The sequence below is a fragment of the Lathyrus oleraceus genome, chromosome 2, assembly GCF_024323335.1.
Source record: "Lathyrus oleraceus cultivar Zhongwan6 chromosome 2, CAAS_Psat_ZW6_1.0, whole genome shotgun sequence".
NCBI classification, from domain to species: domain Eukaryota; kingdom Viridiplantae; phylum Streptophyta; class Magnoliopsida; order Fabales; family Fabaceae; genus Lathyrus; species Lathyrus oleraceus.
In genome coordinates, this window is record NC_066580.1 from 456,597,642 (window position 1) to 456,669,730 (window position 72,089).

A 72,089-nucleotide genomic window follows, 5' to 3' on the forward strand; every position below is an offset into this window, starting at 1 on the left:
CTAGATCCGGGTGTAGGATCTTTCACTCAAGCATAGGATACCCAAGCAATCCCTTAAAAGTAAATCAAACAATTCAAATAAGTGATCTTGTTTTTTAAGGTAACCTCTCTTTTTAAGTGTCCCCAGCAGAGTCGCCAGTTCTGTCATACGGTGAACTGACTTGGGGTGTTTTGCTTTTTATCGCAATGTCGCGGATAGCAAGAGTCGCCACCGACTTTTCTTTTATCCAATAAGGAAAGGTGGAAAAGAACATGAAAGACCTCAATAGATTTTGGGTTCGGGAGGTACATTATACAAACGGAAGGTGTTAGCACCCTTTGTATCCATGGTTATCCATGGGCTCTTAATTACTGGATCACTTATATTTTTGTCTGAAAAGTGTCGGTGAATTGCTTAAAAAATGTTTGAAAGAGAGTTTAACTTTGTAATGATTCTCGTATGAATGTATACAAAGTATTTATCTCATTTGATTTTGAAAATGGTTTAGAAAAATATAACTCGGTAATGATTCTAGTATGAATGTATACCAAGTGGTGATTTTCTAGGATTTGTAAAGTGTAAAGTGTGAGGGGTGGAAAATGTTTTAGGTTATGATCCAGTAATTGAGAGTTATACCTTCCTGAGGTCGTTATGGGCATTTCCTATCCTTATGAGGGTAAAACTGTCCTTACTATTGAGAAGTAAGTAATCTTACCCTTTGGATGTTAAAGGGTCATCGTAGGGTCATCGATTGGTCATTGAAGGCAACATTTGTAAGGATACCTTAGCATTCGAAGGGACGATCATCATTTAACCGTAGGCTACACCGAAGGGTCATCGAGGGACAAAATAGTATTTTCGAAGGCAACATCCGAGGGACCATGATTTATTTTATGATGATTTAATCGAAGGGTCTTTGCTAAGTGTATCCCTACATTCGCGGGACATGACCGTTATACCGTAATACCGTAGGGCAGCAAAGAGAGGTCCAAGATCACTTATTTAAAGGTCATATTTTAAAGTCAATTAAGTAATTAAGTCCATACTAAAATCAATACATTAAAATTAATACATTAAAATTAATACATTAAAATTAATACATTAAAATTAACACATTAAAATTAATTAGGCCACTTAGGGTGAGTCTCCATAAGGGTATCCCACAAATAAAGTGGAAGACCTAAACGACGATCTTTTTCTGGGACATATGAACCTTTGCAAAATTCAACAAACGGGTTAGAGTACCAAATCCGGGTGTAATCGTGGATTACACCGTAAAAGAAAAAACAGCAGCAAGAAAACAGTGTATAATTAACATAGGATCGACCAGATACGCATAAGACATAACAAACAAAATATTGGCGGCTGCCCCGTTCGCCTCTGCCTCGCCTAGCGAAGGCCCAGCGAATACTCGCTACATGCTCGCTTAGCGATGTGCTAGCGAGCGGCTGCGGGTTTTGAATTTCAGAACAGTATGACTTCAACCTGCGGCATGACTTATGGCATTCAACACATAATTATATGGTTCAGCATTCACAATATCCAGGCACACTTAAATTCACATGCAAAACCTCAAATATGTTTATGAATTCAATTATAATATCACATGCAAGTTAAGAACATAAAACGGTATCACATGCAAATTAAGAAAATAAAGCGATAATAGTAATGCAAACCTGTTTGCAATCGAATTGCAACCTTGAATTGGCGAGCCGGATTGAGTTGGGCGGTGGTAGCTTCGGAGCGGATGAGCGGCCTTCAGGGTTTCTTTACTCGGAATCCTTCAAGTTGATCTCCAGGGTTCCGTCCGTCTTCCTCTGTTTTTCGTCCTTCCTTTCATTACTGAAGTGCTGGTATTTATAATGCCCTTTTTCATGACCTAATGGGCTCAGAACGAAGCCCGAAATTTTTTGTTGTCTGTCAGCCTCGCTAGGCGAGCTGGTAGCGAACGTTTGCTTCGCTAGGCGAGCGTGTAGCGAACGTAACGTTCGCTAGGCGAGCGTGTAGCGAACAGGCCAGTTTGGGCCATTTTCTGGATTGGGCCATTCGTGAGCTGGGCCTTTGTCCCTTTAAGATCAGTGCCATAAAATGAGTCGGAATGCCCCTGAAAAATGTCTTGAAATATTAATGGGCAAATTTTGGGGTACGACAATAGGCTTGGCAATTGATTTCCACACATTTCCATAATTTGTCCAAAAATAGCAATTCTCATGTGCATGCATGCATGGGCGTGTGATAGGCCCATGAGATGATGTCAAAAGGTCCAAAAATGACCATGAGTAATGCTGCAAGTGTAACATGAAGCCATGCATTTAAATTTGAGAAGTGATCATGAGATTCATCCAAATGGAACCATGAAGAGTAACCATACGCAAGTCATTTAAACCTTGTCCAAATGAAGTAATTTTGGACTTTTTGAAAAGGTGAGATCAAGGGGAACAACTTTCATGTTGAACACTTTTCCATTTGAAGCTTGGATCATGATGAATTTTAAGGTGGAAATTTGGGAAATCAAACATAATTAAAAAAATTCGAAGTGCCAAGTCACATATCCACTACTTCCACCTTGAATAACTTTTGTTATGAGTTTCAAATGGAAAATATTCCTTCATAAAACTTGTAGTTATTTCAATCCTATTCAATTTGGTCATAAATTTTACCTCATTTGGATTTGACATGAAGGAGTTATGCATTTTATAAGTTGAGGAAAATTGTTTGTTCAATGGTAATGACCCAAAATGACCTATAATGTTTCCTCTTGGAACTTGCCCTTTCAAGTTGAATTTGAAGTTTATCAAAGAATCAAAGTTGGAGAGGACATCTTGAAATGGATCATGAAACTTGGATGACCTTCATCTCATACAAATTGAGCAAGTTATGGTCCTTGGAAGTTGTCCTCATAACTAAGGCACAAACAAAATGACCTATAACCTTTCACCATAAAAAATGAATTTCCAAGAAAAAGTAGCTCTTGAACTAAACATGAAAGTTGTTTGGAATGTCATAGGAGTAACGTTTATCTTGGAATCATTTTCATATGACAAAAATTATAGGAGATAGGGTCTAGGGAACCCCGGTTTTGACCAGTTGACTTTCTCTTGTCAAGTTCTTTGAACCAACTTGAAAACTTGAAGTTCTCTTGATCTTTAGGACTCATGGAGGATCATATATGCATACGATGATGTGAAATGAATCATCCCTTGATATATTGGACCAATTGTTGAAGAAACTTGCTGAGGAAGTTACTGATGAATTAGGGTTTCCAAGGCCAACAAACTTCAAACTCTTGATGATTTCTTGATCCAAATGATAAATGAAGAACATGTGGATCCATATATGATATCCAGAACCAATTTGAACCATATCTTGATTTATTTCCTTGTGCTGAGGGTCTCAAACCCTAATTGTGAGCTTGATAAGGCATTGGTGAATGCATATACTACCTACAAGAGGAACAAAACTATACATAGACATATTTTTGGTATTTTGGTTAGTAAACAAAGAAAAATAAAGTATGATACGATCAAATGTGCTTGGTGATATCTCCCAATGCAAACCTAATGAATTAAGGGTGAAGAGGATACAAAGGTGTGATCCTACAACCAATGCAAATGATGAGATGCTATGAGGGTCTTACAATATCTCTTAATACATTTTAATCTCATGATATTGATCTCATTTATTTCTCATTTACTTCATGTGGGGATGAATTTCCAAATGTTTCTTCCTATGTTGATCTTTCAAAGATTCTACTTGTTGAAGCTTCTTCCTCAAGGATTTAGCTAGATGAATTTTTTTCGAATGTTATATTGTATGAAGCTTCTTCATCATTTCCATTGGACAATGACTCTTCGAATGATCGTTCATCTATTGAGATCATTCACTTAAAATATTCTTTGGGTGTTGATCTTTCACTTTCGTCTCTAAGTATTCCTCTTGATGAAGATGATGATGAGAAAGATGAAGATCTTTGATCTTTCTTCTTATTTCTTGAGTAACTCGATCAATTCCTTGATTTTTTTTATGATCTCCTTCTTTCTAGATTCTTCATGAAACTCAACAAAGGGACTAACTTCTTTTGAATTGAAGATTATATTAGATTTCTGATTCCAACGCTTAATTCTTAGATAGTTGTTAGATACAAAATTTATAACATAACCTTGAAGGGTTCCAATGGTTGAGTACCATCTATAAGAATGACTCTCATATTCATTTTGCATTCCAAGTTCCTAAACTTGTATGTTCATTCTCTCTTGTTTGCTCTTTAGAGAAACTCCTTGAATCATTTCAAGAGTGTCCCACACTTCCTTGGCATAATCACAATTAAAGATGTAAGAAAATTCCTTTGAACTCAAGGCACTTATCAAAAGATGTTTGATTTTAAAACCAAGTTTCAATTTTATCTTATATTCTTTGGTCCAATGAAAATAGGGTTTATTTACTACTTTATCATCAAAGAAAAAAACTAGGAATAAGCAGACCATTGATTAAAAAATCTCACATCTCAAAATCATTAACTTTAATAAAAATTTCAAATCTCGCTAACCACGATTCAAACCTTTCACCATTAAACGGTGGAGGTTTATTCATGAAAAGTCTCTTATTAAAAAAAGTGTTTGCAATCATCATACTACCTCATGATACCTTTGAATAAGAGTTAGCCTCTAATGCCACTTATTGGAAAAGTGACTCCAAATAGCAGAGGAGGCGGGGAAAATCGTATGGGTTTGAAAAACGACGTTCAAAATAAAAGTGTGATAAAATTATAGTTTAAACCAAGTTTGTGAAACAAATAAGGAATAAGCAGTTGGATGATGAAAATAAGAGTGGAAAGAAAGAAATACAATTGAAGTAAATAAATGACTGAAATTTAAAGAGATAAGGGTTGATAAAGATGCATTATATATTTATAGAGGTTCGGCCTAACCACTTGACCTAGTCTTCACCCCCAAAAATTTCTTCTTGAGAAATTTCACGATCTTGTAAACTTTTTACAGGTTTTTCCCACGAACTTCCTTACAAACAAACTGAAGTTTACAACAAATATCCACCAAACCAAAAATGAGTTTCAATAACAGTTATACTCCAAAGCAAACACAAGATTTTACACCGGGACAATCTAGAAACAACCATTAATTTTACATCGCCCAAGCTCAGGAACCAGGCAAGATTTTTACAAATAATACCACGAACTAAATGAGAGCTTTTACACCATGCTAAATCATAAACCAAGTGAGACTTTGAGGGACAATCTCAAAACCAAATGAAAGCTTTTATATTAGACAAATTCACGGATCAAACGAGATATTTTAACAAACAACACCACAACCCAAATAAGATTTTTTTAACTGGTTTAACTTAGAACCATAATAGCTTCTCACAAGAGAGATATTACAAAATTACCCCAACACCACAACCAATATTCTCACAGGTAAATTTCACTCTCAAATCACTAAGGAAAAAGTGAAGAAGAAAAAAAGAGAGAGAAAAGTATGGGGAGTGAGAAAGAGTATTCAAAATACATTTTCTAGTGCAAAATGAAATGAGAAATGAGTCATCTATTTATAGGACAAAGTGTTTATCAAAAATGGAAAGAAACCATGGTATTTTTGATGTCCATAATCAATTAAGCATATCATATTATCGATTATGAAGTTCAAATATGGAAGGTTTTTAAATGGCGTCGTCGCTAACCAACTATAGCTTCCTATAATCGATTAGTAAAAATAGTGATAATTTATTAACCCTACTGGGCTAATCGATTTTGCCATGTAAAAACCCTCTTAATTAACTAGAATGAATCCCTGATCCATTAGCTTGGCAAAAAAAAGCTTTTCTGATAATTTTAGCAAAGTTGGAGGGCTTTCCGATCATTTAAAAGTATTCGTGTGGTTTGCCTTAGTAATTTAAGATCTAATCTTATACCTTTACATACACAAATAGTTCGACACGGACAAAGCGATATTTCAAATTTCCTCTCTTTCACAACTCTGGAGATTCAATATCCCTTGCTTGAACAACAATGATTCAACATCTCATATGGAACTTTACTTTACTTCTATCTGATGAGGCTTTATAAGGCTTCTTGATAGATGTCATCATCAGATGTATTGATTTAATGAGGTCGTCATGGATTCACTGAACGTCGTTTGACATTAGGTGTTGTCGTTAAGAGATTGGATTTAACATCTCGATCTTACAAGCAGAAACATCTTGATCATTTTGATCAACTTTAGATGAATACTTGTCATTACAATGTTGTCATCATCAAAATCATATAGGCCAATTGATTGTTGCTTTCATGATACCAAGAAGCACATAGATCCTAGTGCACAAATGTGAAAAAATTGTGGGTTATTCTGTTTTATTCACAATTTTTTTTAATGTGGTGATTTACAAATTACCCACCATGGTCGCTCCTTAATAATTTTAGTTTCAAATTGAACTAGTTATAAACAAGTTCAAGTATACATAAAAAATCCTTAAAAGTTTCTTCATTGTGTGATGAGAATAACATCCAAGTATACCTAGAAAAGTACTATACAATGATTGTACCATGGAAGTTACCTCAAACTTTTGTAGTTGAATCATATTTTTTTTCTATTTTAATGATACTCTTCAGGGTTTCCCATTTGATATGTATCACATGATTTCTCTTTTGAAAACTTAATTTTGGTTAATCCAACAACTAAGTTTTTCGGCACTGTCTTATTGAGATGATTAAAATGTAGCGGTTCAAACACCTAGTCCACAACCAAGAGTCTTCACTCCGAATGACTAAAAATTTGGTTCCACTTTTTAATACACCAAAAAGTTCATATGCGTTGACCTTTTCAACTCTACAACCCTTAAACACCATTTCCTTATCAATTTTATGCTCGATTACACAACCAAAGAGATTGAAAATGATTGTGTATCCTTTGTCGCATAAATGATTTATGCTGAGAAGTTTATGTTTAAGCCTTTTTACAAGTAAAATACCGTACATGTTAGTCGTTATGGGATTTTCCACAATACCTTATCCTAAAATTTTACCTGGATTATTGTCTTAGTAAGTGATATAACTGTACTCTTTCTCCATGAAATCAATGAACACAAACGCGTCTTCTGTCATGTGCCTTGAGCATCCATTTTCTAGGAACCAAATAAATAATTTATCATACATTGACTATTTAAATAAATAATTTAGGCACCCAACTTAAGTTGGATCTTTAGGGTTAGTTACGAGACCTTTTGACACCCACTTCATAAATCCGTTAGAAATTTTGACATTCTTAATTAGGAAATAAGGTCGTACCTTACTACAGTAGTTCTAAGTAACTCTAGAAGATTAGTGTTTGATATTACTCCAATTGATGTAGTCATATTTCTTATATGGTCTTTTAAAAGTTAGTCTCTTACACTAAGTTTCATACAAAAAGTAAGTAGAGCTTTAGGAAGACATGTTAATTGTCCATCTTTAACGTTTTAATGTTTAAGTAGGACATGTTTCTCACTCCATATGTTCAAATTCTTCTTCTAGTCTTAGGGAAGGATTAAATGAAGCCCCTACAAGTAATTCATGATCCTCTTTAGTGAATTCTGAAACCTCACTAAGCTTTGAGATTTTGCCGTTCAGTTTTAAAATACGTTTTTTTCCTTAAAGACTTCTAAGACATCCTTGTTTAATTCTAGAAATAAATTATGCAGTTCAAAGTAGGATTCAAAGTCACTTACCTCCATGTCTCTGTCTTTGTGTCGCTCCATCAATCACAAAAGAGAAATTTCATCCATATTTGAGTTGTTGTTTGATGATGAAGAGTCTTCATTCTCCTCATATTCCATATACGCCATATGACTCTTGGCATGCTTTCCATTAGTCTTGTTGAACAATTGTTTAGTCTTGTGCTTCATTAGGATTTGGCATTCAATCTTTATGAGACCTGACTTGTCACATTTATATTAGGTTTTCTTCTTTCCTATGATCATGCCATTTTCTTGAGAATTAGACTTTATAAACTTAATTAGGTTCTTGTCTGGGGTGATTGAGTCCATTTTTCCTCATATAATGATTGTAGAATCTAACAAACATCCACATCTACTCACCTTTAGAAGAATCTTTAGTTGTATCTTCATCGTCATCCTTTATTATTTCCTTGGAGGTTGAGGACTTCAAGGAGATTTTTTTATTTTCTTATTTCCTCGTATCTTTCTTCTTAGTACTACCTTCACTAGAGTCAAGACGCTTTAGATCATGTTCAAACTCCTTAGTCTTTATGAATAATATTGCAATATCAAGTATTTTTAATGTTGGAACTCTTTAATGGTTGTCACATTGAGTTGCCACTCCCTACACGTGGATCTAAAAATCTTATTAGCGTAATATTGTTTAGATATATTCTTACCTAGACATTTCAATTTCTCAAACAATGTGTGCATCTCATTTGCATGGAGGCAACAATTTCCCATAGCTCCATGGAAAATAATTCATATTTATGTGTCAACGTATTGATCTTAGATTGTTTCACATCTTTCGTTCATGTGGAGAACTTCCAATGGGTCTCGTATTGCTTTTGAGGTCTTACAATGTGAAATTGAGATATACTTATTTGCGCTCAAGGAAGATGTGAATAGGGGTGGTAAAATGGATCTGACACGTTGGACATATCAATTTTTTCCGCACTTTAATGCAGGCGGACAAAGAGTTTAGGCCCACACCCTCTAATTTGTCTGCCTCGCCCCATCCCTTTTTTTTTTGCGAGCAGTGGTATTTACATGAACTTTTGTATTTTTAGACTTAAAAGTTGAAGTCACCGCGGACCCGCTCTGCCTCGCCCTGATTTTTAGTGCAAAGTGGGCTAAGGTTTTAGGCTTGCGCCCTCAAATAAACTCGCCTCATTTTTTGCGGACTTTTGTAGGGCGAGCCTAAACGGAGCGGACATACCCGTTTGTCACCCCTAAATATGAGTATGTTTCTCGCTTTCAAATCCGGATAGACTTTCTTTATTTTATCATCACTCCAATCATAATGTATACACTTATACAATTCTTTAAGTAAGTTTAATTTTTTTTAATGAAAACGAGAGTTCTGTTATAAATACTCTTAGAATTATTTTTTCCCCCATTTTCAACTTTTGAGGTTAGCAAACCTAAATAAAAAGGCAAAACTCTTAATATCACATTTTGGCTGAAGATAGCCAATAAATCTATAAAACATTGTAATAGACTCAAAATATTTTTCATTAAAATTTGAAAAAGGATTTAATTTTTTAAGAGTTTTAAAACATATTTTTTTCATGTTGTTTAGTGTACACCCAACAGATTGTGAACCAACAAATTAGAAACAATTAAGATTATATATATATATATATATATATATATATATATATATATATATATATATATATATATATATATATATATATATATATATATATATATATAAATAAAAGGATATTCTTAATCCACATCTTGATCATTGATTTATTTACAATCAATGGTTAAAATAATTGGTAATTATTTTTCTCTCTCCATATTTAATTATAGCTTATTTTTAATCATGGATTGAAAATAAATTAATGATCAAGATGTGGTATAAGTTTTTATAATTTACTCTTGATATATAACCACTCTAGTATTTAATCGTGCAACATTATATTAATTGTATAAATCTTAATTAGTAATATAAATTATAATATAAACACATTAAGTATAGCTCACTTTTTATATGTTTTCTTAAAAAATATTGAATATTAAGTTTAAAAATAATTTCTAATTAAAAATATTTGTAACATAAATAGTTAAAAAATAATATATTTTTCAATGTTTGGATTCATACTTTGTTTGAAGTATATTTACTTTTATTTTTCTAATTACACATAAAATATACTAATAACTATTTTAATAATGACCGAATAAAAAGGTACAAAATAATTATAACATTGTACCATAAATTTAAATTTAATTCCAATTATTATGTTTTAATGACTTTTTTTAAGTATAGTTATTATTATGCTTTAATGACCATTTAAAATATCATTTTTAGTTACAATTTTTTTAGATATTTAATACTCCTATATAAAAACATTTGAATAATATGTGAAAGTTTGATTTATTTAGTTAAACAAATTGTCACTGTTGAAATTATATGTAATTACATTATATAAATTAATCATTATTTTAACCAAAAAAAAATATAACAAAAAAAGTTACTATAAAGAAAAATGGAATGAAATAGAAAGAAGTCCAAAATAGATTCACTACTGCATTTAATTTAATTATAATAGTTGATATTTTATAAAGCATAAATGATGAATGCAACTATTTTTTATTATATACTACTCTCTCCGTTTTTTATTATAAGTCGTTTTTTATTTTTCACACGTATTAAAAAATATAATAATTATGGTAAAAAAAGATAAATTATGAAGGATTTTACAAAATTATTCTTCATTAATGGTATTGGAAAGACAAATTGACATAATTGAAAGGAGAGAGAATAATAAATATTTAAGGGTATAATAGAAAATATAATAGTAATGATTCATTGGTATTATAAAATGATTTATATTATGGTATTAAATATTTTTCAAAAGTGACTCATAATAAAAAAAAAAACGGAGATTGTACATCTTTTCTTTCATAAATTTACATTATTAACACAATCATTATTTTAAAGTCTATAATATCTTAAATTATTAAGACAATCGTTATTTTAACACCATAAACTAATTTTTAGTTGGTATGAGACTATATTTGTGTTAAATATATCTCAAAAACATATTTTCTTATATAATTAATTACAAAATCTCTTAGTTTAATTTAATAATTCACTTTAGTCCTTTTAACTAAATAATATATTATTATTTTTTGTAACACCTTCTTTCTTTTACTTAATAATTAAAAAAAATTATATTATCATATAATTTGAATATTATTTAATTTATAGTGATACCAATATTTTCATATTATCATAAATATTCTTATAATTTTTTTATCAAATATTTCCAAATATCACCTTATTATCAAATATTTTCTTGATATCAAATATTTTCATATTATCATAAATTTTTATATAAAAAAATTTCATATAATTTTTTTCATATTACCATAAATTTCATTTAACATAATTTATTTTAGATAATAATATCAAATATATATGGCATCTTTATTAATAGTAATAGATTTTAAATTAAATATAAAATATATTTTTAATCTAATAAAATTAATATTTAGAATTATTATATTAAAAAAATCATATAATTTTTTTTTTCATATTATCATAAATTTCATTTAACATCATTTATTTTAGATAATATCAAATATATATTTGTCTTCGAGATATATGAAAAAGGTGGTTGGTGCATTAGTCTGTCTTCGAGATCTCCCACGATTTTTCTGAGGTGTTTGGAGTCTTTGAGTGTTGGCCTGAGGAAAAGGTGGTTGGTGCGAGTGTCCCGACGTATTTGACATATTTGCCATGATTTCTCCCCAATAGCTGGGGGTTGCCGCCAAAGGCGCTGCCGTAATTGAGTTTGGTGTCCATGCTGTCGTAGTTGGGTTTGTGGTTGGGTTATGTGTGGATAGTATGGTTGGTTGAATTGGGAAATTTAACCGTTTTGGAAACGAAACAATTGTTCTTGTGGTGTAAGAAAGTCATACAGTGGTTGAGTGCTTTGGCGGTGGGATGTTTGGGTGTTCATTGGCGGGGGGCTATGGTGGGATAGGGGGAGTCGTATGAGTTATTGGGGTTATAGACAGATATGGTGGCTGCCTATGGTTGTTGGTGGTATGGGTCGGGCTCTTAGTTTTGTGTTTGTGTGTGTGACATGTATTGATTGCGAGGTTGGGTGTATATGGTATGGTGACGTTGTGAGTTTAGTTGTGGGGTTTTGTTGGGCTGACATTGTTCTTGGGTTTGGTAACGATGTGGGGTTGGTTGTTGGGCGGGGTTTGTTGTTAGGTGTATGATGACGAAGCTCGTTGGTGTGGATCGATCAAATACCTCGGCTCAGACACAAACTGTGTCGTTGTAACCGACCTAAACCAATTCATATAATGTTGAGTTGGTATAGCACCTTATATGCTAGGTTCATTTAAGTTGTGTCGACGTTGATTCTTCCAATGACGAAACATCTCTTTAACAAAGTCTTTTCAATCGAAATAACCTCATTCGCATCTACTCTTAGTTGATGTCAGTCTCCCAAACACGTCGGATGGTCTGGAACTTGTTGTTGCATACCGAACTGCAATTTCACACGGTCACTCTGGTGCATTTCCATAGTAGTGAACCTAATAATTGGTGTTTTGTTGTCTAAATTGCAGGATCATCAGGGTTACCTCATGGTCGAGACCAAGATACGACATCTAGATAAACTGTATAAGAAAAATACATGATTACAAGATTTGGAATTTGGTAATTTTTTAAAACCAAATTTTAAGTTGTTTAGTTGTAATACAACGTCTAGTCCAAGGTGGTCTAAAAGATTGTGATGGACTGCTATAGCGTGTTTGGGACATCTGTTGTAGTTCATCCCCAAAACTGACCATCTAAAATAAAAAAGATTGAAAATATATTAGTAATTATAATAATATTTAGTGATCCACAATCCATCACACAATTGCAACCATATGGACTACCACCAATATATAGTAATTCCATTAACATAATAATTATAATAATATTTAGTGATCCATAATCAATCACACAATTGCAACCATGCATAACATAATCCACCCTTATGGATTACCACCAATATATAATAATGCAATTAACAAAACAAATAATTTGTCAATATAGACCTCGTCCATATTCGTCACATCATACACTTCTTTTCCACCTACTACTAACCTCTCATAAAATCGTTAAAAATATTTTATCTCTGAAATAAAGTTATATTCCTTTGTTTCATATACCTAACTCTTCAAACCTCATCCTAAAATAATTTATGAGTTGAAAGTTATGTGAAAATCATGCATGAAGGCGTTACCAAAAAGTTGTTGTTTTCTGAAATTTTCAGCACGATTTTCATCTTCTCCAACCCCAAAAACGTCCATGAAATTATCACCAAAAATATTTTATGATTTTAAATTCAATCATAAATATATATATATATATATATATATATATATATATATATATATATATATATATATATATATATATATATATATATCAATCACTACTTATATTCATATAATCATGGATCTATTTACTATATCAATCCCTAAAACCTTCAAACATCACCAATGATACATACATGAACACTTTAAAACAAAAATTTCATTCAACAAATATCAACATTCATCATCAATCCAAAAAGAATTAAACATTCCTCTACCCTTTAAATCTTCATCTACCCTTCCATTTATATCTCTATTATTGAACAAAATTATCACCATTGCCTTGTATAATTCAATAAAAATTCAAGCTTCTGGCTATGACTTATGTTCCCTAGAGCTCTCCTTAGGTTTTCCTTACTTTTCTCTTCTCTTTCCTCTTTTTCTCCAATTCAAAAAGTTTCACCTCAATTCTCTCCTCATAAATCAAAAGCTTAATTTTTATCTTTCTAATATTCCACTAAGGTCCAACTTATTACTAACTTACATTATTTATTTTAATTCTTCACAATTCACACTTTCTACCCCAAACTCGTTATTTCCTTTTATTTTATTATTTCATTTAAATAATAACACTAAAACATTATTTTAATCAATTAAATAGTTTTAAATAAATCTACCAACCTCTAATTATTCGTCACAGTCTCTACCTAAGGGTCACCCACCATTGTGGCCCTAACACATCTCAATTATCACACAAATAAGAATTAGATACAGACATAAAATTACAATTAATTAATATAAATAATTTTTAGAAAAACGGGGTGTTACACAAGTGACAACATTCTAGATCAGCCACATGCTTGTAGTAAAAATTCGCAAGACAGTTGAACCCCAACTATATGTGTCTACTTTATTTATGTTTCGTAACAATGGCAAATACATAATATTTACCATATTATAAGTAGTTTCAGGAAATAAAAAATTACCAAATAGAATCATAATATAGCATCGAGTTTTAATTATCTTTTCATACTCAGTCACATTTTCGCTTAATGTTATACTTGAACAATATTTTTTAAGATATTTTAAATTAATACCTTGACCCCTAGGTTAACCCAAAGCTTATCTCGTAGTTGTGTCTTCACACAAAGGAGCACCCAATAATTCTTCACATATAGAGTTATTTTGGTTAACTCTACCATTAACATCCCTACCATCGATAGGTAGACCCAACAACATGTACACGTCCACTAGTGTGACAGTACATTCACCGAATAGAAGGTAAAATGTGTGGGTCTCGGGTCTCCATCTTTCTACTAAAGTAAGGATAAATTTTTAATCAACAGAGTATGAGACTATGTTGAGTATATTACCAAAACCGTTTTCTCGTAAGTATGATTCTATCAATGGATTGTGTGGTACATATTCATGTACACGACATCGAAATCTCTTTAGGTCCTAACAAAAGATAATTAAGGAAATAAGTAAGGAAAAGTAATAAACTATAATATTAAGGAAATTAAATAAGCTATAGTATTAGAAAATAGTAACTAACAAACTCCACAATATTGTCAATAGTTCCTTGATGTTCATCACCCATGGTTAGTAGAGACATTTTTTGAAATGCTTTTGAGTATATGTTGCTGACAAAGTGGGTCGATTGAGTGTATGTTGCAGACAAGGTGGATAGATTGAGTGTGTTTGATGGAAATGTTGTGACACACAAAAATATTTATATATGAGAGATAACATGCATGTGATGATTTATTGCATGAGACCTCCAATGTATGCACATTGGGTATGGTGTATATGTTATTTTTTAAAAGCATGCTCCGGTCAAGATGGTGCCTTCTAGGAAAGAGAATCATGACAGAGATTCCTTATAGGTTGTGTTATAGGGTCATGCATGCAAGATTCCTTGTAGTCTGATCAATAGGCTCATGCATGCAAAGGTACAAGTCAATGAAAATGGCGTATGAGTTAAGACAAAAGAGCATGCATCATACCTTATGGCGCATGAGTTGCTTTTTATCAATCCAACCTCATCCCTATTTAAGTGCATAATGATACAACTTAGAAGCAACTCACACTCTATTGTCACAACCAGTACACTAAAATACATTGCATTTTGCATTAATGGCTCCATCACCACAATACACGATCAATGCTCACATCAATGGTGAAATATTTGAATGTGAGTTATCCGGTTTTAATTTTCGTAATATCGAAGTTGCTCGGTTTATAATAAATAGACGATCAAATTTTTCACATTTGAAACAGAGAATAGAAAATAAGTTGTAGTGTAGTCTGATGGCACAAATCATCTACAAAAATCCAGTGTTTTTTGCAGACAACCAAGTTAAGTTTTATCAGCTAAAGATCTGAGATGATGAAGATGTTCATAATATGTTTCTCAGTCATGAACATTTCGGTTCAAGGATATTGAGTTATATATTTTACAACAACAAAATTAGTTATCTCAGTTCGTTGACCCGTCAAAAGTGTTTTTTTCAAATTGACGATGATGAACAGGCTGAAGTCGATGTTGTTGACGAGGAAGAAGAAGAATATTAGATATTAGTTTAACAAATGGTGAACGATGATATTGTCGACCACGAGAAAGAGTAATTACCTGCTAGTCATGTTTATTGTCCACCTCAACACATGACAAACTTGAACTTAGGTGCAGTTGAACCATCGTCAGATATATTTTATAATCTGTATATGTAAACTTAAGGATCATTAAAAGAGGGAGACATATTTTGCACAAAAGAAGATTGTGTCAGAACTATTAAAATAGGGAGTCGTACAAAGAACTTCCAAAATACTTGGTGGCACTTAAGCATTATGCTTCGGGGACTACTGTCATTTTAGAGACCTTGTCGACATATACCTCAGACGAGACTTGTGTTAGTGGAAATGGCATATTCCACCGACTCTTCTGGTCGCATGAACCATGCATCAAAGGTTTTTCTTTCTGTAAACCTATTATACAAATTGATGAAACATGGTTGTACAGGAAATATAAATGAACACTACTCATGGCAGTGACACAAGATGGTAACAACAACATTTTTCCAATCGCCTTCAGTCTGGTTGAAGGGGGGACTGCTGGTGGATGGAGTTTTTTTTCTAAACAATATTTGATTACACATTGCTCCTCATTTCAGACAGACAGGCATCAATTGAGAGTGCCTATAAAAATCTTGATAACGGATGACAGGATCCTCTTTCAACGCATTTGTCTACTGCATTAAACACATTGCTCAAAATTTCATGTGGGAGATAAAAGACAAGACGTTGTGGAAGAAGGTTGTGAATGCAGGGTACGCATTAACAGAACCTTCATTCAAAAACTACTGTGAAGACATCATATTGACAAATGCATATGCAATAAGGTAGATCGACAATATTCCATTGGAGAAGTGGACTAGAGAATACGACAATGGTCAACGATTGGGCCACATGACAAAAAATCTCGTGGAATCAATGAACTTTATCTTCAAAGGCATCTGAAACCGACCAATAACCGCTTTGGTGAGAGCAACCTATTTTAGGCTAGGGTCACTGTTTGAGATCAGACGTTCAAAATGGAGTTTAGTGTTACCATAAGGGCAGTTATTCAGTGATGCTTCAATGAAATTCATTAAGGAGGAAGCTACCAAAGCTAACACACAGGTGGTCACAATGTTTGACTATAATAAAGGTTGGTTCAGTGTTGCAGAGTCAATGGATCACAATGAAAGGAGGCCGAGGGGATATTATCGAGTGAAACTAGATAGAGGTTTGTGCAACTGTGGAAAGTTCCAAGCATTTCGTATGTGTTGCTCCCATGTCATAACGGCATGTTCAAAGGATCGACAAACCCTTCCAACTTACTATCCTCCGTTTACAAAGTCATAAACCTATGCAATATTTACAATAATAGCTTTTCGGTGGTAGCAAAAAAGGATTATTTGCCTGCATATCAAGGGGAGATGGTCTGGCACAATGAAAAATGCGAAGAAAGAAAAATGGTTGGCCTAATAGCACGCGTATTCGAACCGAAATGGACACGGCGAACAAATTGGTGAGATTATGTAGTTCATGTCGTTAGCCCAGACACAATCGTACAAACTGTCTTAATGTTGGAATAAGCACAACAACATAATTTTAAATGTAACCATTTTACTTTATATTAAAAACAACTTTCATTTCATAAATATCATAACATTCGATTACAGCAATTTAACAACAACAACTAAACAACAATTAAACAACAAAACAAACAAATACAACAACTAAACAACATAACTATGTGATTACAACCATCAAAATAATTTCATCAGAACCGTGCATCATAATGCGAACATCTTTGTCAGTTTTAACATTGTTTCAGAAACGACTTTCTCCATTGTCGCTGAACATGGTAACAAGCCTTTGAATTCTTCTGATCTTTTCACCCTTTGTAATGTCTCCATATAACCAACGGATCAAGCACATGTTAAGATGCTTGAACGTCTTTGTATTTTAGAGTCGGATCTTTATCGGAGACTTTACTGCCAAATAAATTAAATTGGTATTTCTCGTGTGAATATAAGAACACATATGTGAATACATTTTGAAGAAAAATGGAAGGAGATTGAAAAAAAATAAAAGGAGATAGTAAGAAGATATGTGAAAAATGATGGGAGATGATGTTTATATTTATAAAATTTATAAATAAAGGAGTAGCCACATGTGGTGACGCATACTCCTAATGGATGCATGCATGCGCCATATGCAGTGGCGACAAGTATATGCATGCGCCAACCATAATGGCGCCTATGTGTAACAAATGAAAGCATGTGCCAATAGGGTTGATTACTCCTCCTGTCGTCCAACAAAACATGATCAGTGGTTATTTTCGTTATAATTTAAAAAATATGATTATTTTTATAAGAAAAAGTAGAAGTCGACCTAGTTGTATAAATATTTCAATTATTTTGCAATCAGAAAATATTAAAACAAACGAAAAGAATGAACAGAAAAGTAAGTGTAAATTTGAGAAAGATCATACCATATAGGTTATATTTAGGTCATATTAGCAACTAAGTTGAAAAAATAATTTTTTTGACAAAAAATAACTTGAAAATAAAGATGTGACAGAAGAATAGAAATATACTATAGACTAATAAGATCATAAACTTTATCTATCCACACTTAAATTTTACACAAGAAATTGCTATAGGCAAGAAAAAGATGAATTGTAGATCACACATTTCTTCAAAAATGATAAATTTATATGAAAATGATAAATTGCAAAATTGCAAAAAGAGAGAAGAACATACACTGAAATTTATCCGAGGAATTCCTAAGAATATATTTTATTACTCCCTCCATTTTTTATTATAAATCGTTTTTGACTTTTCACACATATTAAAAAATATAATAATTGTGGTGCCGAAAAGAAAAATTATGAAAATTTTTACAAAATTATCTTTTATTAATGGTATTAGAAAGATAAATTGACATAATTGAAATGAGATTGAATAATAAATATTTAAGGGTATAATAGAAAAAATAGCATTAATGATTCATTGCTATTATAAAATGACTTATATTATGGTATAAAATATTTTTCTAAAACGATTTATAATAAAAAATGGAGTTAGTATAATTTACAAGTCCTTGTACAAAATTATTATCTATGCAAATAAAGAGATTAGTTATCCATTAAAACTTTAACAACTCCAATAAAATTATTCAAAATCAAAGTTTTCTTAATTGATTCATTTTATAAAATATAAACTATTCAACCATTTTTTCAATAATTTATGAATATTTTATTGTTACTTATATTATTATAATTTTTATAACAAATGTCCAATTTGAATAATATAAATTGGTTTAAACTTGGAATAAACTAACTCATCTAATCATTATATATTATTTATTAAATAAAATTTCTTATTTTGGTTTAATTTTTTTTAATTATATATCATTGCACGAATCAGACGTATCAAATTCAATTTAATATTAATTATAGTATTGATAAAACTATCTTAATCATTTATTATAGAGAGAGAAAAAATTATTAAAAAATTAAGAATATTATAAACAAAAGATAATCATCATTTAAAAAATAACAATAATTACTAGATGTCTAAATATGGATAAAAAATCCAAAAACGATGCTTAAAAAACGGAGGAAGTATGATTTAAACCTCAAATTGGATGATAGCTTTTGTGATAGAAAATACTTTGGATGGGTTTTACTTTCTTTCAGGTACCAATCGTTATTTTGAGTGACAAATTCCAAACAGTGTAAATATTTGTTTGGCTGAAGGGAAATGAAGAAAAGGAGAGGAAGGAGAGAAATTATTTTAAATTTCAGTAATTTGGATTTTTTTTCAAAATAAAGAAAGGTAGCAAAATCTATTGAGGTAATTTTAGATCCCCTCCAAAAGGGGAAACTTGAAGTAGAGAATTCGCTTAAATTTATACTAAATACTCCCATATTTTAATGTAACTTTATCCAAGTCAAAAATGTAATTTCACATTTTCCCTCCATTAAAATTTATTCTTTCCTCTCATTAAACCTAACGCGGCATTTTTAAAATCCCTTAACTCCCTTCATTTTCCCTCTTTCCTCCGTTTAAATTTTTTTTCAATACCTCCCCTTTTTTCTTTTTTCACCAAACTAACCCTAATCGAACATGCATATAATGATGGTCAGTGATTACAAGTTTTTGAGGGTGTTAAATTTCAGTCTTTAGAAACATGTGACAAAATCAGTTAGCTGCACATCAACCTACAGTAATGAAAAATATGACAACACTTTCCTGAAATCAGTCAATCATGGAACTTGCAAGAATTTGTCCAATCCATAATTCAAAGAGTCACCAAACTGTATAGCATTCAGTGTTCAGACAGTGCACTTCATACAAAAGAGCTGAGACCAGTATACATCATGCATTGCCACCATTGCCTTTGTCTTCGGTTGTTTCTAATGCTGGTTTCTTTGGTATGCCTGCTTCTGCCACACTTGCATTTGATGATCGCTTAACTCCTCTTCCTACCACACCAAGGTGTGTGACTCCAGCAGATCCATTGGTGTGAGCGGTTGAAAAGGTTGGGGAGTCAAAACCTCCACTGCTGTGGGCAGTAGCCAACTGTGTGGAGCTCACTTTTCCTGGAGATGGTTCCTTTCCATTGCCTGCCTTGGCAGCTGCTATTCCTAGGATCTCAGCGAGAATTGATTTTGGGTTCGAGATTAACTGTTGCAGATCATCAAGCTGCAATTCCAAATATTCAGTTATATCAAAATAACATATGACAAATAGGCCTCGTAACTTTTTTAAGCTGCAATTCCATATATTCACAGTTATATCAAAATAACATGTCACAAATAGGCCTCATGAGTTTTTTTAATGAAGTCTACCTTCTTTTCCAGCTCACTTGAGAGACCTGTGAGAGTTTCAATTTCTGCTTGTTTATCCACAATTGAGTTATTTGACTCAGATCCAGGGCATGTTTGTTCATCCCGCTCTAACTTGGATGCAGGAGATGTAGAATCTGAAAAACTCTTCACTTCATTTGTGAGACGAAGTAAACGTGCCTTACAAACAGATGTAGCCTTCTCTAAATAAGCAACAGCTTCTTCAGGCCTAGAACCAACCTCCAAACACAAGCATATTCGGAAATTTCTTATTTCACAAGTTAAGGCTAATAGTGGAAGATCAAGCCCAAACATAAGTAATATAATATCGCATCAAAATAAGAATTAAGACAAGGATACAAGTCAGCAATATTTCTATCATCAGGTTCCACCAGCTGCTCTAAGATGGACAGTGCCTTCTTATAGTCAGAGAGAGATGTATCAAAATCCTCTGTAAAAAACAGATCCCAGAAACAATTCAACCTTTAGAATAATTGTATCCCCCTTTTTCTGAGTCTGGGGAAGAAAGTATAGGCCAAATTTAAAATAAATATAAGAGCGTGAAAATACCTCTTTCCAAAGCAACATCTGCCAATGTTGACAATATATCCACTTGTTCCATAGTATTGACAGATTGCTTTTCAACAATGGCTCTAGCAACATCAAGCATTTTCCAAGCCAAGTCCAGGTCAGACTCATCTTCGTCACCTTCTGCTGAGCCTTCAGCGTCACTATCCCCATCATCTTGCTGGCCGTTCTTACCAGACACTGTTTCACATTTCAAAATAACACGACTAACAATGAGAAATTGTTTTCTATGCAGACTACAACTTAAGTGATTATGAAAACATAAATTTACCCAGAAAAGTGTATGAAAATAATACACTTAATCTAATATCAAACAATGATCTTTGCTAGCTATTAAAATTTGGTTAGAATAGTTGACATTGTGAAACAAAGTGTCTACTCCCAACAATTCAGGAGGTAGTGTTCACGACTTTCCTGCATAAAATGCATTAACCGCGTGCTTTTGAATGCTACGGACTTAGTCCGCACGTGTCACAGACTCATGAGTAATTTTAAACCCTACGATAAATGCAATCATGCACATATGTCAAAGAGAAGGAAAAAGTGACATGATTAGGACACAAATTAAAACATTGTGCTTTCCCATTTCTTGAGTAAACAGTTCATAAATCAAAGTAACCCATGTCCCTACAATTCAGAAGGTAGTGTTCACAAGTTTCCAGAATACAATGCATTAACTGTGGGCTTTTGAATCCCACAGACTTGGTGCGCACATGCCACAGACTCACAAGTCACTTTAAACCCCACAATAAGTGACAACCACGCACACATATCAAAGAGAAAGGAAAAAGTGACTTGATTAAGACACAAACGAAGAACATTGTGCTTTCCCTTTTCTTGAGTGAAAAGTTCATAAATCAAGGTAACTCATGCCCACAGAAACAGAGAATAAAGAATATCACATATTTACTCTTTCATTAAAAACAATGCCGTGGAACACTTTCACTTATTTGCAATGAACGATGAGTGGAAGGCACTATAACGCAGACTGCAACAGCACATTAATATTATACATGCTTTGAAGAACAAATTTAGTAAAATGTTCTCATTCCTTGTGAAGCAACCAAAAAACACCAGAAGCAATGCACTGACCATTATCCACTTCTGACTCCTGGTTATTTGAAGTCACATCCTGCTCAACATTGCTTGGAAAAGATGCAGTGGAGGATTCAGCATTCACAGCACTCTTCACGGGTCCTTCTTTATTGGAGCCATGTTGGGACCCATCCTGCTTCTTGGGAACAGCACCCAAAGGATCGGCTTCCTCCTGAGCCTTGTATAACAGTGCACAGCCATACTTGTAGTATGTGTGGACACACTCAGGAGCAAGTTCACCATAATGGGCCACTCTGTTGATTAAAACTCATTCATTCAGAACATTGTGAGTACTGAGTAGAGGAAAATGAAGCTTAGCAAATATTTAGACATTCTTCTGTGGACATGTAATTGATCTGTTCATGGGTCCTATAAGAGTATCGGGTTGGTTTGAAGATAAAAAAAAAATCTGCTGGTAGGATTAAAACATGAAAGTATCAAATTAACTACAATTTTCTATTAGTTCAGTGCAAAACTACATCATACTTCATATCAACCCAAGGCTATCCTGAAATCTCTATGGACTATGATAACTAAGCATAGTTGACAACTTGACATAAAATGCCATCTGTAACACTCACTGACATTTCAAATATTAAGAAAAGAAAACATGATTTCATTCCATCAATTAGTAATATTCATAAACCATGATAATGCAGAATTTAACAGCCTCCACTGAATAATTGGATGCTCTTTTGAGAATAAAGATGTCAATAACCAACCAAGCAGACCTATGCAAGTCAACCAGTCCTAGCACGGAACTAGTGAAAACCAACCGAGATAGCATCTAAGTCTAGATTTGTTTCGACACAATGCTTACAAATTTGAAAGGTAAAACTACTTAATTTTGAGTGAAACTAGGTTTGAACTCGAGTAGAGTGTGCCTAATCCATAAAACACTGAGTATGCCTATAACGGAACACTGAGAACGTGAACTTCTATGTAAGATTGTTTCCAACTCAATTCTCAATCATTTAACCTAAAGATCAAATCTAAAGCTAAAAAAACAGATATAGTAATTGTAATTTACAAGGAAATATACAAATCAAAGAGAAGCAGCTCAACAAACAATTTGGTTAGCTTAGGTTAACGCACAAAGAAATTGAACCTGATCTCAAGAGCACGGCTATAGTTATCAGCTGCCTCATCAAAATCGTTCTCTTTCATGGCCTTGTTTCCCTTATCCATCAACTCAACAGCCATGTCCAGAGACTTCTGACCATCGCTACCGGACACCAGAGCAGAAGTTTCCGACACCGTGGCGGACTCCACGGCAGCGTTGACAGTGATTCCATTTTTGCCGCGCTCGTCGTGAATTAGGGTTTCGTCGACGACCGTTATAGTTTCCGTTGTTAGAGGCATTGTAACGGAAGTCTCGGATGCAGTAGGAGCTTCTTCAACCATAGTAATCTTCTGCAAATTTCACTCCAGAGAGAGCGAGAAGAAGGAAAGTTGCAATAGGATTTGGGTTTTGGGGGTTTTGTTCAGAAAATGCTAGATGGCGCAAAATGTGAGAAATGAAAAATGAAAAATGAAAAATGAAAATAAGAAAACCGAATCCGAACGACTGATCCATTTAATAAACCCGAACCGGTTATCGAATTATACTTTACACGTGTCAGCTTAAAAACCATTGATTAAGAAGGGTATTGTGGTAATTATAAAACTTCGTATTGTGTAGAAGAATGAGGAATTAGTAGCCACAAGCGAAAAGGATCAGTGTGGTTTAGCAATGGTTGGATATGCAATCTCGTCGTTTCCAACTCTCTCATGTAACCGTTTCGTCGTTTGCAATGCAGCATCGTTTACATGCAAGGCGCAAGCTACGAAATCTGTAACGGCGTTTCCGACACCAGGGCGAAGGGAGTTACTGTTTCTTCTCTCAGCGTCTACGGCGTTGACGGCGAAAGAATCGGTGTCTTTGGCGCAGGATATTCCTCTGTTTGGTATACGGAAGAGTCTGAAGAAAGCGGAGGAAAAGGCTGAGGAGATTGTGAAGGAAGGATTTGAAAGTGCGGAAAAAGGACTGGAGAAAGCGGAGCGGGGACTTGAGACGGCGGAACAAGGACTGGAGGCGGCTGAGAAGGGAATAGAGACGGCAGTGAGTTTTGGGGGATTGGCGCAAGCGGGTGTGGTGGCGGGAGCAGAGGTTTTCGGTGTTTTGGTTGCTTCAGCGGTGGTTAACGGTATTTTGGGGCCTGAACCTCAAAAGTCATGACTTGTGTGACATTATAGACTTGTTCATGAATATTACTATTATTAAAATTCAATTCAATTTTGTATGTTTGTATGAAAATTGATCATGTAATAACTCTGTAATTGTAAGAATGTGTCCGCATTTTGTTTTTGTTTTTTCTTTTGTCTGGCTATATGAATATGTGATATATGAATGCATCTTAGTTTACTGTAACAATGGGGTTGTTATTTTGATCAACTAGGTTTAGGATAGCAAACAGGTAATCCATAACAGCAGACTTAAAAACTTGCATTTTCTATAGTTTATGGATGTAGTGCGCCAGAGGTTGAAAATTAGTTTGGTGGGAAGCAATGTGTTCGTTTAGGCTTCAATAGGCAACCTTTCTTTTCACAACTTATTTCTTGAAAATTAGCTTATTTTGGTGTCTAATAGATCTTGATGAATAAAATTTTCAGTCATCTTATTGCATTTTATGCAACCTAAAACGGCTTACCAAGGCTTACAAATTCACATGCATAACTTATGACTCATCGTTTTAACGCTAACCATCTCTTTCTCTCATGGAACACTTAAAATACCTTTGTAAACTTGCAAATTCAAGTCAACCAAATGTAAAACAAAAATAAATGTATATGAATCCAAATAATATAATAGGTAGACTTGAATTTTTATAAGGTATTTGGGTTTTGTTTCGGGTTGGCAAAAGCCTAATTAGACCGATTTAATTATGTTTCACAACATTGTACGAAAGTATACTACCACTTTCATCTTCACGGTTGATATACCGTTTTCATCTTCATTGTTGATATGCCGTATTCATCTTCCCTGTTGGTATACATTTAACAGTGTTGGTATATGTTTAACGGCCATCTCCAATCAACTCGGGTCACTTAGTGATGGTTGGTATACATTTAACGGTCATCTGCAATGAACCCGAGTCACTTAGTGATGGTTATAACTGTTTAGCCCAATATAAATGTCATTTTGAGTCACAATTAAGTATTCTTCTCTTACACACTTAAGTATTAGAGTGTTACCTTGCATGTGTCCCTTCTCGAACTAGCGGATAGCGGATACATTAATCATTGTATCTTAATTCTTTTCATGGTGGTCATCTTTTACATATGCATATTCTTTGTTTCAATAGGAATAATTGTGTGATATGTGGGAATCATCTTATAGTGTTCACAAATTTTTCATCAAATTTCTCTGATCTTCTTTGTTGCTCTATCGCAAATGTATATGATAATTGTTTTAACCGTTGTAAACGCTTAAGATAATCACTTTGATTATTGTTAATCATCTTACAACTATTTTATGTTATATTCTACAATGGTAGGATCCAAAGCAATTGGAGCAACGACTCAACGCAACATTGTTCACATTCCTAGTATGCGATAAACACCTTAGATGCTTCAAAATACTACAACACCAATTCTCATTCTCATGACGGAAGAATCTTCTCAACACCAAGATGTACATGCTTCGATCTTAACCACTTCGTCGATTGACGCATTATGTCAGATTTCAACTTCTTAGTCATTTGCTCAAGAATTTCTTCCAATTGCTTCATTATATCATCAATTTTCAATTCAACCACCGAAAACGAATATCAACCCCCTCTTCCACCTTCGCTTCAATCCTCTTGAGTGGAACTGTCACACAACCTTCAATAGCTCCAAGCCACGATGGGCGTATCTAGTTCTAACAAACTCATGACTAATACCTACAACCAAGTGAAATAGCAAGACACGGGCATCTTCAACGAGAGACTTCTCTGCATCAAATAGAATCAACAGAGAAAATCATTTCTCATATCGTAACTCAGTTAGAGATGTCGTAACACGATCTTGAGCCGCTCCAATGGTCACTCCCGTCAATGTCGTGTCACAACTAAGAAAAGCGCAGGAGTTTCTTGAAAGAAATCATTGTCATCACCATCGCCGTAATTCTCCTCCTCATGGCTCAGGAGGCAGCGACAACAACCATACGCCATCAGAGGATCCTTTTCCTGAGAGATCTTCCTGATCACAATAGAGACCATCACGCCTCCATCCACTACAAAAAGAGTACGTTCTTTCAACATATTTCAATCACAATGACAACAACTTGACAAAAAATAAAGTAATAATGTTTACATGAATACCCATCATCGCCAAAAATTCCTTTCCTCTCTTCCCTCGTAGCCACCTCAACTAATAGGTGGGTTTCAATGTAACATTTATTTAGCTTAGGTGGGTTTTCTAGGTCAATCTTACCTTTTTAATTAGTTACTTTGTCGCGTCTTTGAAATGCAATCATTCATCTATGTTATGCTCGTTGTTGTTATGGAAACGTCAGAACCTTGTTTAGTAGATCCTAGTTGATCCCTTTACAAGGTAAGGATTTTTTATCCCGACTTCCTTGGAGTCAGTCACTACTACAAATAATATATTTTATGACCAAAAAAAATTCCACTCAATCAAAAACTGAGGTAAAAAGTCAAGGTGTGTCATATTTTATATTATTTTTTAATAAACACCACATATCCCTCGATTTTTAAATAAAACAGAGGGAAAAATATTTCAAGACATGCTTTGAATCTCATTATCAGCAGTTTATGTTTTTATTTCTTTAAAAATGGTGTATTTCTTTTTATTTTGTTTTTAATTTTTAAATTAACGATATATTCCTTCGGTTATATTTACTAACCGAGGGATTAGATTATCATATTTTACTATAAGTTAATCAAATTTTACCCTAAACCTAACTTATATGTAGTCGCTCCAAAATCTTACGCATCATTCTATGGGTTGAATTATAAGACAGAAAAAATCTTCAATGTTCTTCAATATTGAACAAAATATTTTTTATGCCCTTGCAATCTATCTCACATAATGATGTTGATGTTGTTGTATTTTTGTAATAAACTCCATATGTTGTCAATCAAAGAAAACATTGAGAAATTTATTGTTTTTCTCGGTTGTCAATATTGAGAAATTTATTACTTTCCTTAGTAGACAATATTGAGAAATTTATTCATAAAAATAATCATATATTTCTCTTTCACGTTGTCTTTCATGTTTTCTGTCATGTGAAAGCATTTGTCATGAAAGCATTTGCTCAAGATAATGAAATCTCTCTGAGATGAATTGCAAATACAAAAAAAATCCTCTTATTTGGAACAAATAACTTATCAGAAATTTGAAAAAATAGGTTGTTATCCAATAATTCATTGTCAAACTCTTGATTTGTTTAAATATTTTATTTTAATATTCTTTGTAAACAATGTAAATATAAAAAAAAAGTTTTTCCTCTCGGTTTTTGAAAGAAACCAAGAGGTATGTGGCACTTTGGTTGAAATATATTTTATTGTTTTTTATTTAAAAAGAAACACATTTTACCTCGGTTTTGAGTAATAATTGAGCTGAAATATAAGCGTGTTTATTCAGTTTCTTCACCATCTTTAAACAAATATTTATCGCTCATTTAATGTGTATTAACACTCAAGATACTGTCATTAGTGATCCTCGTTAAACGTAAAAGTCTTCTAATAAAAGCATTATGAATATTAGTGAATCCACAAGAAATCCAAACATTGTTGTGAAACTCTCTATATTTAATTGGAGTGTCATGAGATTTTACAAAGTAAAACTATCAATGTGATAGATTGCAAGAGCATAAAAATTTAGGTTTTAATATGTGGTTGGCAAGAGTGTATTTACTTTGCCAAAGATTTATGTGATGGATTGCAAGTGCAGAAAAAAAATTGATTAAAGGTTTGTGTTCTAACGTAATCTCTTAACTGAATATTTATTATTTTATCTTAACCTTTTTTTATATAAAAAACAAATAAATCCAAAAGTCATAGAGAATATATTGCATCCAACATTTGATATTTCCTAAGATTCAATGAAACGAGGATTAATATTTGTTCTTCACTGACAGCGGTGACGATTAATCGGATTCAAAATTTGTTATATATTTTTACTTTAATATTATGTGTAAATAATATAATGAGTATTTTATATATATATTCCCTCAGCTTTGTTATTAAATAGAGATATATGGTGCTAGTTTGGAAAATATAAAAAAGTTAATACAAGGGTTCGAACCCATGATCATTTAAATTAACCCTTCGATTATTTTTTAATCGAGAAGTAAAGTTATCACTTTTTATGTCACCCTTCGTTACCTCGGTATTGTAACTGAGGTGAAATTCATTTCCCTCTGACGTGACATGTGTTATTTGTAGTTGTGAGTGTTAGCGCACTCCTGTAAAATTCGTTCCTTTTATGTGTTGAAGGGAATGCAAGATTTGAACCTGGCTTATGGCCCTATATCTTCTCTGCCCTGACGTTAATTATAGTCTTTTTTAGTCTATTGGTTGTTCTTATGGGTTACAGTATACCGGGTTGAGCTAGGCTTTGTAAAGCCTAAGTCTGGCCTACTAAAAATATCAAAGCCTAAGTTAGGCCAATAGCCTCTCTTAGACTTATTTTTAGGCTCGGGCCAATCATTTTTGAATGCCTGATTATTCTGTTAGCCTACTTAAAAGTCTATTTATATGAACATGTCTAAATAAGTTATTCAATAAAGTTTGCATAGACTAAAAAACTAAAATATCAATGATACTAAAAGTTTATTTGCATTGACTTATCTGAGCTTACTTAGTAGCATAAATTGTGAGATTATTTGTTTAGGAAAATTTAGGAAAACAATGTATGGCATTGTTCATAAGGTGTTTTCATCATGTTCTCATAAGTTATTCAAGATAATAAATTTTCATTTTTGTATTTTAATTTAAAGTACAATATACAATATAATAATAATTAAATTATTCATATTTATTTAAGTATGTCGACCTGGTAAGCTTAAAAGGATATTTTATGGCATGAGGCCTAGCCTTTTTAACTAAATAGGCTTATATAAAACCTAGGTCTTTTCTATTTAAAAAAAAGGTTTGCCTGACCTTGCCCTTTGTATGTTAGGCCATAGGCCCCTGTTAGTTGGCTTGACATATTTCTATCCCTAATTTTTCCTTGTGATCCTCAGCCCTCGACTTTTTTGTACTTCCCTATCTAGGAGTTCCTCCAAATAGTTAATGTAGGGTTTGACTCTTATTAGGAGGTCATTTAAGCTCCCAACACCTTCCATTCCTAACTTCTCGCAAAACATAGAGTTTACTCTCAGTCCTTTCTTTGATATCCAACATTTCAACTTAGCATTTGATAACGCGAAAATACATCAGATATTTGTCTTGATTTACACTCAAAGATCATACCACTTTAATTAATATTCCGATTATTCTGCAAGTATTCGAGTTGTTTTTGAAGGTATTTAAATCTCCAAGCATTAATGAGCAAAATGTAGAAAAGGAAGAAACATATGAGAAAGCACAGAAAAAAAAGCAGAAAACCATAATGCAGAATTTGCTGATGTGACGACTGTCACAAGCTGCATGACGACCGGCACGGCCCAACCTATGATGACCGTCACAGGCCCATGAAGAGTGTCACACGGCTAGATTTTACGCTTTGAAATAGTCAATCAGAGGCACCCAAACGTGCTTAAATTCTCTCCGACATAATGGCTCCCCCGTGGACTCCTCATTCAACCAGTCTTCCTTAATTTTCTCAACTACCAAGACCTACCAAAGCAATATATAAAGGACATAAGTTGGAAAAATTAGAAACGCTTACACTTACGCTCTGCAATTGATTTTTTACAGCATTCTAGCTTTTTAGTTTTTTTCTTTTCAGCAACTTTGTTTCTGTTGCCTTAGTTCATTTACCATTCTTTTTAGAATTCCCATTTTCCCTTTTCCTTCCCGTTTTCCAGTTAGCCATAGTAGTAGTTTCCTACACTGAGGAACTACTACACTGTATTTAATTTAGTAAGCAATTGTATTGAAGAAGCTGAATCCTACCGGCTTGTGGAGGACTGCTCAAGTACTCCAAGATCTGCCGTACTCTATTAATCCAATTACCAGGTTTTTATTCAATTATTATTATTATTGTCCAGTTATTATTATAATTATGTTTGCTGCAATGTTAATCTGTTCATGCTTTGTGTTTGCTCTATTTAACATGTCCGGCTAAATTACCGGTATCGGTATGTAACAATTTAATTAGAAGAGACTCTTTTTCTCAAACAATCTTTTAGGCTGAGGTTTTTAATTTAAATTTAGTTAACTTTGTCACAAAAGTGAGAAGCTATTTAATACGATTTTGCCACGAGAGTGGAAAATTAACTAAGGTGAGAACCAACAATCGCGAGAGCGTGAGGCTCGAGCTGGATAGTAAAAATTAGGCATTGAGTTTAAAAACAGCGAGAGTACTTTAAAAGCAATTAGAACTTATTTATTTTCAAAAAGTAATTTTAACTTCAAATGGGACAGCAAGAACATACATTCTGACTTAAAGCTATAGGCCGAATCAACAATCACGAGAGTGTGAGATAAAGTCTTTTAAATAAATATTTTTTACTGAAAGATATTTGGCATTTGAACTATCCACCGGTGACTTATCGAATACCTGATAACATGAAATAATATCACATTCTAGGACTCGATTTAATTAAATTATATTATTATTCACTTCAATTTATTTCATTTTATTCGATACTACTTGGTATTTTGCTTTCTATTTATCTCAGGTAGTTTATTTGAAGCACAAGTGAAAAAGGAAGAAAAGGAGGTGCAAAAAGAAATGAAAAGAAGCAAATTCCACCAAGCCAAGGCCCAGCCCAAAAGCACAGGCGCTGCGCCTGTGACGAGCGTCACGCCCTGCCTACTTGTGTTATGAGCGTAACACATGGTGTGACGGACGTCACACCATTCTCCTATATTTTTGGCTTCATAAGCGCAACAGAGGCACGTTGAAGCCTATTGTTACGCTTGACTATTGGAACGTGAGGATTTTTACACGGAAGGCCTTTGGAAACCGTTACAAAAAGTGACCAATATAAATAGTGGCTTTTGGCAAACCCTGCAACTCTCTCTCTCCACCGTCTCTCTGCTTCGTTCAATTTTTCTCTTCCAGTCGTGCAAGCATACCATTATTTTTACAGTTTTTACTTTTATTTGCAATTGTTATTTTTCCTTTCCAGCAATTCCTTTAAGCACTTAATTAATTTTTCACACAATAGTTTCTACACCGGAAACTATTGTGTATCTTTTACCGGATCTAACCTTACGTTAGACCCTAGGTTTTTTTTATTCCTTCACTTTTTATTTTCCTGTCCGATTGAAGAATTCAAGAACAAATCCAACCGGTCTGTGGTGGAGTGTTCAAGACTGCTATTAATTACTCAGGTTCTTTAATTATTGTTTGAATTTATATATCCTTCATTATTGTTTATTTATATTGTTTGCCCGAGATGAATTTATTTAAGCATAATGATTGTTTAGATCTATTTAGCATGTCTGGCTAATTTACTTAGGTATCGGTATGTAAAGTAAGCGGAATGAAGGAATCAAAACTAAGTCGGTTTAATTACGTTTAAAAATAAAGTCACTCTTTTTATGGTCTCAATTTACAGGTTTAATAACAAAGTTTTTGTACGAGAGTAAAAGACATAAAGAAGTTAAATTCAATAGAACGAGAGTTTGAGTTTTTAACTGGACATAGTATATTGAGCATTAATTCTAAATCAGGGCGAAAGCAATTTTTAGAGTTAATTAAATTCTAATCTTTTTCAAAAAGTATTTTTAAAAGTTAAATGTGAGGACGATAGTTAAGCATTTGAATTTAATTATATAACCTAAGTCAACAGAGCGAGAGTTTGAGACGAGGGTGTTTAAACGATTAGTGTTTTCTTAAAAAGAGTTTCTATGGATTCTGTTGTTTTCAAAAAGTGATTTTGGACTTAACCAATAAGTGACAGCTGCGTTAATATAAAGTCATAGTCTATTCAACAGAGCGAGAGTTTGAGAAAAGACTTTTAATCAATAGTATTTACTGAAAAGATTTATTTTAAAAAACCCAAAGAACCAACGAAGATTTGATTCCCTAATTACGACGAACTACATACCGATATCCGCCTAATTGATATTTAATCTATATCTTATTTTAGTTTTAACTTTTCCCCCGAACAATCAAAGTATCATCCGCCTTAGCTTTACGAAGTAACCTTAGAAAACGGTATATCGATTCATAAGTCCCTGTGGGATCGATATCTTTTAAAACTACGCGATAGAACTGTGCACTCGCAGTTTGTACCCCAATTTCGACTCATAAAGTCGCGATCAAGTTTTTGGCGCCGTTGCCGGGGACTTTTATTTAGTCGATATAGTAACTCTTCTGTTACGCTGTAGAGACTAAGGCTTTTTTATTTTTATTTTTATTTCTTTCGTTGATTTGTATGCCACACACTCGCTTACAAGGCGAGCCGTTCTACTTACGAATCAACGACATCGAACTATATCTCCGAGTCTTACGACGAATTCGGGAATATCGTGCTGCAAACAATCTCCCTCCTATTGAAATTCCTGATCTTAAAAATCTTCTTCCTTCACCGATACCCGAGATGGAAGAACCAGCTCGTGCTCTTCGAGATTACGCCGCTCCATCGCAAGATGAGCCGCATTCGAGTATTGCTCCACCCGCAATCGAAGCAAACAACTTCGAACTTAAACCTTCACTATTGCAAGCGGTGCAACAGAACCAATTCTCTGGAAATCCTACCGAGGATCCAAACCTTCATTTATCCGTATTTGTCCAATACGCTGATACTGTTAAAGCTAATGGTGTCACTTCAGAGGAAATTCGACTTCGTCTTTTTCCTTTCTCGTTAAGAGATAGCGCAAGAAGATGGCTTCAGTCTCTTCCTTCCAACTCAGTCACCACATGGAACGAGTTGAAGAAAGTCTTCCTTGCCCGATATTTTCCGCCGAGCAAAACAACTATGTTAAGAGCCCAGATAAATGGATTTAAACAGAAAGATAACGAGTCTCTTTTCGAAGCATGGGAAAGATACAAAGACATGATGAGACTTTGTCCACACCATGGTTTAGAGGACTGGTTAGTGATTCATACCTTCTATAATGGTCTCTTGTACAACACGAGGTTAACAATAAACGCCGCCGCAGGTGGTGCACTTATGAACAAACCTTACGCTGATGCTTATCAACTTATCGAGAGCATGGCCCAAAACAGTGGGGAAGCGAAAGAACAATGGTAGAAAAACCTCAGGCGAAAAGTGGCATGTACGATATAAGTAACCTTGATCATGTTAATGCAAAAGTGGAAGCTTTGGCCCAGAAAATTGAAAGTTTAAATGTATCACCTCCAGCCACCGTGGTTGCCATAACTCAGAATTGCGAAGTCTGTGGAATCCAAGGTCACACTCCTGCAGATTGTCAGCTCCTAACAGGAATCCAAGCAGAGCAAGTAAACTATGCTCAAGGAAATCCCTACTCGCATACCTATAACTCCAACTGGAAGAATCATCCTAATTTTTCATATAAGAGTAATAATGCCTTATACGCACCAGGACAAACTCCAAATCAAGCCCCAGCTATACCTCCTGGATATCAAAAGCCGATCCCATCTACACCTAACAATAACGTTCCTAGGAAATCCAACTTGGAAATCATGATGGAGAACTTCATAGCTTCTCAACAGCAAACCAATAAAGATTTCTTAAACCAGAATGTACACACTGGCGAACAAATTAAACAACTAGCAAGTAAAGTAGATGCCCTGGCTACCCATAACAAAATGCTGGAAACACAAATATCACAAGTAGCTCAACAACAAGCGCCTACTGCTGCCCCAACTGGTACATTTCCTGGACAGCCCCAACCTAACCCGAGAAGCCACGCTCATGCAATCATACTAAGAAGTGGAACGGAAGTGGAAGGACCGTCTGATCCAAGGATAGAAAACCAAAACTCTAAAAAGTCAACTGAGGAAGAAAATAAACCTAAGGAAAAGGATGAGAGTAATAAGGAAACCGTAGAAAAGAAAGAACCTTATGTACCTCCACCGCCTTATAAACCACATATCCCTTACCCTCAAAGGCTTATTAAAACCAAAGATGCGGGCCAATTTAAAAAATTTGTTGACCTACTAAAACAATTAAACGTCACAATTCCGTTTACAGAAGCTATTACGCAGATGCCCTCATATGCTAAGTTCTTAAAAGAAATTCTTTCTAATAAAAGGAAACTTGAAGAAAGCGAAATTGTTACACTCACTGCTGAATGTAGCGCTATAATCCAGAATATGCCTCCTAAACTTAAAGATCCAGGTAGTTTCTCTATACCCTGTCACATATGAAAATTTGTCATAGATAAAGCCTTATGTGATTTAGGAGCCGGTATTAGTGTTATGCCTTTATCCATATGCAAGAAACTTGAAATGGGAGAATTAAGACCAACTAAAATGTCTGTGCAACTAGCGGATCATTCTGTTAGATATCCTGTAGGAATTCTTGAAAACGTTCCCGTGTGCATAGGTCAATTCTACATTCCAACCGATTTTATAATTATGGACATAAGAGAAGATGAAGTTACACCCATTATATTGGGAAGACCATTCTTAGCAACCGTCGGTGCGATCATAGACGTAAAACGAGGACGACTCACTTTCGAAGTAGGAGAAGAGAAAATTGAGTTCATTCTTTCCCAATTTTTGAAAGCACCTGCAATAGAAGACACATGTTACTTCATGGATATCATCGATGAATGCATAAAAGAAACAGAGTTAGAAAATGACAAATCATCTGACTATCTTGTAGAAGACAAACTTAACCAATGTTTAGCAATAACACCGGATCCTACGCAATGCCTTAAGAAACCAACCCTAGACCTGAAAACACTTCCCAAAAATCTGAGATATGAATTCCTAGACTTAGAACTTGAATGACCAGTGATAGTTAATGCAGACCTAGGAAAACTCGAAACAGAAAAACTCTTGCATATCTTAAGAAAATATCCAACCGCACTAGGATACAACATCACCGACCTTAAAGGAATAAGTCCTTCTATTTGTATGCACCGCATCATGCTAGAAGAAGACTGTAAAACTTCTAGGGAACATCAGAGGAGACTAAACCCGATCCTGAGTGAGGTAGTGAAGAAGGAAATAACCAAGTTATTAGAGGCAGGTATCATATATCCTATATCTGATAGCAAATGGGTTAGTCTTGTACACGTAGTACCGAAGAAAGGAGGTATAACAGTTATTGAAAATGAAAAAGGAGAAACTATAACTAAACGAATCGAATCGGGATGGAGAATGTGCATTGACTATAGGAAACTAAACAAAGCAACCCGAAAAGATCATTTCCCTTTACCATTCATTGACCAGATGTTAGAACGATTAGCAAAACATTCTCATTTCTGCTATCTAGACGGTTACTCAGGCTTCTTTCAAATACCAATTCATCCTGATGACCAAGAAAAGACAACGTTCACGTGTCCTTTTGGTACCTTCGCTTATCGACGAATGCCGTTTGGCTTGTGCAAGCTCCTGCAACCTTCCAAAGGTGCATGATGGCGATATTCACCGATTTTCTCGAAAACATCATGGAGGTATTTATGGACGATTTTTCCGTATGCGGACAAAGCTTTGAAGAATGTCTTGAAAACCTAGAAAGAGTTCTAGAACGATGTGTAAAAGTAAACCTAGTACTTAATTGGGAAAAATGTCACTTTATGGTACAAGAAGGAATTGTTTTAGGACACATCATCTCAAATAGAGGAATTGAAGTAGACAAAGCCAAAATAGAGGTAATCGAAAACCTTCAACCTCCGAAAACTGTGAGAGAAGTGCGAAGCTTCTTAGGACACGCCGGTTTTTACCGACGATTCATTAAAGACTTCTCTAAAATAACTAAACCTTTGACCGGACTATTGATGAAGGATGCTGAATTCATCTTCGACAACAAATGTTTAGAAGCATTTCAAACGCTTAAACAAGCATTGATCTCCGCGCCCATAATGCAGACACCAGATTGGAATGAACCATTCGAAATAATGTGTGATGCCAGTGATTACGCCGTGGGTGCTGTTTTAGGACAACGAAAGGATAAAAAGCTTCACGTCATATATTACGCCAGTAGAACTCTAGATGAAGCACAAATGAATTACACCATAATCGAGAAAGAACTTTTAGCAGTAGTATTTGCGCTAGATAAATTTCGTTCTTACTTGGTCGGAGCCAAAATAATCATTTACACTGACCACGCCGCCATTAAGTACCTCTTAACAAAAAAGGATGCTAAACCTAGACTCCTAAGGTGGATCCTGCTGCTACAAGAGTTTGATTTGGAAATCAAAGACAAGAAAGGAACAGAAAACGTAGTAGCAGATCACCTCTCTAGACTCGAAAACCTGGAACCGGAAAGAACATCGATCAACGATGATTTCTCGTACGATAAACTTATAGCTACTTTGGAAGAAAATAAAGCTGATAAACAGGTAGAAACCACCTTAGCTATATCAGTTACACCATGGTACGCTGATCTCGTCAATTATTTAGCTGCCGGAATAGTTCCACCTACTTTATCCTACCAGCAAAAGAAACGATTCTTCTATGACATAAAACACTATTACTGGGATGACCCTTTACTTTTCAAAAGAGGCCCCGATGGTATTTTCCGTCGGTGTATACCCGAAGAAGAGGTAGAAAATATAATCCAACATTGTCACTCCGCTCCTTATGGTGGACATGCAAGTACATCCAAGACCTGCTCCAAAATCCTACAAGTCGGTTTTTATTGGCCAAATATATGGAAGGATGTTCATGCGGCTATCAAGAAATGTGATAGATGTCAACGCACAGGAAACATATCTAGACGTGACGAGATGCCACAAAAAGGCATTTTGGAAGTAGAGATTTTCAACGTGTGGGGAATAGACTTCATGGGACCTTTCCCACCTTCTTTCGGTAACAAGTACATACTCGTAGCGGTTGACTACGTATCAAAATGGATTGAAGCTATAGCTTCTCCAACAAACGACACGCGAGTAGTAACTAGACTCTTTAAGAATATAATATTTCCAAGATTTGGTGTCCCGAGAATAGCAGTCAGTGATGGTGGATCGCATTTCATATCTAAGATACTCGAAAAACTACTGTTTAAGTATGACGTAAGGCATAGAGTAGCAACACCTTACCACCCTCAAACCAGTGGGCAAGTGGAGGTGTCTAACAGAGAAATTAAACAAATATTAGAAAAAATAGTCACCACCTCAAGGAAGGACTGGTCATTGAAATTACCAGAAGCTTTATGGGCATATCGAACCGCTTACAAAACTCCCATAGGGACAACCCCATTTAAGCTTATTTATGGAAAATCTTGCCACCTCCCGGTAGAATTAGAACATAAAGCCTACTGGGCTATTAAAAATCTAAATTTAAACTATAAGGCCGCTGGTGAAAAGTGAATCCTTGATATAAACGAATTAGAGGAACTTCGACAAGACGCTTACGAAAATGCCAGAATCTACAAAGAAAGAACAAAACAATGGCATGACAAGCGCATATCAAGGAAAATCTTCAAACAAGGCGATACAGTCCTGTTATTTAACTCTAGGCTAAAGTTATTCCCGGGAAAACTACGATCTAGATGGTCAGGTCCTTTCCAAATCACCAATGTCTTTCCCAGTGGAGCGGTAGAAATTAAAGGCAAATCTATGGAACCATTTACCGTAAACGGACAACGTCTAAAACATTATCACTATGCAGAAAACAATGAAGATTCGCAAGTCTTGCACTTAGACGTAATGCCTCCAGACTTTATAGATTATATTTGATAGTTTTTATGTCGAGCTTGCGACATTAAACAAAGCGCTTAGTGGGAGACAACCCACAAATTTTTATTTTATTTCTTCTTTAATTATTCTTTTTCTTTTAAATTCTATTTAGTATTCATTCTTAATTTACTTTAACTTATAAAAAATTTCTTTCTTTCGGCATTTGGCCAAATCCTGACTAAAACTCTTGTTTTTCTTTTCTCTAGCTAACACTAACCTGATGGGGCAAATTGATCGTATGGGTATTAAATTCAGAGGGAAAGCTCAGAAACAAAAGTTTGAGGGACTAGCAGCGAGAGAGATGCTACCTAGTTTGTATGCTGATGACTGGGCAATGACTGCCCTTGGACTAAGAGAGAGTGTCATGTATTTGCTGAGTCAGATAGGGTGGGAAACCTCTCCTATCCGTAGACAATTTGTCACCTACCAGAGACTGACACTAGAATTCCTTAGCTCTCTGATCTATCTACCCAGCCATGGAAAAGGAATAAGCAGAGGTTTCATCCAGTTCAGAATGTTCAATATGGAGTATCAATTTAACATTCGAGACTTTACCAACCTTTTAGGTTTCCCTACCTCCCTTGATACATTCACAGTGAGCCAAGAAGAACTTTTTGAATATAGAGAACTTGAATATTTTTGGGGAAGCTTGACTGGAAATGACGATCCCGAGGAACATGAGTTTCTCTCTAGAGACATACATAACCCGGCCTTTCGTTACTTCCATAAGATCTTGACCCACACCCTTTTCGGGAAGAAGTCAAACAGTACCTCAGTTTCACGTGATGAACTCTTCATCATATTTTGTGCTTCCCAGAACCGTCCAGTAAACGGTGCCACTTTTATGTTGGCGAATTTTGACCACCTTATCCAAGATGAACGAGCACCAATTCGAATAGGCGGTTTAATAACCATGATTGGTAATGCTATCGGATTACGTCAACCTATGCTTGACTTAAGCCCTTTTTGTGGCATTGAGACTATGAGTATACCTTTCCTCTTCAACACTATGTTTATAGTGAACCTAGGGCCTGAAGAGTTTGAACTTATAATTAACAACCAAGTCCTTTGCCTATTCACCTTGCCTAGTCCGAGGACTAGTGTTCATAACCGCAGTAACTGGCTCTACAACCTGAATGGAACACCTTCTCCTGCTAGATCTACTGAATCCATCCAGGACTATGAGATTTGTGATGACCAGATCCCTTATGCTGAATCTGACCCTCAAACACCATCTGGCTATTATGATATTGACCCTCCTCCTCAGTCTGTCCCGACCGAAAAATCAGCAATACCCGATCCTAGACATCATATACCCGGAGATAATTATAACACCATCATTCAAGCTTTGATGTCAGAACAGGACGCCCTCAGAGAAGAGCCAGCTAATATGGGACAAGAATTTCTGGGATACATGAGCACTATGACAAATCAATTCCACGAGTTGCTAAATCGTGTTAACTCCTTTGCTCCTCCGGCCAGAGATCCCGCAAGTGGCTAGAAGTTGTTTTTCTTAGTTACTTAGTTTTAGTTTAGGCTATTCATTAGTTTTTACATTATTTTTAATATTAGTATTTGTCTCTTTTTCGCATTTTTGTTTTTGTTTTCCAATGTTATATTATGATTATTTTATGAAGCTATTGATCTATTTTACTTTATTATGGCTTATGAAATATCTAGCAATAATGCTCTCTACTGTTACTGCCTACATGACTTATTAAAGATATACATATATTATGAAATAGCATGCAAGGTAATCTAAAAATATCACAATAGCAGGATAAAATAAACTGAAGCAAAACAAAATAATAAAAATAAATTACTATAAATTATTATGAAGAACGCAAGCAGTGACGGTTGCAGCTTACCGTGTGACGAGCGTCACACACTCCATGACGGACGTCACACCAAGTGCTTGTGACGCTTGTAACGCCCCTGTCACGAGCGTGACATGTAACACCCCGATAAAATATGATAATTATTTAAATTAAGTTAATAGTATATTTATTAATTTAATTAAATAATTAGATTATTATTGGAATATTATTTGGAATTATTATTATTGGAATAATAAAGTTGGAATATATATAAGGTCCCATTTGGTAAAAAGGGTTTTTACGTGAAAGCAGAGAACACGTAACATTGGGAGAAAAGAGGAAGAGCAAGAGAGCAAGGGTTGAAGAAGGGAAAAGCTTGAAGCTAAAGGATTGTCGGATTAACTCAGGTAAGGGGGGTTTATCGTCGTTTAATGGGTATTATGGATTAACATGTGATGGGTAGTAATAAGCCGTTGAATTGACCCTAATTTGGATGATGAATGCTGAAAAATTGAGATGAATAAGTTATGTTAAACCTGTAATTGAATCTGTATTTGGGTGAGTCGTGATTTTCCAAACGTGTAGCTTTTTACGGAATCGGAATCGGAGGTCCGGAAGTCCTCCAACGGCGAGAAATGCGGAGAATTCTGCATTCTGCTTCGTGTTAGCGCAGGAACAGCTTTCTGTCTTGCGTTAACCGGTTAACCCAGGGTGTTAACCGGTTAACACTGTTATGAATTGTGAAAATATTGCTGTCTGTCTTGCGTTAACCGGTTAACCCAGGGTGTTAACCGGTTAACACTGTTGTGATTTATGAAAATTTGCTGTTCTGTTTGCGTTAACCGGTTAACCCAGGGTGTTAACCGGTTAACACTGTTGAAATGTGCCAGGAAGCGTGTTCTGTGTTGCGTTAACCGGTTAACCCAGGGCGTTAACCGGTTAACACTGTTGGAAAAGTGAAAAAATGATATTTAAATATTGTGGACATATTGGATGATTGGCCTATATTGGTGTATGATATAATAGGGATCATTTCCCGTTGTTTTGAGCGGTAGGGGTATTAGTAGAGCGTGCTAATACTGTGATTGATTATGTGGCATGATATGATTATGTGATAAATATGTGGATGATGTATGATTGTATGCATAATGCTGTGGATGTATCTATTATGTATGCAATTGCGAATGGACTGTTTATGGCTTAGAGTGTGAGCATATGTCCATTGTGGATGATTGTTGATGTTTGCATGACTAAGTGATTTAGCTTGCATATTGTGGCCTTTATGGTGGTAGCTAATTCCCATGGTGAGGAATTAGTGAGTGAGTTATTGTGGATTGTTGTTGATGTTTGCATGCTAGGTGATTTAGCGTGCATAGCATAGCCCTTGGGGTGGTAGCTAATTCCCATGGTGAGGAATTAGTGAGTGAGTCACTAGGTCTCAAATGAGTGGGACTAGTGAGCTTGGTAGCCGTATCTGGATTTGATCGGTGAGGTTGAACTATGTGTTCACGAATAGTCGGTACCGCATGCATGGAGTCTCATTGCATAATGTATGTATGGCGTATAATATGAATGGATGTATTCCAATATTATACGTGTTGTTTTGTGTTGGTGTTGAGTATGATTATGATTATGAGTTGATGTTGTCGTTGCTGAATGTGTGGTCTGATTAGGGTGATGAAATGTGTTAATTTACTTAGCATTACATGATATTTTATAATGCTTATTATATCGATTGAGGAACTCACCCTTACAACAATGTTTCAGGTAACGAGCAGTGATTGAGTAGAAGCTAGTGCTTGGAGTCTAGTGTAGTTCCTTAGTGGGTCATGCTCTGGTAGATGTAACATCGGGACGGGATGTTTTACCTTGTCTTCCTTTTGGTTGTTGAACAGTTTTACATGTAATGTGATTACATGGTTTGCATGATTGATTAGATCTCTATCCGCTGCGAATTGTGCAATGTTTTATTTTGATTAATAAATGAGCATGACAAGTTATTATGGTGAATGGTGTGAAGTGTCAAGTGTGACACCCTTAAATTGCATATCTACTCTGATTTATATTTTGTTGAATTAATTAATTATTGGGGCATTTTAGAAGGGTGTTACATGACACCGTCTGGCTATGTGCACGTTACTAACCGTTGGGACACGGCCGTTACACCATCCCACCTTTTTACCTTCCCCATTTATTCACATTTACCCACATTTATTTACTTTTCAACCACTCCCTTTCCAACTTCCAAATCCTTTCCTATAAATACCCACCATAACTTTCTTCATACACCACAAATCATTCTATAAAATACATTTCATCTTCTTACCTTCTACTTCTTTCAAACCACTTATCGATATGGCGGGCAACCAAGCTTTCGGAAATATCATCTTCCGATCCGAAGATGATAATTATCAAAGGGAGCAATTCGAGCGTTTCCAACAGCGAGGCGTCCAATCCACCAGGTACCCTGATTTAACTTGTTTACAACAATTAGGATTACTTCAAGGTATAGAATGGATGCTCCGCCTTACTGGTTTAACCTTTCTGTGCACTCACAATCAACCTACCTATCCATCCCTAACCTTAGAATTTTTAAGTTCCTATTCGTACAACACTCCCGCCGATGAAGACGAGTACTTAACCGGTACCACAACCTTCCGTTTGTTCAACACCGAGTACTCCCTATCCCAAAACCAATTGAGTACCATGCTACAGTTCCCCGTAGAAGGACAAGTCCACCCGAGAATCCCTCCGAATTCCCCGTGGCACATACACGCCTTCGACCTCTTTAGGAAAATATCCGGTGTAGAAACCAACAACTGGGATGTGCTCCTTGCTTCCCATATACATAACCCAACCATCCGGTACTTTATCTGCATCCTGCAAAACACAGTTTTTGGAAGACCGAACAACAGCAAAGTAAACGCCAAGGAATTATTCTTCCTCCAATGCGTCTTTGAAAGCGATACTCAGGTAAACGCTGCCTCCTTCCTATTTCATCACATCCGCACCCTATGTGCTAGATGTAACACCCTTTCTAAATACCCCAAAATATTTAGTTAAAATAATAACATATCAATCAGAGTAATTATGCCCCGAAGGGTGTCACACAATCATTTCACAACATTTATCAAAACATCCTGTCATGCTCATTTATTAAATCAAAATAAGACTCTTTTGCATAATTCGCAGCGGGTACAAAACATCGACATTCAAATCATGTACTACATTACATGTAAAGTTGAATCAACAACTAAATTAAAACATAGTCAACCATTCCCTCCCGATGTTACATCTACCAGAGCATGACCCACTAAGGACTACACTAGACTCCATAGCACTAGCTTCTACTCAACTCACTGCTCGTTACCTGAAAAATAGATGTAAGGGTGAGTTCCTCAATCAATATAATGAGCATTATAGAACAACATGTAATGCTAAGTAAATAACACATCAATTCACCCTAATCAGACTACACACTCAGCAACGGCAATATCCGTTCAAACATCATATTCAACAGTAATATATATAGCATCTGTATAATCTCAACCATACTCAACATCAACAACACAACACATAACACACATATAATACTGGAATACATCCATTCATATTATATGTCATACATTCATTATGAAATGAGACTCCACACATGCGGTACCGACTATTCTTGAACATACAGTTCAAGCTCACCGATCAAATCCAGATACGGCTACTAAGCTCACTAGTCTCACTCATTTGAGATCTAATGACTCACTCACCAATTCCTCACCATGGGAATTAGCTACAGCCCCGAAGGCTAGACTATGCACACTAATCATCTAGCATGCAAACATCAACAACAAACCCACCATGGTTCACTCACTAATTCCTCACCATGGGAATTAGCTACAGCCCCAAAGGCTAGAATAAGCATGCTAATCACCTAGCAATGCAACAACAACAGCAACAATTCAAGAATAGACATAAGCTCACACTCTAAGCCATAAAACAGTCTATTCACAAATGCATACATAACTGATACATTCACAGCATCATGCTTATCATCACACATCATTAATACATTTTATCACAAAAGCAGATCACATCATGCCACATAATCAAATACAGTATTAGCACATTCTACTAATGCCTATACTACTCAAAACAACGGGAAATGATCCCTGCTACATCATACATCAGCTAAGTACATCACTCAGCCTAAACAACCAAAAACTGCACAACAACAGCACAGAAAAATCACAATTCTGCCCATACGCGTATTGCCTATGCCCATACGCGTATTGCCCACGCCTGACCAAATCCATACGCGTAATGCCCACGCCCATACGCGTATGCTACGCGTATCACATTCCCATACGCGTACCAACAGAGACCAAAACACGTTCAAAACATCATCTTCCTCATCCATACGCGTATTGCCTAGTGCCATACGCGTACCAGCCATCTCATACGCGTATTGCCTAGTGCCATACGCGTATGACCAGAAACCAGAACTCTCAGATCTGCAATGACTTTCTCTGCTACGAGATCTATCAATTTTACCCTTCCACAGTCCAAATTTCACACAACATTACACATAACATCTAACACGAATCATACAATTTCGATTTCACAAATTGTTAACCTTTCTACCTCTAATTCCTACGAATTTCTCATCAATCATCACCCAAATTCGTTCATCAATAAATCACAAGTTCATCACATATATCATTCAATCAGAGGAAATTTCAATGGTTTCTCACTACCCATCACATACTATCCCATAATACCCGTTAATCGATGATAAACCCCCCTTACCTGAGTTAATCCGGCACTTCCGTTAGCTTCAAGCTTTTCCTCTTCTTTTGCTCTGCCTCTTTGCCTTTTTCCACTTTCAGCCGCTTCTCTGTTCCTTTTCACGTGAAAACCCTTTTTACCACAAATGGGACTTTTTATTATTTCAACTTATTTTATTCCAATAAAATAATAATCTAACTTCCAATTATTCAATTAAATTAATAAATAAAATATTAATTTAAATTAAATAATTATCTTATTTTAATTGGGGTGTTACAACTCTCCCCCACTAAAAGAGTTTTCGTCCTCGAAAACATACCTCAAGCGAACAACTCCGGATAAGACTCCTTCATCTGGCTCTCAAGTTCCCAAGTCACATTGCCACCTGCTGGTCCTCCCCAAGCTACCTTCACCAAGGCAATCTCTTTACCCCACAACTGCTTCAACTCTCGATCCTCGATCTTCATAGGTGATGTTTCAACAGTCAGGTTATCTCTCACCTGTACATCATCTACTTGGACTACATGCGACGGATCATGAATGTACCTCCTCAACTGAGACACATGAAAAACCTCATGCAAATTCGCAAGCGATGGCGGTAAAGCGATACGATAGGCTACCTCTCCTATCCTCTCCAAAATCTGATAAGGACCAATAAATCGAGGTGTCAACTTCTTTGACTTCAAAGCTCGACCAACACCAGTTATCGGAGTAACACGAAGAAACACATGATCTCCCTCTTGGAACTCAAGTGACTTCCTCCTCTTGTCATGATAACTCTTCTGACGACTCTGAGCAATTCTCATCTTCTCCTGAATCATCTTAATCTTTTCCGTAGTTTGTTGAACAATCTCCGGTCCAACCACAGCACTCTCACCGGACTCATACCAACATAACGGTGTCCGACATCTCCTACCATACAAAGCTTCAAACGGTGCCATACCAATGCTCGAATGAAAACTATTGTTGTAGGTAAACTCAATCAAAGGTAAGTAACAATCCCAAGCACCTCCTTTTTCCAAAACACAAGCTCTTAAAAGATCCTCTAATGACTGAATCGTCCTCTCAGTCTGACCATCAGTCTGCGGATGATATGCAGAACTCAATCTCAGCTTAGTTCCCAAAGCCCTCTGCAAACCTTCCCAGAACTTCGATGTAAATCTAGGATCTTTGTCCGAAACAATACTAGACGGAATACCATGCAAACTTACAATCTTCTCAATATACAACTCGGCTAATCTCTCTAACGGATAATCCATTCTGATCGGAATGAAATGAGCCGACTTCGTCAATCTATCAACAATTATCCATATAGCCTCAAAATTCTTACTTGTCCTCGGCAAACCAGAAACAAAATCCATACTGATACTATCCCACTTCCACTCTGGAATAGCCAACGGTTGCATTAGCCCAGACGGCTTCTGATGCTCAATCTTTGACTTCTGACAAGTCAAACAGGAATAAACAAAACTCGCAATTTCTTTCTTCATTCCCGGCCACCAAAATAACTTTTTCAAATCATGATACATCTTCGTAGCTCCAGGATGAATACTCAAACCACTACGATGTCCTTCTTCAAGAATGCTCTTCTTAAGCTCAGTAACATCCGGAATACACACCCGATTACCAAATCTCAAAACACCATTCTCATCAACTCTGAATTCACCACCTTGACCTTGATTCACTAGAGTCAGCTTATCAACCAAAAGCATATCGGATTTCTGACCCTCTCTGATCTCATCCAAAATACCATTCGTTAACTTCAACATCCCCAATTTAACACTATTGTGAGTACTCTCACACACCAAACTCAAGTCTCTAAACTGCTCAATCAAATCCAATTCCCTAACCATTAACATAGACATATGCAATGATTTCCTACTCAATGCATCAGCCACTACATTTGCTTTACCCGGATGGTAATTCAAACCAAAGTCATAATCCTTCAGAAATTCTAACCATCTCCTCTGTCTCATATTCAGCTCTTTCTGATCAAACAAATACTTTAAACTCTTATGGTCGCTGAAAACCTCAAATCTTGACCCATACAAATAGTGCCTCCACAACTTCAGAACAAACACCACAGCTGCCAACTCTAAATCGTGCGTCGGATAGTTCCTCTCATGAACTCTCAGTTGTCTCGAAGCATAAGCTATAACCTGCTTATTCTGCATCAACACACCACCTAAACCCAACAATGAAGCATCACAGTAAACCTCAAACAGTTCCGACGGACTCGGTAATATCAGAATAGGAGCAGTAGTTAACCTTCTCTTTAACTCTTGGAAACCTTCTTCACATTTTGAGTCCCAAACAAACGCTTGCCCCTTTCTAGTCAACATCGTCAACGGTAACGCCAACTTAGAAAATCCCTCAATGAACTTCCTATAATAACCTGCAAGTCCAAGAAAACTCCTTATCTCAGAAACAGACTTCGGAGCTTCCCACTTAGATACCGCTTCTATCTTAGAAGGATCAACAGCAACACCACCTCTTGAAATCACATGACCAAGAAAACTAACCTCTTCTAACCAAAATTCACATTTAGAGAGTTTAGCAAATAACTTCTTTTCTCGGAGAACTTCTAAAACCACTCTCAAATGCTCAGCATGCTCTTCTTCAGATTTCGAATACACCAAAATGTCATCAATAAACACTACCACAAACTTGTCTAGGTACGGATGGAAAATCCTATTCATATACTCCATAAATACTCCAGGCGCATTAGTCACACCAAAAGGCATTACAGAATACTCATAATGTCCATACCTTGTTCTGAAAGCAGTCTTCTGAATATCCTCAGTTTTCACACGTATCTGATGATACCCAGATCTCAAATCTATTTTGCTGAACACACTCGCACCAACTAATTGATCCATCAAATCATCAATCCTCGGCAAAGGATACCGATTCTTGATCGTCACTTTATTCAATTGCCTGTAGTCCACACACAACCTCATAGTACCTTCTTTCTTCTTAACCAACAATACTGGTGCACCCCACGGTGACACACTCGGACGAATAAATTTCTTATCCAACAGATCTTCCAACTGACTCTTCAATTCAGCTAACTCAACAGCAGACATACGGTACGGAGCCATCGATATCGGTCTAGTACCAGGTACCAAGTCAATCGAGAACTCAACTTCACGCTCTGGCGGCAATTCATTCACTTCTTCAGGAAACACATCAGGAAAATCACACACCACAGCCAGATCACAAATCACCAGTTTATCTTTAGCTTCCAAAGTCGCTAACAGCATAAACAACTCTGCCCCATCTGCTACTTCCTCATTCACCTGCCTCGCTGATAGAAACAAATCCTTTCCTTCTTCAATCTCATGGAATATCACAGTCTTATCAAAACAGTTGATAGAAACTCGGTTAAACACCAACCAGTTCATTCCCAAGATAACATCAATCTGCACTAGTGGAAGACACACAAGGTCTATCCCAAAGTCTCTACCAAAAATACTCAAAGGACAACTCAAGCAAACTGAAGTAGTAGTCACTGAACCCTTTGCAGGAGTATCAATCACCATACTACCATACATCTCAGATATCTCTAACTTAAGTTTCACAGCACAATCCAAAGATATAAAGGAATGAGTAGCACCTGTGTCAATAATAGCTACAAGAGGAAAGCCATTAATATAACACGTACCTCGGATCAAACGATCATCTGCAGAAGTCTCAGAACCTGATAAAGCAAAGACCTTGCCTCCTGACTGATTCTCTTTCTTCGGCTTAGGACACTGTGGACTGATATGACCCACTTCTCCACAGTTGAAACAAGTCACAGTCTTCAACCGACACTCTGCAGCCAAATGACCACCTTTTCCACACTTGAAACACTTCATCTCAGCACTGGTACACTCATGAACACGATGTCCAGCCCGACCACATCTGTAACACTTAACAGGAGCACTAGAGTCTCCCCCACTAGGCCTCTTCATCCCACTCTGCCGCTGGAAACCTTTGCCAGCTGCATACGGTTTTCCACGATCAATCTGATTCTTACCTTTCCTATCAACCCTTTGCTGATAGCTCTCTGCTCTAGCCTTGGAATCCTGTTCGAAAATCCTGCAACAGTCAACCAAATCAGAAAACACCCTGATCCGCTGATATCCAATCGCCTGCTTGATCTCGGGACGCAACCCGTTCTCAAACTTCACACATTTGGAAAATTCCCCAGTAGCCTCACTATAGGGAGTATAATACTTTGACAGCTCTGTGAACTTAGCAGCATACTCAGTAACAGACCGGTTACCCTGCTTCAATTCCAAGAATTCTATTTCTTTCTTTCCTCTGACATCCTCTGGAAAGTACTTCCTCAGAAATCTCTCTCTGAACACTGCCCAAGTAATCTCAGCATTTCCAGCAGATTCCAACTCAGTGCGGGTAGCAACCCACCAATCATCAGCTTCCTCTGACAGCATATGCGTACCGAACCTGACCTTCTGGTTATCGGCACACTCAGTTACTCGGAAGATTCTCTCGATCTCCTTCAACCACTTCTGAGCGCCATCTGGATCGTATGCTCCCTTAAACATTGGAGGATTGTTCTTCTGGAACTCACTCAGTTGACGAGCAGCTCCCATTCCCACAACATTCGGATTTCCTCCAAGTACTCCAGCTAGCATACCCAGAGCCTCAGCAATTGCAGCATCATCTCTACCTCTTCCAGCCATCTCTATTCTGAAAACCCAAACAAACTAAAACAATGAGTACTGATAGGTTACACAACACCTATACCGTACAGGGGAAACAGAATAATTACGACTCGACTCGACCGACTATGCTCTGATACCACTAATGTAACACCCTTTCTAAATACCCCAAAATATTTAGTTAAAATAATAACATATCAATCAGAGTAATTATGCCCCGAAGGGTGTCACACAATCATTTCACAACATTTATCAAAACATCCTGTCATGCTCATTTATTAAATCAAAATAAGACTCTTTTGCATAATTCGCAGCGGGTACAAAACATCGACATTCAAATCATGTACTACATTACATGTAAAGTTGAATCAACAACTAAATTAAAACATAGTCAACCATTCCCTCCCGATGTTACATCTACCAGAGCATGACCCACTAAGGACTACACTAGACTCCATAGCACTAGCTTCTACTCAACTCACTGCTCGTTACCTGAAAAATAGATGTAAGGGTGAGTTCCTCAATCAATATAATGAGCATTATAGAACAACATGTAATGCTAAGTAAATAACACATCAATTCACCCTAATCAGACTACACACTCAGCAACAGCAATATCCGTTCAAACATCATATTCAACAGTAATATATATAGCATCTGTATAATCTCAACCATACTCAACATCAACAACACAACACATAACACACATATAATACTGGAATACATCCATTCATATTATATGTCATACATTCATTATGAAATGAGACTCCACACATGCGGTACCGACTATTCTTGAACATACAGTTCAAGCTCACCGATCAAATCCAGATACGGCTACTAAGCTCACTAGTCTCACTCATTTGAGATCTAATGACTCACTCACCAATTCCTCACCATGGGAATTAGCTACAGCCCCGAAGGCTAGACTATGCACACTAATCATCTAGCATGCAAACATCAACAACAAACCCACCATGGTTCACTCACTAATTCCTCACCATGGGAATTAGCTACAGCCCCAAAGGCTAGAATAAGCATGCTAATCACCTAGCAATGCAACAACAACAGCAACAATTCAAGAATAGACATAAGCTCACACTCTAAGCCATAAAACAGTCTATTCACAAATGCATACATAACTGATACATTCACAGCATCATGCTTATCATCACACATCATTAATACATTTTATCACAAAAGCAGATCACATCATGCCACATAATCAAATACAGTATTAGCACATTCTACTAATGCCTATACTACTCAAAACAACGGGAAATGATCCCTGCTACATCATACATCAGCTAAGTACATCACTCAGCCTAAACAACCAAAAACTGCACAACAACAGCACAGAAAAATCACAATTCTGCCCATACGCGTATTGCCTATGCCCATACGCGTATTGCCCACGCCTGACCAAATCCATACGCGTAATGCCCACGCCCATACGCGTATGCTACGCGTATCACATTCCCATACGCGTACCAACAGAGACCAAAACACGTTCAAAACATCATCTTCCTCATCCATACGCGTATTGCCTAGTGCCATACGCGTACCAGCCATCTCATACGCGTATTGCCTAGTGCCATACGCGTATGACCAGAAACCAGAACTCTCAGATCTGCAATGGCTTTCTCTGCTACGAGATCTATCAATTTTACCCTTCCACAGTCCAAATTTCACACAACATTACACATAACATCTAACACGAATCATACAATTTCGATTTCACAAATTGTTAACCTTTCTACCTCTAATTCCTACGAATTTCTCATCAATCATCACCCAAATTCGTTCATCAATAAGTCACAAGTTCATCACATATATCATTCAATCAGAGGAAATTTCAATGGTTTCTCACTACCCATCACATACTATCCCATAATACCCGTTAATCGATGATAAACCCCCCTTACCTGAGTTAATCCGGCACTTCCGTTAGCTTCAAGCTTTTCCTCTTCTTTTGCTCTGCCTCTTTGCCTTTTTCCACTTTCAGCCGCTTCTCTGTTCCTTTTCACGTGAAAACCCTTTTTACCACAAATGGGACTTTTTATTATTTCAACTTATTTTATTCCAATAAAATAATAATCCAACTTCCAATTATTCAATTAAATTAATAAATAGGTGGATTAATAACCAACTTCCAATTATCTTATTTTAATTGGGGTGTTACACTAGAGGCCGTCAACCTTTTGTAATAGGTGGATTAATAACCACAATAGCACTTGACTTTAACCTAGGGGACCAACTCCAAAATTTAGAATCTTTACCTCCCCTATCTATGGATATAAGTTACTGTCGGTCCAGCCGTCTAATAAAAAACAGAGTAGGCGGAGGGTATTACCTTATGGTGAACAACCAGGAAGTCCCAAGCGTTGTTCTACCCAACATTGCCCTAACAGATGTCACCAATCCCAACCGCCACATCTATGATATGAATGCTCCCGAAGCCACCGAGCCTACACAAGCAAACCCGCCTTCAAACGAGTTTGCCGAAATGGAGCAGGGTGATCAAGTTCCTGCACAACAATCAGTCCCGCTCAACCCTTCCGATAATGCAGCTGGTCCATCCTCACGACGTCGTCGACGAAGAAGGCCAGCAACCAACGACGACATCATGGATGATATCGATGGTATGCAAGCACAGAATCTCGAAGTGATGCAGATGATGCGCCAGATGCAACAACAACAGGAAGTGAGGATTGCAATAACCGATCAGCGGTTCGCTCAGTTGCTCAGCAGGTTTGATGATTTGGAAGTACGTCAAAGATCACCAGGTCCAAGAACAAGAGGCGGAAGGCAGCTTTGATTTTAGTTCCCTTTTTCTTTTTGTATTTCTTTTGTTTTCTCTGAAACATTGGGGACAATGTTTCATTTAAGTGTGGGGGGGAAAACCGTGTTCTTTCAATCTTCCCTTTTTCAAGTATGTTATCTTTCCCTTTTCAATGTTATTTCCCTTTTCAATGTTATTTCCCTTTCTATTATTTATGAAAAAAAAATACTTATTATAATATAGATTTATTTTAAGTTAAGTCCCTAGTGTGAGAAATTTCTATTATCTATTCCCTCAATTTTTCATGAGCCATGACAAAAATTCAACACACTCAGTAAGTATAAAGGTTGCCTATTTCATCAAACTTGAGAAAAATTAAGACAAAAAATTATTACCGCCCCAACACTCTAAACAAACCTCAACATGTTAGATCAGAAAGGTACTTGTTATACAAGTCCCTGGACTTTTAACTTTATAGTAACCCCGAGTAGTTTATACAAGAAGTCAGCACCATTTTAATAGCAAACTACGTGGAGGGCCGATGAATATAAGTGAATGATTCCCAAAATAAAAAAATATATATCAGGAAATGCACTAACTAAGTTAGGTGATCCTTACCAGATCATTTAATCTAAAGGTTGCAAATTATACAAAAACATAATACGAAAGATCCATTAGGAGTTGGTTCAGCAGGTATCTGGTGCTGAACTTGGTAGGGCGGACTACGGTCCGATCCCCCGCAATTTGCAATGGACCAAATAACGAAGTTATCCGACTAATGTACCAGAGCTTCAAGCTAAAAAGGGGATCAGAATCACTAACCGGTCACTCCACTATGTGCGCGAAACGATAAAGGGCTTAATGTGATTTCGCTAGAATGAAAACGGGTGAAATAAGAGTGAAAGAACTAGGCTAACTATAATGGCATGACTCGAACTGGTTTGCATAAGGTGAGGTTACCTGAGGTTGTAACGGTAGTTGTTGATGTCAAGATTAAACTCAAGTTACTCCTAAACAAAATCTACTAGCAACCTAGTACGAATTGATGTGTGTTTTGAAATTTCATCTGGCAAAATTTTTAAACGATTTCTATATTGTATTTTGCTTGAGGACAAGCAAAGGTCTAAGTATGGGGGAGTTTGATAACATGAAATAATATCACATTCTAGGACTCGATTTAATTAAATTAAATTATTATTCACTTCAATTTATTTCATTTTATTCGATACTACTTGGTATTTTGCTTTCTATTTATCTCAGGTAGTTTATTTGAAGCACAAGTGAAAAAGGAAGAAAAGGAGGTGCAAAAAGAAATGAAAAGAAGCAAATTCCACCAAGCCAAGGCCCAGCCCAAAAGCACAGGCGCTGCGCCTGTGACGAGCGCCACACAAGGTGTGACGAGCGTCACGCCCTGCCTACTTGTGTTACGAGCGTAACACATGGTGTGACGGACGTCACACCATTCTCCTATATTTTTGGCTTCAGAAGCGCAACAGAGGCACGTTGAAGCCTATTGTTACGCTTGACTATTGGAACGTAAGGATTTTTACACGGAAGGCCTTTGGAAACCGTTACAAAAAGTGACCAATATAAATAGTGGCTTTTGGCAAACCCTGCAGCTCTCTCTCTCTCCGCCGTCTCTCTACTTCGTTCAATTTTTCTCTTCCAGCCGTGCAAGCATACCATTATTTTTACAGTTTTTACTTTTATTTGCAATTGTTATTTTTCCTTTCCAACAATTCCTTTAAGCACTTAATTAATTTTTCACACAATAGTTTCTACACCGGAAACTATTATGTATCTTTTACCGGATCTAACCTTACGTTAGACCCTAGGTTTTTTTTATTCCTTCACTTTTTATTTTCCTGTCCGATTGAAGAATTCAAGAACAAATCCAACCGGTCTGTGGTGGAGTGTTCAAGATTGCTATTAATTACTCAGGTTCTTTAATTATTGTTTGAATTTATATATCCTTCATTATTGTTTATTTATATTGTTTGCCTGAGATGAATTTATTTAAGCATAATGATTGTTTAGATCTATTTAGCATGTCTGGCTAATTTACTTAGGTATCGGTATGTAAAGTAAGCGGAATGAAGGAATCAAAACTAAGTCGGTTTAATTACGTTTAAAAATAAAGTCAATCTTTTTATGGTCTCAATTTACATGTTTAATAACAAAGATTTTGTACGAGAGTAAAAGACATAAAGAAGTTAAATTCAATAGAACGAGAGTTTGAGTTTTTAACTGGACATAGTAAATTGAGCATTAATTCTAAATCAGGGCGAAAGCAATTTTTAGAGTTAATTAAATTCTAATCTTTTTCAAAAAGTATTTTTAAAAGTTAAATGTGAGGACGAGAGTTAAGCATTTGAATTTAATTATATAACCTAAGTCAACAGAGCGAGAGTTTGAGACGAGGGTGTTTAAACGATTAGTGTTTTCTTAAAAAGAGTTTCTATGGATTCTGTTGTTTTCAAAAAGTGATTTTGGACTTAACCAATAAGTGACAGCTGCGTTAATATAAAGTCATAGTCTATTCAACAGAGCGAGAGTTTGAGAAAAGACTATTAATCAATAGTATTTACTGAAAAGATTTATTTTAAAAAACCCAAAGAACCAACGAAGATTTGATTCCTTAATTACGACGAACTACATACCGATATCCGCCTAATTGATATTTAATCTATATCTTATTTTAGTTTTAACTTTTCCCCCGAACAATCAAAGTATCATCCGCCTTAGCTTTACGAAGTAACCTTAGAAAACGGTATATCGATTCATAAGTCCATGTGGGATCGATATCTTTTAAAACTACGCGATAGAACTGTGCACTTGCAGTTTGTACCCCAATTTCGACTCATAAAGTCGCGATCAATACCTGATGATTAATGCGTTGCATACTGATTCCTTCCATCAATTCTTTCTTAAAACTAAATTTCTCCTAGATTTAATATTCTGCACCCGAACTTCTATTAATCATTCCCTTAGCTAAACATAGTGACGTTAGTAACACTAGTTTGACCATAGGTCCCTGTGGGATCGATATCTTTTAAAACTAAAACTGTAACACCCTTCTACCCAAACGACATATTTAAATAGATTATCAGAGTACAACATGTAGAAGAGTTTACATTTCTTACAACATAACAATTATCGCATCACAACATAAAACATATTATTTATTTTATTAAAACTTCGCAGCGGACAACAACATTAATATTATCATTCATCATATAACAATTCATAATAATGGTTCAACATTATCTCGACAAAACATCTCAGCATGTTAGTCATCATAAACAACGTAAATAATAATCAATTATCTATCGAATCCCATAACCCCGGTGTCACATGACCAGAGCATTTGACTCGACTCTGTAGAATAACTCTACACTTATTCTTCAAACCTCAACAATAGCTACTCCTCTTTATCTGCACATTGCTCATCATAGATGAACATAAACACATGCAGAAGGGGTGAGAATTACATTATTAAATAATAATATAACGACAGAAATATAAACATAAATATATTTCTCATATGCCAACACAGCTCATCATAATCATCATAATCAACATATTCATGAACATCAACAAAACAACATATCAAATGCAATGCACACACCCATGCATGACTCAACACGACTCGGTATACCCATTTTGTGACCAACTACAGGATCACCACTCCCAGATTCATCACCATAGAATCCGAGTTCCCCGCAAGGAACCAAGCCTCTCAACAAGCCCAGAGTCAACAACATCATTGGAACTCAGTCCGTTCATCACTAGGCATCGGCCTTTCATGAATGCATGCACACCAAGCATGCATCATAATCAACATAGCAACAACAACATCATATATTCATGTTATCATCATCATTAACACATTCTATCACAAAAGCATATCACATCATGCCACATAATCAAACACAGTATTATCACACTCTACTAATATCTATACCACTCAAAGCAACGGGAAATGATCCCTCGTATACCATGCATCAGCTAAGTTACCTCGCTCAGCCTAACCAACCAAAACTGCACAACAACAGCCCAGGAAAGACCACAAGTCTGCCCATACGCGTATTGCCTATGCCCATACGCGTATTACCCACGCCTGACCAAATCCATACGCGTATTGCCCATATCCATACGCGTATGCTACGCGTATCACATTCCCATACGCGTACCAACAGAGACCAAAACACGTTCAAAACATCATCTTCTTCATCCATACGCGTATTGCCTAGTGCCATACGCGTACCAGCAATCTCATACGCGTATTGCCTAGTGCCATACGCGTATGACCAGGAACCAGATTTCCAGATCTGCAATGGCTTTTTCTGCTACGAGATCTATCCAAATTCATCCTTCCACAGTCCAAATTTCACACAAAATCACTCATATCATCTAATACAAATAGTTCCCTATTCGATTTCACAAATCCTAACATCATTGCATATAATTTCTACGAATTCCTTCGATTAAAAACCCAATTTCGTTCATCCAATATTTCACCATTTTCAGCATATTATTGTTTAATAAGGTTCAGACCCCTTACCTCTTTGGATTGAAGGAAGCTCTGAGCAATCTTTGGCCTTTTCCTCTTCCTTCTCTTTCTCTTCAGCGTTTCTCCCCCCTTTCTCTGACTCTGAGGCAAAACACGTGAAAACAACCTGAGTCCTCCCTTTGGCCTCTTTTATCCAATTTCCACTTTTACCCTTCCACTCTTCATATTCCATTTATTTATTTAATTATTATTAAAATAAATAACATCTATAGTAATAATAAAAATAATCCAATAATTCAACTTTATTTAATTAAATTAATAAAATAATATTAACTCAATTAAATAATTCTCTTATTTTAATCGGGGTGTTACAACTCTCCCCCACTAAAAGAGTTTTCGTCCTCGAAAACATACCTCAAGCAAATAGAGCCGGATACGACTCCTTCATCTGATCTTCACGCTCCCAAGTCAAGCTCTCACCAGCTGGACCTCCCCAAACAACTTTCACTAGAGCAATCTTCTTACCTCTCAGGGTCTTCTCTTCTCGGTCATCTATCCGAATTGGCAACACCTCAACGGTCAAATTATCCCTCACCTGGATATCATCCTACTGAACAACATGCGAAGGATCCGCAATATATTTTCTCAACTGAGATACATGAAACACCTCATGCAGATTAGAAAGCGACGGCGGTAAAGCTATCCGATACGCCACTTCCCCAACCCTCTTCAAAATCTGATACGGACCCACAAACCTCGGAGTAAGCTTTTTAGACTTTAAAGCTCTACCCACACCTGTCGTCGGAGTAACTCTCAAGAACACATGATCTCCCTCTTGGAACTCAAGTGCCTTTCTCCTGTTATCATGATAACTCTTCTGACGACTCTGAGAAAACTTCATTTTCTCCTGAATCATCTTAACCCTTTCAGTCGTCTGCTGCACAATCTCAGGTCCGAGTACAACACCCTCACCTGATTCATACCAACACAATGGAGTTCTACACCTCCTACCATACAATGCTTCATATGGAGCCATACCGATACTAGCATGAAAACTATTATTATAAGTAAACTCCACCAACAGCAAATAACTATCCCAAGAACCACTCTGCTCCAACACACAAGCTCTCAACAAATCCTCCAAGGATTGGATAGTTCTTTCGGTCTGACCATCAGTCTGAGGATGATAAGCTGAACTCAACCTCAACTTAGTTCCCAACGCTTTCTGCAAACTTTCCCAAAATCTAGAAGTAAATCTGGGATCTCTATCAGATACAATACTGGATGGAATACCATGCAGCCTCACTATCTCCCCAATATACAACTCTGCCAACTTCTCTAAAGAGTGATTAATCCTCATCGGCAAGAAATGCGCCGACTTAGTCAATCGATCCACAATCACCCAAATAGAATCATTACCTTTCGTCGTCCTCGGCAATCCCGTCACAAAATCCATGGAAATGCTATCCCACTTCCATTCAGGAATCTTCAAAGGTTGCATCATACCTGCCGGTTTCTGATGTTCAATCTTTGACTTCTGACAAGTCAAACAGACATACACAAACTTAGCAACATCTCTTTTCATACCAGCCCACCAAAACAACTTCTTCAAATCTTGATACATTTTAGTTGCACCTGGATGGATGCTCAATCCACTCCTATGGCCCTCTTCAAGAATACTCTTTTTCAATTCAGACACCTCAGGAACACAAACTCTACCTTTAAATCGCAGGATGCCATTCTCATCAATCTCAAAATTACCACCATTACCCTGGTTAACCATAGTAATATGATCAACTAGAGCGACATCAACTTGCTGACCATTCCGAATATCTTCCAGAATTCCACTAGTCAACTTCAGCATACCCAACTTTACACTATCAGCGGAAACTTCACAACCCAAACTCATATCACGGAACTGTTCAATTAACTCAAGCTCCCGAACCATCATCATAGACATATGTAGAGACTTTCTACTCAGCGCATCTGCAACTACATTAGCCTTACCGGGATGATAACTCAATTCAAAGTCAAAATCCTTCAGTAATTCTAACCACCTTCTCTGCCTCATATTTAACTCTTTCTGATCAAACAGATACTTCAGACTCTTGTGATCACTGAACACTTCGAATCTGGAACCATACAGATAATGCCTCCACATTTTCAACACAAATACAACAGCTGCAAGTTCTTGATCATGCGTAGGATAATTCCTCTCATGAACTTTCAACTGTCTAGAAGCATAAGCTACAACTTTACCATTCTGCATCAAAACACCACCAAGACCCATCAAAGAAGCATCACAATAGACAACGAAGGACTCACCAGGAGTAGGCAAGATCAACACTGGAGCACTGGTCAACCGCCTCTTCAACTCCACAAAACTCGCTTCACAAGCTGCATCCCACACATACACTTGACCCTTCTTAGTCAACTGCGTCAACGGCAATGCCAACTTAGAGAAGCCCTCAATAAATCTGCGATAATAACCAGCTAACCCCAGAAAGCTGCGTATCTCAGTAGCAGACTTCGGAGTCTCCCACTGTAATACAGCATCAACTTTAGCCGGATCAACAGAAATCCCACCACTCGAAATCACATGGCCAAGGAAACTCACTTCCTTCAACCAGAACTCACATTTAGATAACTTCGCATATAATTTCTTTTCTCTTAACACCTGCAAAACAATTCTCAGATGTCCTGCATGCTCTTCTTCCGTCTTAGAATATATCAGTATATCATCTATGAACACCACAACAAAATCATCAAGGTACGGATGAAATATACGATTCATATATTCCATAAACACACCTGGAGCATTAGACACACCGAACGGCATCACAGTGTATTCATAATGACCATACCTCGTACGGAAAGCAGTCTTCGCAATATCATCTGCCTTCACTCGGATCTGATGATAACCCGACCGCAAATCAATCTTACTGAAAATATGAGCTCCAACCAACTGGTCCATCAAATCATCAATCCTCGGCAATGGATACCGATTCTTGATAGTCACCTTATTCAACTGCCGGTAATCGACACACAACCTCATCGTACCTTCTTTCTTCTTCACTAACAATACTGGTGCACCCCAAGGAGAAACACTTGGACGCACAAACTTCTTCTCAAGCAATTCTTCAAGTTGTTTCTTCAATTCAACTAATTCAGTTGCCGACATTCTATAAGGAGACATCGACACTGGACTCGTACCTGGTACTAAGTCAATGGCAAATTCGACTTCCCGTTCTGGAGGTAATTCACTTACATCCTCCGGAAACACATCCTGAAATTCACAGACAACAGGCAAATCTACACTCACCACTTTCTTATCCGCTTGCAGAGACGCAAATAAAGCGAATATCTGAGCTTCATCTTTCACAAAATCCCCCACCTGCTTAGCAGATAGAAATCTTGCCTCATCATTCTCTCCAACTTCAGAAAATCGCACCGTCTTCCTATAGCAGTTGATAAACACGCCATAGAATTCTAGCCAATTCATTCCCAGAATAATATCAATTTGGTGCAAGGGTAAGCACACCAAATCAACCACGAACTCTCTCTCAAAGATCGTCAAATGACAACCTCGACAGACAACAGAAGTCTTCACAGAACCATTAGCAGGAGTATCTATCACCATACTTCCGCCTAGGGACGACATAATCACACCAATCCTGGTCGCACACTCATACGAAATAAACGAATGAGTAGCACCAGTGTCAACAATAGCAAGCAATTCAACATTATTAATCAAGCAAGTACCTTTAATCAGATTATCTTCTTTAGGAGCTTCAGCCCCACTCAGAGCAAACACCCTACCAGTAGTATGAGCTGCAGTAGCCGCCTTCTTCGGTTTCGAGCACTGCGAACTGATATGGCCTTTCTCGCCACAATTAAAACATGTCGGACCAGCATCCTTACATTCCGTAACTCTATGACCAGCCTGACCGCATCGGAAACATCTCAGCACTTTCTTGGCACAGCTATCAGCACGGTGGCCTGGCTCGCCACACTTGAAACATTTACCAGCTATGGGAGATCCTCCCCCACTTGGCTTCTTCACATCTACCACTTTCTGCCTACCTTTACCATTCGGAGATGCATAAGGACTACCACGATCCTTATTCTTCTTCTCACTAAGACTCTTGTAGTGAGCAGTCCTAGCCTTGCTATCTTCATCAAATATCCTGCACTTGTTAACCAGTGTAGGAAACCTACGAATCTCCTGGTAACCAATGCCCTGTTTGATCTCGGGACGCAACCCGTTCTCAAACTTGACACACTTGGATTCCTCAGCATCAGCATTATTATAATGAGGACAATACTGCACCAGCTCCTCAAACTTCGAAGCGTAATCAGCAACAGACATGTTACCCTGCTTCAGTCCCAGAAATTCCATCTCCTTCTTACATCGCACATCAGCAGGAAAATATTTCTCCAGAAAGGCCGTCTTGAACCTTTCCCAAGTCATCTCAGCACCTGGTACTTCAATCCTCTGTCGAGTGTTATCCCACCAGTTTTCAGCCTCTTCAGATAACATATGCGTACCAAACTGCACCTTCTGTGCTTCCGTACACGTCATCACCCGGAAAATCTTCTCAATTTCCTTCAGCCAAATCTGAGCACCATCTGGATCATAGCGCCCCTTGAATGTAGGAGGGTTATTCTTCAGAAACCTTCCCAAATTCCTAAACTCGTCGACCGGCGGATTCTGCTGCGCCTGCATAGCCTGCGCCATAGCAGCCAAAGCCTCAGCAATCGCACGGTCATTTTCTCCAGCCATACTCTGCACGACACAACTACAACCGTTAAATATCGACAGTGTCATTTACACTAATCGACCAACAGGGAAAACATCACATTATGACTCGACTGGACTGACCATGCTCTGATACCACTAATGTAACACCCTTCTACCCAAACGACATATTTAAATAGATTATCAGAGTACAACATGTAGAAGAGTTTACATTTCTTACAACATAACAATTATCGCATCACAACATAAAACATATTATTTATTTTATTAAAACTTCGCAGCGGACAACAACATTAATATTATCATTCATCATATAACAATTCATAATAATGGTTCAACATTATCTCGACAAAACATCTCAGCATGTTAGTCATCATAAACAACGTAAATAATAATCAATTATCTATCGAATCCCATAACCCCGGTGTCACATGACCAGAGCATTTGACTCGACTCTGTAGAATAACTCTACACTTATTCTTCAAACCTCAACAATAGCTACTCCTCTTTATCTGCACATTGCTCATCATAGATGAACATAAACACATGCAGAAGGGGTGAGAATTACATTATTAAATAATAATATAACGACAGAAATATAAACATAAATATATTTCTCATATGCCAACACAGCTCATCATAATCATCATAATCAACATATTCATGAACATCAACAAAACAACATATCAAATGCAATGCACACACCCATGCATGACTCAACACGACTCGGTATACCCATTTTGTGACCAACTACAGGATCACCACTCCCAGATTCATCACCATAGAATCCGAGTTCCCCGCAAGGAACCAAGCCTCTCAACAAGCCCAGAGTCAACAACATCATTGGAACTCAGTCCGTTCATCACTAGGCATCGGCCTTTCATGAATGCATGCACACCAAGCATGCATCATAATCAACATAGCAACAACAACATCATATATTCATGTTATCATCATCATTAACACATTCTATCACAAAAGCATATCACATCATGCCACATAATCAAACACAGTATTATCACACTCTACTAATATCTATACCACTCAAAGCAACGGGAAATGATCCCTCGTATACCATGCATCAGCTAAGTTACCTCGCTCAGCCTAACCAACCAAAACTGCACAACAACAGCCCAGGAAAGACCACAAGTCTGCCCATACGCGTATTGCCTATGCCCATACGCGTATTACCCACGCCTGACCAAATCCATACGCGTATTGCCCATATCCATACGCGTATGCTACGCGTATCACATTCCCATACGTGTACCAACAGAGACCAAAACACGTTCAAAACATCATCTTCTTCATCCATACGCGTATTGCCTAGTGCCATACGCGTACCAGCAATCTCATACGCGTATTGCCTAGTGCCATACGCGTATGACCAGGAACCAGATTTCCAGATCTGCAATGGCTTTTTCTGCTACGAGATCTATCCAAATTCATCCTTCCACAGTCCAAATTTCACACAAAATCACTCATATCATCTAATACAAATAGTTCCCTATTCGATTTCACAAATCCTAACATCATTGCATATAATTTCTACGAATTCCTTCGATTAAAAACCCAATTTCGTTCATCCAATATTTCACCATTTTCAGCATATTATTGTTTAATAAGGTTCAGACCCCTTACCTCTTTGGATTGAAGGAAGCTCTGAGCAATCTTTGGCCTTTTCCTCTTCCTTCTCTTTCTCTTCAGCGTTTCTCCCCCCTTTCTCTGACTCTGAGGCAAAACACGTGAAAACAACCTGAGTCCTCCCTTTGGCCTCTTTTATCCAATTTCCACTTTTACCCTTCCACTCTTCATATTCCATTTATTTATTTAATTATTATTAAAATAAATAACATCTATAGTAATAATAAAAATAATCCAATAATTCAACTTTATTTAATTAAATTAATAAAATAATATTAACTCAATTAAATAATTCTCTTATTTTAATCGGGGTGTTACAAAAACGACTGGACTGTACACTTGTAGTCAAGTACCCGATAGACTATATTTTATATATAGCCAGACCAGCATCAAGTTTTTGGTGCCGTTGCTGGGGACCTGTTTTAGTCGAATAGTGCGATTCTTTCGTTGCACGGTATAGACTAAGGTAAAAATAAAAACTAATTTACTCTCCCTTATTTCCCCGATTGTATGCCAAGTACTCGCTCACAAGGCGATAACTTAGCACCACCAATCCAAGAATTAGAGTGTTTCTTATACGTAAGACGCCGAATACAAGAATATCAACAAAAGTACGATATTCTCGATATCTTCTCTCCTACTAAACTAGAAGAAAAACCAACCATGGTTGAAGAAGGACCACTGAATTGTCCTCTTAAATTCTACGCTACCCCGTCCCAACAAGAACCTCACAATAACATTGCTGCCCCCGCTATCAATCAAAACGATTTCGAGCTAAAACCCTCATTATTATCAGCCGTCCAACAACATCAATTTTCCGGAAATCCTACGGACGATCCTAATGAACACCTGACCAAGTTTGTGTAGTACGCAGACACTGTAAAGGCGAATGGTGTATCTCAAGATGCGATAAGACTGCGCCTCTTTCCTTTCTCACTAAGAGACAGAGCTTGGGCTTGGTTGCAATCCTTGCCCTCCAACTCAGTTACAACATGAGAAGAATTGAAGAACGTTTTCTTATCCCGATATTTTCCGCCAAGCAAAACTGCTATGCTGAGAGCTCAAATCAGCGGATTTCGACAAAAAGATGTAGAATCTCTCTAGGAAACGTGGGAGAGATATAAGGACATGATGAGGATATGTCCACATCACGATCTCGAAGACTGGGTGATCATTCACACATTTTACAATGGGCTTCTGTATAACACAAGACTGACAGTAGAGGCTGCCGCGGGCGGTGCACTTATGGACAAGCCATACAACGAAGCCTATCAACTCATTGAAAACATGGCCCCAAACCATTACCAATGGGGAGGTGAAAGAACTCCAGTAGAAAATTTCCAAACAAAAGGTGGAATGTACGAAATCAGTAGCCTTGACCATGTTCATGCCAAGGTAGATGCCCTTGTTAAAAAATTAGACAACTTGACCATACCACCCGAAGCCACCGTGGCTGCTGTAACTCCAAACTGTGAGTTATGTGGAAACCCTGGACACACTGCACAAGAATGTCAAATATTAGTAGGAGTCCCAATCGATCAAGTAAACTACGCACAAGGAAATCCCTATTCGAATACCTATAATCCAGGGTGGAAAATCATCCTAATTTTTCATATAAGAATAACAACGCCCTGTATGCACCTGGCCAAGCATCAGCTGTTCCGCCTGGATATCAAAAGCCAGCTAATAATGCTCCTAACATGCCTAGGAAGTCAAATCTCGAATTAATGATGGAAAGCTTCATAGCTACCCAAGCTCAAACAAACAAAGACTTCTTGAACCAAAACATACATACTAGCGAGCAACTTAAACAACTAGGGAGCAAAGTAAACGCCTTAGCCACCCACAATAAAATGCTTGAAACACAGATTTCACAAGTGGCTCAACATCAAGCATCGACAGCCGCTCCAGCTGGAACATTTCCTGGACAGCTGCAACCTAATCCAAAAGGACATGCAAATGCCATTATACTGAGGAGTGGAAAAGAAATAGACGGACCCATAGATCCAAGACTCCAAAACCCTTCCATGTACCAAAAACCAGACAAAACCTCAACTGAGCAGGTGAATGAACCAAAGTAAATAGAAGATAATACCCGAGAGGCCGAAGAGAAAGAAAAACCTTATGTGCCTCCACCTCCTTATAAACCACCTCAAAGACTCACAAGTTCTAAAACTGCGAGTCAATTTAGGAAATTTGTTGAACTTCTGAAGCAACTAAACATTACAATACCCTTTACAGAAGCCATCACACAAATGCCCTCGTATGCCAAATTTCTTAAGGAAATCCTATCCAATAATAAAAAGATTGAGGATAACGAAACAATTACACTTACTGTCGAGTGTAGCGCAATAATCCAAAATAACATGCCTCCCAAACTAAAAGACCCAGGTAGTTTTTCCATACCCTTTGTCATTGGAAAATTCGTCATAGACAAAGCACTATGCGATCTAGGAGCCAACATTAGTGTAATGCCCTTAACCATCTGTAAAAGGCTCAGTATGGGATAATTAAGACCAACCAAGATGTCTGTTCAATTAGCTGACTGCTCAATCAAATATCTTATCGGTATACTAGAGAATGTCCCCGTACATGTAGGACAATTTTACATTCCTACATACTTCATAATCATGGACATCAAGGAAGATGTCAGTACACCTATTATACTAGGAAGGTCATTCTTGGCTATCGCCGGAGCCATAATAGACGTAAAGAGAGGTAAGCTGACATTCGAAGTTGGAGAGGAAAAGGTTGAATTCATCTTGACCCAATTCTTACAAGCGCCAACTATAGACGACACTTGTTATCTACTTGATGTCATAGACGAGTGCGTGAGAGAGATGAAGATGCAAGAAACCACATACTCTGATATAATCAAAATCCAAATACCTCCAATCTTTGAAGACGATAATTGGCATGAACCATACCAAAATGAAAGTCTAAGCGAATGCTTAGCACTTACACCCAACCACATGTCATGCCCAAAGAAACCTGACTTGGAATTAAAAGCACTACCAAAGAACTTAAGATACGAATTCCTAGACACTGAACTGAAAAGACCAGTAATAGTCAATGCTAACTTGGGACAGATGGAAACTGAAAAGTTACTAGATGTCCTAAGAAAATATACAACTGCGTTAGGATATAACATCATCGATCTAAAAGGAATAAGTCCTTCTATCTGTATGCATCATATTATGCTGGAGAAAGATTGTAAAACCTCTAGAGAACACCAGAGAAGGATCAACCCAATCCTAAGTAAGGTAGTCGAGGATGAAGTAAAGAAGCTACTAGATGCTGGAATCATATACCCGATCTCCGATAGTCAATGGGTTAGCCCCGTTCATGTAGTACCCGAAAAAAAGGGTGTTACAGTCGTTAAGAACGAGAAGGGCGAATCTATAACACAAAGAGTTGTCACCGGAAGTAGAATGTGCATTGACTATAGAAAACTAAACAAAGCCACTCGGAAAGATCATTTCCCTCTACCCTTCAATGACCAAATGCTTGAACGATTGGCTAAGCATTCTCACTTCTACTATCTAGACGGTTATTCAGGATTCTTTCAAATTCCGATCCATCCTGACGACCAAGAAAAGACTACCTTCACATGCCCTTATGGTACATTCGCTTACCGACGAATGCCATTTGGATTATGCAACGCTCCCGCAACATTTCAAAGATGCATGATGGCAATCTTCGCCGATTTTATAGACGACATCATGGAAGTCTTTATGGACGACTTTTCTGTTTATGGGCAGAGTTTTGAATGATGTCTATCAAACCTTGAAATGGTACTCGAAAGATGCGTGAAAGTAAACCTCGTTTTAAACTGGGAGAAATGTCATTTCATGGTTCAACAAGGAATCGTGTTAGGTCACGTGGTATCTGATAGAGGAATTGAAGTAGACAAAGCTAAGATCGAAATCATAGAGAACCTTCAACCTCCGAAAACCGTTCGAGAAATACAAAGCTTTTTAGGACACGCCGGTTTCTACCGACGTTTTATCAAAGATTTCTCGAAAATTACCAAGCCACTTACGGGTTTATTAATGAAAGACGCTGATTTCATATTTGATGAAAAATGTTTAACAACGTTCAACCAATTGAAAACATCTTTAATCACCGCACCCATAATGCAACCACCTGACTGGAGACTACCTTTTGAAATCATGTGTGATGTGAGTGATTACGCGATAAGCGTAGTATTAGGACAAAGAAAGGATAAGAAGCTTCATGCTATTTACTATGCAAGTAGAACACTAGATCCAACTCAAATGAACTACGCCACCACTAAAAAAGAACTTCTAGCCGTCGTGTTCGCTTTAGACAAATTCCGTTCCTACCTGGTAGGGGCGAAAATTATCATTTATACCGACCATGCCGATATTAGATATCTGCTAAGTAAAAAGGATGCCAAACCATTATGCTTTTACAAGAATTTGACTTAGAGATAAAAGATAAGAAGGGTACTAAAAACGTAGTAGCAGACCACTTATCACGAATTGAAGGGAATAAACCTGAACAAATTCTAATCAATGACGATTTCCTTTACGAACGACTCATAGCCCAAATGGAAAGCGACATGTCTGAATTAACAATAAACGATACAAAAATAGAAGAATCTGTGGAAGAAATACATGTGAATGCAACTATGCCATGGTATGTTGATTTTGTCAACTACCTAGTTGTCAGAGTACTTCCACCAGACCTATCTTACCAACAAAAGAAGAAATTATTTCATAATCTAAAACAATACTACTGGGATGAACCTCTGCTTTTCAAAAGAGGTACCGACGGTATTTTCCGTCGATGTGTTCCTGAGGATGAAATAGATGATATAATTTCTCATTGCCATTCCGCTCCCTATGGAGGGCATGCAAGTACCTCAAAGACCTGCACTAAGATCCTACAATCGGGCCTCTTTTGGCCCACTCTATGGAAAGATGTCCATAACGCGGTTATAAAATGCAACTGGTGCCAACGCACTGGCAACATCTCAAGACGCGATGAAATGCCACAAACAGGAATCTTAGAAGTATAAGTCTTCGATGTATGGGGGATTGACTTCATGGGACCATTGCCAGCTTCTTTTGGTAATAAGTACATACTCGTTGCGGTCGACTATGTTTCAAAATGGATCGAGGCTGTAGCCTTTCCAACAAATGACACACGAGTAGTGATTAAGTTGTTCAAGAACATCATCTTTCCTAGATTCGGTGTGCCAAAACTAGTAGTTAGTGACGGTGGCTCCCACATCATATCGAATATCTTTGGAAAAAAAATTCTTCTGAAGTATAGAGTTCGACACCGTGTAGTAACACCTTATCACCCACAAACTAGCGGGCAAGTCCAAATCTCGAATCGAGAAATCAAAAAAATTCTAGAAAATACTGTAGGAATATCCAGAAAAGACTGGTCATCTAAACTAAATGAAGCTATATGGGCCTATAGGACAACTTACAAAATCCCAATAGGAACCACACCCTTTAAACTAGTATATGGTAAATCATGTCATCTCCCTGTGGAATTAGAACACAAAGCATATTGGGCAATTAAGACCCTAAATATAAACTATACTTCCGCAGGCGAGAAACGAATTCTGGACATTCACAAATTGGAAGAACTGAGACTGGACGCTTATGAGAATGCCAGGATATACAAAGAGCGAACCAAAAGATGGCACGACAGACGTATATCTAGGAAGGAGTTTAATGTCAACGACATAGTGCTACTATTCAATTCAAGACTTAAACTTTTTCCAGGAAAACTTAAATCTAGGTGGGTCGGCCCTTTCAAAATCACCAAAGTCCTCAAAAGCAGTGCGATAGAAATCAAAGGTTGGAATAGTGAACCTTTTATAGTAAACGGGAAGCGATTAAAACATTATCATAATATTGAAAATAAAGACTATTCAAACAGTCTCAGACTCATAGATCTTCCTACTCAACCCCAAGCCTAGTACATCCCGACGTTACTGTCGAACTTACGACATTAAACAAAGTGCTTAGTGGGAGACAACCCACCCCTTTTATTTGTTATCTTTGTTACAAACTATTTTCCTTCTTTGATTTTCTTCTTTATTTTTTACTCCCCTCTTCTTGATTCTATGCAATCATTCTTGTTGCTTCTAGTTACTAACTTAGAAATATTGGATACTGATAAACAGGAAAAATACTAACTAGTTAGTTACTTACTTTCATCATGCAACAAGTAGATACAGTTTTCAGAGGCAGAGTTCAGAGAAGACTGTATGATTATCTAGCTCGGAAGGATATGGCATTATCGATTTATTATGACGGACCTACCATGGATAAGTTAGGTATCCGAGATAGCATCCTATTTATGTTTAACCAGCTAGGGTGGGAGAATGCAACTATTAAGAGACGGTTTGTCACTTACCGTGAACTAACCTTAGAATTCCTTAGCTCCCTAGTTTACAACCCCAAGCATGGTTACAGACTTAACAAAGGGTTGATATCCTTTAGGCTGTTTAGCATGGACTTCACCTATAACCGTAGAGACCTTGCTGACCTCATAGGATTTCCTAGTGGCCCTTTCGTTTTTATTACCCGCCGGGAGGAACTAATCAATGACATTGACCTATACGACTTTTGGGGTAGCTTAACTGGAGACTCAAACCCTAATCCGAATGAGATGCACTCACAAATGATCCATAACCCTGTTATCCGCTACTTCCATAAAATACTAGCCCACACCCTGTTTGGTAAGGAAGAGAACAACACCATAGTGTCCCGCGATGAACTTTTCATCTTGCTATGTGTCGATCAAGGTCGACATGTCAATATCGTGACATTCATGATGGAGAGATTCATTCACCTTGCTAAGAACAATCGTACCCCAATAATAATAGGTGGCCTAGTAACCATGATAGCAGACGCCATCAGACTTAGACGCCCAATTTACGAGCATGTACCATTTGGAAACATCCGCCCCATGGATATCGAATTTTGCTTTAACCGTAGAATCATAGGAAACCATGGGCCGGATACTTTTAATTATCTAATCAATAACGAAGTGGTCCGACTATTTACCTTGCCTAACCATGAGAGAACGAGTGTTCACAACCGCAATAACTGGCTTTATGACTTAGATGAACACCCAATTGATCCACCTTCACCTCCCGAGACACTGCCTAAATATGAGTATATCAATGACCCTATCCATGTTGAAGAATCTGACACTGAAACACCTCCTAACTACTATAACATTGATGAATCGGAACCTCCATCATATGCTAATAATCTTGCCATGCTTCTTACCCGTCTGAATGATTTCTAAGCTGACATCACAATTGTGAAAGAAGAGATAAAGATCGTGCGCTTTGATATCTTAGGTCTGATGGATATAGCCGTCGAGCAGTTTCATCACCTGAACCAGGCTGTAGCTGCATTGGGACAGAATCGTGGCTAATTCTACTGACCACTGATTTCTCCTACTCGCATTAAACAATGGGGACACTGCTATGTTTTGTGTGGGGAGGGAGCACATTTATTTTATTGCTTTTGTTTATTGCTCCTTTTTTCGTTATTATATTACATTTAATCTATTAATTTAATAACATTGCTATTCATTTATTTATGTTTCTTTCTTCATTTATTTATTTATGCTTTTAAAAATTCAATTGCTTTGTTATCATATTATACTGTTATCATACTGTATTAAACTGCTGCAACATTTATTGAAAAATTGAAAAAAAATTGCAAACCAGCGTGTGACGACCGTCACATATAACATGACGCCTATCTCACAGACGTGACGACCGTCACAGATCTACCACGATCGTCACACGACATACAAATGACCGTTACGAACATCTGACCGTTACGCACCCGTTGCGCGTGACGACCGTCACACCCCTATGACGACCGTCACGAAATCCAGAGAGCTCGCCTATAAATGCAGGCGCTTTTCCTCTCTTCCTCCTCACCAATCACCCTACTCATACCATTCTTTTATGCATTATTCAATTCTTCACATGTTTTAAGCGAGACGCGTGTAACTCACAATATCCTTCTCACCCACCAACACCAAAAGTTCCATAAATCTCACCAATGGCCCGTCAAGAAAGAGCTACTCCCGACCTCTCAACCGTCGTATTCAGAAATGGAGAAGTCGACGAACACCAAAGAGACAACTACCTCAAGTTCTACCAACGCTCAGTTCAAGCTACGAGGTATGTTGATAATGAATGCCTGACGGAGCTAGGGCTTTTGGATGGCGTGGAATGGATGCTGACAAACTCCAGCTTGATGCAATTGTGTACCTCACCGCAACCAACCTACGAAGCGTTGACCCTAGAATTCCTGAGTTCCTACTCCTATATTACACCCCATGGCGCAACTCAGTTTCTCATCGGAGTCGTCACATTTAGAATGTTCGGCACCGAGTATTCCCTAAACCAAACTCAGATAGCGCGAATGCTTGGTTTCCGACATGGAGAAGGAGTTCATTGTTGTATCCCTGATAGATGGTTAGAGGTAGCATTTCAAGTATGGAATAACCTCACCAACATGAATGCCACGAGTTGGGATATGCTTAACGCAACATACATTCACAATCCAGCCATTAGATATTTGCACCGAGTCCTGGGGCACACAGTTTTTGGAAGAGTCAGCAATCATAAGGTAAACTCTAAGGAACTTTTCCTTCTTCATTGTGTGTTTACCGCAATTGCATTCAATGTCACTCCTTTCCTACTAGCCAACATCCAGGTTGCGTGCATGAGAGACAGCCAGGCGTTTTGTTATGGGGGAATCATCACCTCCATAGCATTAGGCCTGAATCTGGGAGATAGGTTAGTCAACTTGCCAGCCTTGCCAGCCGAGTTCCTCGACATCGACTACTGCCGCGCTTCACACCTGATCAAGGCCAGAGACGACGGGAAGTACCATCCTGTTGTCAGAAACAAGATAGTTTGAAGCATCATCATGCCCAACAGGAACCGTACAGATCCGAAAAATATGGCGAATTGGATTTTTGATCTAGATGCCCCTGAGGCAAATGAAGGAAATCCTGGTAATGGAGAAGATGAAGTCGAGGAGGAGCTTGACCGAGGCATGCC

General features: G+C 36.9%; 2 protein-coding genes and 2 non-coding genes across 4 annotated transcripts; 1 reads left to right on the forward strand and 3 right to left on the reverse strand.

Annotated features, from left to right (window-relative positions):
* Nucleotides 1-19,717: 19,717 nt before the first annotated feature.
* LOC127120320 (uncharacterized) lies at nucleotides 19,718-23,642 on the reverse strand. Its single transcript, XM_051050732.1, has 6 exons — nucleotides 23,211-23,642; nucleotides 22,100-22,356; nucleotides 20,990-21,187; nucleotides 20,780-20,870; nucleotides 20,423-20,687; nucleotides 19,718-20,276 (listed from the first exon to the last, which is right to left on the reverse strand). Exons 1-6 carry the CDS (start codon nucleotides 23,504-23,506, stop codon nucleotides 19,950-19,952), a joined length of 1,434 nt encoding a protein of 477 aa, XP_050906689.1. The 5' UTR covers nucleotides 23,507-23,642; the 3' UTR covers nucleotides 19,718-19,949.
* Nucleotides 23,643-23,790: 148 nt separating this feature from the next.
* Nucleotides 23,791-24,449, forward strand: LOC127120321 (uncharacterized). Its single transcript, XM_051050733.1, has one exon. The coding sequence runs from the start codon at nucleotides 23,835-23,837 to the stop codon at nucleotides 24,318-24,320; it is 486 nt and encodes a 161-aa protein (XP_050906690.1). The 5' UTR covers nucleotides 23,791-23,834; the 3' UTR covers nucleotides 24,321-24,449.
* Nucleotides 24,450-33,185: 8,736 nt separating this feature from the next.
* Nucleotides 33,186-33,292, reverse strand: LOC127125134 (small nucleolar RNA R71). Its single transcript, XR_007804593.1, has one exon. It is a non-coding gene; the product is annotated as a small nucleolar RNA R71 (small nucleolar RNA).
* A 30,762-nt stretch (nucleotides 33,293-64,054) lies between these two features.
* LOC127124422 (small nucleolar RNA R71) lies at nucleotides 64,055-64,161 on the reverse strand. The gene has a single exon (XR_007803915.1). It is a non-coding gene; the product is annotated as a small nucleolar RNA R71 (small nucleolar RNA).
* Nucleotides 64,162-72,089: the final 7,928 nt, after the last annotated feature.

Bases quoted from the DNA above. Each gene is read 5' to 3' on its own strand.
- LOC127120320 (XM_051050732.1), bottom strand. From the start codon at position 23,506: ATGGTTGAAGAAGCTCCTACTGCATCCGAGACTTCCGTTACAATGCCT. The intron at 20,688-20,779 runs GTATCCTTGTCT...TTGTGAAATAAG, and splicing joins GATAGAAATATTGCTGACTT to AAATTTCCGAATATGCTTGT. The intron at 20,277-20,422 runs GTAGACTTCATT...TTGGAATTGCAG, and splicing joins CAAGTGAGCTGGAAAAGAAG to CTTGATGATCTGCAACAGTT.
- LOC127120321 (XM_051050733.1), top strand. From the start codon at position 23,835: ATGGTTGGATATGCAATCTCGTCGTTTCCAACTCTCTCATGTAACCGT.